The sequence below is a fragment of the Lolium rigidum genome, chromosome 3, assembly GCF_022539505.1.
Source record: "Lolium rigidum isolate FL_2022 chromosome 3, APGP_CSIRO_Lrig_0.1, whole genome shotgun sequence".
NCBI classification, from domain to species: Eukaryota; Viridiplantae; Streptophyta; class Magnoliopsida; order Poales; family Poaceae; genus Lolium; species Lolium rigidum.
In genome coordinates, this window is record NC_061510.1 from 208,156,164 (window position 1) to 208,228,252 (window position 72,089).

Below are 72,089 nucleotides of genomic sequence, written 5' to 3' on the forward strand. Positions count from 1 at the left end.
TACACTTTTTTTAACTTTTATGTTTTTGCATAAGCTTCAACACAAAATCATGGTTATTGTACTAAAAGAGGTAACATCCTAAAAGAAGCATAAAAGAATAATTACTAATTCCAAGAAAAATGTTTCTACTTATTGTGAGTATAAGACAGCGAAAAGTTCGGTTCAAGATTTTGAGCGCCTTAACCGATACCACAGGAAACAGGAACTGTTACAAATGTTTCCCGTGCGTAAATAATTTCCACCACTATTTTCAGCTAATACCGTTCATCCCATCCCGATTTGCGCTAACAGTCCAGTCTCTTCCTCTTGACCTATGTCCCTACCCCTCCTTGATGTGCTACACCTCCCTCCATGCCCTCCACCCCATCTAATCCTCCGCTACGCCATCCACACCATCAGCCACAGCTATCCGACCATCCGCTGCTCGCCACAAGATTTACCTAACACTTGATAAAGGACAAAACATATTAAATATTTCAGAATCCTAAGACAATATATTGTCATTTCAAAATCCTAACACAATACATTTAGAGAAATAGTAGGAGGTCTTAAAAAATGTATTTCAGAAATACCAATAATGCAATCTGCTAGAAAGCCATCAATACCAGTAGAAAACAAAATATAAACTTTGCCAATTAAGGTAAGGTAACTTTATGATGTTAACATCATAAAAATGCAATTTCACTTCTCGTGAACCTAAATTAAATGTCCATTTGAATATTACTACATCAGGTTTAACTTGCCACAAGTAAATAATTACAAAGATAATAAGAAAATAAAGGTATCACATATACGAAAGACCTCTAAACCAACTATGGAAATTCCTTGCATTTGTCTCCTTTTCTTTAGACATAAAACACGGTGCAGGTTGTTGTCGGCCAAGATACCAGTCATATGACTGCTAAAGTGCTAATGACAAAATAAATACCTGGTGGCATAACAACTTTATGTTTTTTATAGGGAGTATATGAGACTAATAAAATTTGCCAAATTTGTTCTTATAGAATAACAACCAAATGTGAATTGAAACCATGCGAGTGAAACTTACTGGAATCACCGAAACCTAGTGCAAAAATAAGAACTGAATAGTAGAACCCATAAGGAATCAAGTTTAGAGACATCTATCATTATATTCAAGACTAATTTCAGTCGAGGAGCACACGAGTTCCTTTAGCACTAATTGAAGCTTTGCATCCCATTTGAGGTAACTGATTCATTTAGGAAATTAACACTTCGAACATGAAAAGGGAAAAAAAGGAACGTATCGAATACACAATTCCTTAAACACCGACCGAAGCGCATCCAAATTTAGATAACCAGGTTATTTTCTTTATAGAGAACTATATTTGTCGGCAATTTAGATAGGAGGCACTAACGGTAATAGAATTGCCATACAAAAGAAAGGATACTAAGCTGAGACACAAGTCAGTCCGAAGCATGGTTGGAGGATGTACCTAGCACAATATTTAATCCATAGAACAGAGGTCGCTTGGATAATTTAACAAAGTCGAAGTACGAAACTGGCAACATACTCAAGTAACTCGCTAGGAAGAATTGAAGAAACTTCGGAAAATAAAGAGAACATTACAGGAAACAAATCTCTACCAATAACAGTGAAGACAAAAACAAAGTGTCTGAATGGAATTTGACCATAACGATGTTCTCAGAAAAGAACAGAGATTGCTCGTATTAGTCTTCTCAATTATCTCATTCGAATTTCAAACTTAAAGTATGTGTGTGCAATAAATATTGACTGAAATAATGCAACAATGCTACCAGCCATCCCCTTCTCTGGTCAAACACCAAAGTAAAATACCAACATATAACAAAACATATTCCTTCCTATGACTCAATAACGAAGTCATCAGCACAACCACTTATTCCCATGCGAGTTAATCCTAATCCTAGTAATATGAATTCTAAGCTTGACAACTCAAACCCAAACTGTGATTTTGGAAGAGTCAAAGAGTACATCTAGAAACCCAAACTGCGATTTAGAAATGACGATAACTGGCGCAACCACCTCCCACGCCCAAAGTCGTGAGTGTCGGACACCGCGCCCAGCACAGCGCCGCGGAATTCCAGCCCAGCGACGACAGCCCATCCGGCGTCCTCGGGGACCAAAAATCTTATGCCAAACTAACAGATAGAATCTTATGCCAATATATGCAATTTATCCTTTTGATGCTGGAACAATCTTATGCCAAACTAACAAATAGAATAGAGAGAAAATATGAGCCAAAGCCTTTTGTGTGAAGTCTGCAAGCGATCGAACACACAAAAACATAATAAGGTGTACACAAAAATACATCAACTAAATTATAGGGAAGGCTGCAAGGTGGACATACATGGAGGTTCGGTGGCTCCGAGTGACCGGTGTTTCCCCTCCTGCTTTTACAAGCATCTGCTGGGCACACCTACAACCTCAAATGGAAAACAAACTCAGAAACGATGTGCACTTCGCAACTAGCTTTACACAATATATTCTCCTCGTTTTAGGAGAGATTCTCCTGTTTTATATTAGAATCAGCTTAACTTTGTTACCTCCAAATATGAAATACTAAATATCAGCATATCACTGACTTGCCAAACACATCGTTGGGTGGAGTGAAAGCGGTGGTGAAAAAGTACTATGTATAGCCAATCAAATGACCAAAAAATATATCCCCCTGAGAAAACTCTGTGATGGTCTACTTTCCGAGATATATGTCTCAGACATTGGCTAAATCCATTTTCCCATTCTAGTTATTAAAATGGAGTTGGATCTAGTTGTGTATTACCACATTTTTAAAATAATACTTTTAGAACACGAGGAGAAGGGATCAAGCATGTATCAACTATCCTCTCATCTGTTACACCTGTGATTGCCTATTTTCTATGATATACCCCACTCTCGGGCATTGGCTAAATCCACCTTCATATAGAAAACCACGGATGCCCATGAATCCATGTGGAGTGCATTAGCAGCAAAAATATATATCGTAACAAAGAGAATCAGCAATATTCGGGAATATGAACAGATGCACTTGAGCATCCTGATAAACAAAGGAAACGGAACCAAGAAAGACATCATGACAACAGGAAAGAAAATAATGCAGGTGGAGCGAAACTATACCTGATGGACTCGAAGGCACACCTGAACAACAAAACAAAGGATCCTCAACTAACACAACCCTTCATCAGAAATCCTAGAAAACCATCCGAACCGGTAAGCAAATTAAGCAGGGACAGAACCAAGTGATAATCAACCTTGTACTATTTTTAATTTAACTTAAATTAGACAGGAAGTTTACCTCACTCAGGGATGAAACAGAATGCAAATGATTAATCCAAGGTCCAGATTTTGCATCTTTGTACATTTCCATAGATTATCCACATTTGCAAACTGGTTCCGACTAAGATCAACAATTTCAACCGCAGGTAACAGTTGCAACAACTCGTCCATGAGTACCAGACCATTAGAAGCACAGACATACGAAAGCCGAATCCATACAGGAAAGTCCTTGACATCCATCACTCTACTCACGAATACATGCTTAAGAGCATCCTGCAATAGTGCAAAAGTTAACTGTTATTAATCTCGTAACACTGTGAAACATAACAGTGCTTAATAAGGAGGCATAAATTACACTAATCAGTTGATAAAAGTAAAGATATATACAATGTCTCCGTCACTTTTTTATCTGATCTGGACAGTAAGACAAATCATTAAAAATTCCAATTGCATTGGTACATGTGCCCCAATCATCTATACCTAATACATAATCGACATCCAAAGATATAGCTGGAGATTCACATCCTTGAATGCGCAACAAATCTAGAAATTAAATAACATTGTGTAGTGAATTAGAAAATATATGTACGTCTAGAAGAGTAGTAGTCTTCTAATTATAACCATATAGTTGAGGTAAACATGACCAGATGCAAAAAATACAAAGCAAGTCACCACCCGTGTAGCTGTTTAACTATCCTATGTACACACATGACTAAGTTGTAGAGATGTGCCAAAAGGGTCAGTCCGTCCTAGCTGGTAGGCTATAAAATGAGCAGAGAGTGCCAAGCAGCTTTCGTTCACCTCGTAGCAGGCTAATAGGTTTATCTGAAATCAGGAAGACGCATAAACTGTCAATAAATAGCAATTACAGACAACCAGGGCATGCTTCTAACATGAAGCTAGTTATGCAAGGAAAGATGCAGGAAATGAATAATTAGATGCATGCTTCTAACAATTAGAAGCTAGTTACAGACAACCAGAATATACGGATGTGAAAAAGGGGAAAATGAATAAATTGCACAACGTTCATTTTAGAGCAATTTATATATTACATATATGCACTTATCACACATTGCAATTGCACAACGTTCATTTAAGAGCAATTAGAATGTTCTACGAATTTAAGAATTTTAGATACTACTAACCAACTGAGATATACATATGCCATTGCCAAAAGGCCCCTGGTTCTCACCTCCTTCATCCCATGGTGCACTCGTCTACAGAACTCGCCCCTTTCACCAACAACCTTCTTGATATATACCCTTGTTGGAGAGGACCGAGACAGGGGCCCTAGGAGAAGCAGCGACTGCTCGGTGGAGGTCGGCAACGGCTCAATGGAGGTTGACACCATTGCTAAAACCTGGCTTCAAGCAACGCAAAGCATGTAGCCAAAGAAACCAGTAGCAAAAAAGCAAGGCAACGCCTGTAAGAGTTCAAACTGAATAAATTAGTATTGGCAGTTTTATTGGTACTTCTCCTCATGAACAACGAGTTTATCAGTGTTTGGCTTCAAATAAGAACAATATTCTTTTGTGAAAAGTACTATTGCAGGGTTTAGGTGGAATGTACCTAGAGGAAAACCAGCTTCATCCTGATATCGGTCCATCGAGCCGGAGCTGAATCTCCAGCATTGCTTGGTTTTCTCTGTCAATCTACTGCTGCTATAGCAAATTTCAGCGTTAGTAAACATTCATGCATCATCACTTGGATCATGCAGGTCTCCACTTCTCGTTGACTTTCTCCCGGCGATGGTTGTGACCCCTGCATATACATTACTCAACTTGTCACAGATCTCTTCGTTACAAATTACAAAACCATGATTTTCGTTTATGCTAGATGATTCAGAGAGATAAAAAAATATTAAAAGACAACGAGAAGTGGAGACATGCATGATCCAAGTATTAGATCACCAGCGTACTGAATCGCCAAGATGACTGTCGCTGCTCAAATGCACCCCCTGGAATGCGCCAGCGTCCACGCCGACATTCAGTTGAGTAGCGCAGACAGCAGGGATGACAAGACGTCTGTACCAAGCCTGCAAGAGCAACAACACCTAGTATTAGACTCTCCAGCGGACTGAATCGGCAAGATCATCGTCACTGCTCAAATACACGCTTGAGAATGCACCTAACATAAATAATTGTACACCCATTATGTGCAAAAGTCAAATGAACATTCATCAATCATATTCAATTCAGATCTGACCTGACCTCACATAAAAGAATGCCCTCTTCATGAGATCATGCACCTTTGTTGCCTTCCGTGCTCAAATAATTGTGTCCTTCACAGCAAATCAAAATCTAATGCCCTATTTAAAACCATGTCACCTGGCACCCAAATAGTAGCCATATTCAGCCTAGGAACACTCTCAGCAGTCTCATGTTTGAGGCAACACAAATAAGCCTACAAAGTAAGAAACAAAATAATAAATATCGAGAATATAGGAATACCAGGAGCAGCGAGCGCCGTCAAGAGATCGAGAGCTTAAAGGAGAACACAACCTAGTTGATGTGGTAACCAACCCAAAACAGCAACAATCGACCCGGAAAAAAATTGTCCCTTCCTTCTTGCTCCCTTCCACATTGGAATCCGTCTGGTCTGCCGAGGCCGCGGCGCCTCCCACACCAGGGCACCCTCACATCCAAGTTCTGCGGTAGAAAACTTCGCCTCGGTACTAACATTGCTTAAAATTTGGAATCGAGTAAATGATACGGATCTTCAACAAACCATGCAAGCTAAAAGAAAATAATCTAGTACCTCGACCATTTCCTTCTAATAATTGTCACAAATACATGACTTGTGCTTATAATTCAGGTCTCAAATGACCTAATAACCCTCAGATTTTCCGAGAGGGGTGCCCCGTCTGCTATCAAAACATGCTTGATTGTGTCATCAAAGGAAAGAGTAAGCTACGGCAAGAACATAATGGTATGTACTGTTGTGATTTTCTTAGGATCATCATATCCTTTACACTATAGTAATTTCATGGAGAACATATAAGAGGTTTTACCTTGGCGAGTCCAACGAAGTTGATGGGTAGCAATTTGGATGAGGCCTCCCGGTGACAGGTCGAGCTCTTCAAGCGAGGTAGCAACTTTGCTCTTGCTCACCAGTCACCACTTGCAACTTCGGCAGAGCCGTGTCAAGCTTAACCTCGCATCCAGAAAAGGTCACAAATCAAATTCCACCTAGCTGTATAAAATGACCCTCATCATTTTAGCAACTAAAACCAGACAGTGCAAGCCCATGTCTAAGAAAAATCAAATGAGAAGATCAACCTGTAGAAGGGCATGCAAAGTTATAATCTTATATATCTCTGACGGTGGAACCGGACAGTAAAAAATCATTCAGGCGATATGACTACCCATTAGGAAATTATATATAGCAAAAATATGATATACATTCTAAAGTAAAAAAAGAATACGCTTAAGGAAAAGCCAACATCTCCTGAGGTAATCATAGCTATCAGTGAAACCAGGGATATTGTAAAAAAGGAATGTCCATTCCTGATTTTTTTGGTAATTTCAGTCGCATTTTTAAGCCTTGAGGTCATCATGTAACCACACATCCGCATCTCTGAGTCTCTCCATATATAATCTACGTAATAACACTACTGTGAATCCTCTGTTACATAAAATTATTATTAATCTACCAAGGGTGAAAAAGGCAGATATAATCCATCATATTCATAGTAATTTGTGATCTTTCTAGTCCTTTTTTTGTACACCGGACTCGTATACAAATTTGTCAACTATGTAATGATCGGCCTCATTTATTCTCTTATACCTAACGAAGCGAGCTTGAGGAGAAATCAAAACAGGCCACTGCCGAAATCCCCACAAACTAAAAACTGCAATAGGCTATCTGTACAAAATACGGTGTTCTGAGCGAGCAGGTTGTACATGGGAAGCTCCCCGTCCTGAGAGGAAGAGATGGCTATGATTTTCTATGTACCCATGAGTGGCTGAGCAGATTCACCATCATGGACATGCGAAAAAAGAATTAAAGTGGGAGGAAAACGAGAATAAAGAGCTCACATGGGGAAGTAATATTGACGAGAGACGAGATGCTGATGTGCTCCGGCGAGTGGCCGGCGCGCTCGTCGCTCCTCCTCCACCACCGTCCCAGCGTCGCCCCTCGCTGCTCCTCCACCTCCGGTTGGCCCGTCTCCGGCCGCGCCCATCGCCTCTGGTCGTCGCCGGAGCGGATCCGCCCCGTGCCGACCCGTCTTCGACCGCGCCCGGCACCTCCAGTCGCCACCGCCACGGATCCGCCCCGCGCGAGCCCGTCGCCTCCCGTCGTCGCCAGAGCGGATCCACCCCGCGCCGGCCCGTCTCCGGCCGCGCCCGGTGCCACCAGTCGCCACCGCCGTGGATCCGCCCCGCGCGATCCCGTCTCTGCCCGCTCCCGCCTCACCTCCACCCGCCGCCACCAACGCCACCACCCGAATCGGCCTCCCAAGCCGTGGTGACGCCCTGCGGGCACCTCCATCGCTCAGGCTGGCCGCTCCTTCTCAGGGTTCCTCCAGACGCGCCGCCGCGCGAGAAGGAGGAAGGCGGCGGATTGGATGAGAGGAGGCAGGAGGCAGCCAAGCGGGATTGGGGGAGGAGAGGAGAGGAGCAGGTGGGGATTGGAGGAGGAGCAGAGGCCTGCGATTGGGGAGTGGTGGCCGATCTAGGGTTTTCACCCTGTGACCTCACGCGCATACGAAGTGCACACGAACGAGAGCCCATGGCTGTCTCAAACTACCGGTCCCGCAAGTAGCTGGTCCCACGCGTCATGGACTGTCTAAGAAAACCAACATGTGAGGAAATTTTTGACTCATCCAACGGCTGTAATGAAAAGTGGGACTAAGATTTTACTGTGCAGGGTAGAACGGACGAACCAGATTCGTTTGCCCCTTTGAGATGGCCTGGTTGAGAGGGTAGTGTTTCAACATTTATAGGAGAAATAAGAAGCTGTCATGGCTTGTGTTCAAAGGAAAATCATGAGCATAGGGCTCTCCTTCTCGACGTTGGCATCAGTATCGACGACGGTACCTTTGGTGTCGCCATAGCTGCGGCAGATAGATAAAGTAACAGAATTTTAGGAACACTATTGTCGTTGATGAATGATTTTAAAAAGGTTAAAACCTCAACATCAAGTGCATCGAACCCACAAGTAGCATCAAACAGAGAATTCATTGAGGAAATATAAATGGCAGATCGGTTTTATTCAGGTGATTGATCTGAATGTTCTGCACATATGCAGACATCGTTGTCTCAATAAATTTGCTATTGAATTCTATTTTAACGTTTAACAAAAATGGAAGCTACAAATACATTATAGACTACCAAAATAAATAGGAAGTACTTAGGATCGGTCAATAAAAAGAACATGATCCTACACAAAAATAAACAGGAAATATTCTGTGCTCCAACACCTACCAAATATCAATCCTATGCACCAATATAAAAAAGAGATTACCAATTACTCTCCTCCCTGATCAACCTTCAACAACAGCGTCGGTACCACCAATCCGCATCGACAAGCATGGACGAGAGGTGCGCTGCCAAATCCCTCTATCATCAACGTCGCGCCCTCGAATTCGTCAGTCAGCGCCGCGCACCTAGGACTTCCTCTCGACCAAGGAACTCCGGCAGCGCGGGGGGGAAGCGAGCACGTCTGGCACCGCGCGACTAGATAGGCCAGGGTTCAGCGCGGGCTCCGGTATGCAGGCGCCACGCAGGCGAGGCGGAGGACGGCCGGAGGGGCTCCGGCTTGCAGGCGCCGCGCTCGCTTCGGCGTGCATGTGCAGGACAGACCCGTGGTCGAGGCGGACGATGGCTGCGCAGGCTCCGTTGTTCAGGGGCCACACAGGCGAGGCGAAAGATGGCCGTGCGGACCAGGTTGAGTAGCGACGACGCGACGCGGGCTCGAGGATTGGGTCGGCGGGGTTGAGGGAAAGGGAGGAAGAGGAGGACGGCCGTGCGGCCTCCGGCGTTATCGCGGAAGACGGTCGCACGGGCTCCGGAGTGCAGGCGAGGCGGAGGCTCACGGGGAGGGGCATCTAGGATGGACAGTGCTAGAAATCCTCCGGAGGCTCCAAACTTTCCAGCCTCCTGCTTACATGCGTGACACGTGTCCATTTTCACTTGAAATCTGGACTTTGCTTCGTCGCAGCAAAAAACCTCCCGCTTTTGCTTCATTGAAGCAAAAAACGGTTCAATTAAGATAGAAGGAGAGTTGCGACTCGTTCAGGCTTTGCTTCGTCGCAGCAAAAAATCTCCCGCTTTTGCTTCATTGAAGCAAAAACGGTTCGACTAAAATAGAAGGAGAGTTGCGACTCGTTGATACTTTGCTTCGTCGCAGCAAAAGAACTCCCGTGTTTGCTTCATTGAAGCAAAAAAAAGGTTCGGCTGAAAACAAAAAAAGACTTGCCTGAGACTTGTCGGAGCACCATACTTCACCGAAGACCTCGCCGGAGACTTTGTAGCAAAAACTTTGTGCTATTGATGCTAAACCGATCTCGCTGGAGACCTTGCCGGAGACATTGAAGCAAAAAAATTATACGAAAGTAGAAAAACAACACAACTTTAGTAGCAAAATAATTATACTATAGTAGTATCGTCCACTACTCGCTAGAGGCATTGCCGGAGACCTCGCCAGAGACATTGTAGCACAAAACTTACACTAAAGTAGCAAAACCATAGAACATGTGTAGCAAACGATTTATATAATTGTAGCATCGTCAACTACTCACTGGCGCAACGTCGGCGGCATCCCAGCTCGGGCTGGTAGCACCATCAGTTGCTTCATGCAGCATCACCCCTGACTTTTTGTAGCACCGTTGTTGATCGTTTGCAGCACCACCATTGACGGTTGGTAGAATTGTCACCTCCGCCCTAGCAGCACCTCGCCTCCATCCTAGCAGCAGCGCCGTCGTATCGTAGCAGCACCTCACCTCCACCCTTGCAATCGCCGTTGCCTGGCAACACCTCGCCTCCGCCTTAGCAGCAGCGTTGTTGTGTCGTGGCAGCACCTCGCCTCCGCCCTAAAGGCAGCGCCATCGTACCTGGCAGCACCTTGCCTCCGCCCTTTAGCACCGCCACTGCTGCCTGGCAGCAACACCATCGCCCCCGACCACGCCGGCCATGGACCTTGAGGTCGTCCCGGACAACGCCTCCAAGCAGCCGCAATGCTGGGTCGAGAGGACAGCTGGCGAAGGTGCTCCACCGGTCAACGTCTATAGACGATGGAGAGGCGCGGGCAACGGTGGAGATGTGGCTTCGATGAGCGGGCACTCATTAGACATTGGGGTGGCGGCAGCGGCTAGTTGGTTGACGGAGCCATGGGCGGGGCGTGGAGGATTGGGACCAATGGATCCCTCCGGCAGCGAGGTTGCATTATATCGGTGCTCTCGATAACGATGATGAAGCACGGCCTACCGTCGCCCGAAGCACGATTCGCCGCCGACGGAAGCACCAGTTGTAGCGACCGTGGGCAAGGACGGAGGAAGGTGTGGCAGCAGCGGCGCCCGACCGCGGATAAGGACTGCAAGCAACAGTACTAACAATAGCTTGAAGAGCAGCGCCCAGGGATGGAGGCGGGCGGCCGTCGTGGGGGCGGAGGCGGCGGTGCGCGGGATGGAGGCGGGCGGCCGTCGTGGGGGACGGAGGCGGCAGTGCGCGGGATGGAGGCGGCGGTGCGCGAGATGGAGGTGCGCGGCTGTCGCGGAGATGGAGGCGCGCGGCTGTCGCGGAGATGGAGGTGCCGGCGCGCTCCGTCGAGCCCGGCCGGCGAGGTCCCCTGGCTCTCCCATGGCGATTCGGTGTGAGGGGCTCGTCGATGGGCCGTCGGCGGCGGCGAGATAACCGTGAGTTTCTATTTGGGCGTCAAAGGTACAGAGGACGAAGATGGGTGAGACCAAAGATTCCAGGGAACGTGGGTGGGATCCCTCCATCGTTTTGTGACGTGGCGCATTACAGACCGCAGGATCAGAACAAAAGCAACAACGCTCGACCCGGAGGCCCGAAGCGGCGTAGCCTCCGCCTGATCCAAATCATTCTCCATCTAGGATTTGGGGACGACTAGGAGGAGAACTAGCGAGAAGACAAATGTCAGGATGGAATAGCAAAAATAAATGTTAGGATGGGAATAGGAGAGAGAGAGTGAGACGGTTTTAATTTTTTTACGAGATTGTCACATATTATTAGGTGTAGAATTTTCTTAAAATATATACTTGTCATTTATTTCAATTTTTATACTTTATTACATGTTTTTAGATCCCATAAACACATGAAGACAATAAGCCCAGAGAGGATGATGCTTGACGGGAACAAAAACTTACCGAGTTTTACACATCCAAAAGAGGTGGAATGAAAAAAAATTAAATGCATGTTTCATATTTTAATATGTAGAGTTTTTATTTGCTAATATGTTTCACCTTTTTAGATCATGAGTGCGGCCAAAACAGATATTGTCGATGCTCCAAAACATATTATTCAAAATAAAAAATGTCTAAAGGAGAAAAGGTTAGATTAAATATGTTCTAATTTGAAAAATATTCAAATTTAAAAATGTTCAATTCTAAAAATTAAAAGGTTCAAAATTTTAAAAAGTTCAAAACAAAAAAAAACCAGCAGAAAATCAAAGAAACTAGACAAAAAACTGAAGATAAACCAAACATTAAACAGCTAAAAAACGCCAGGAACCGAGACCCCCCCACTAATGGGCCTAGCCCAGAGCCTCGTCGCTTCAGGCGGCCCCGACGGTCAGGACCTCATTGAGCGGTGAATAGGTTTTGGCCATACGGGAGTACCCGCTTCCGTTTAATCTTAGATGTGACCTAGGCTGGCTGGACTTCATAGTTTTGCTCTAGGTAAAGTATCACTCATGCAGCAGCTCATTTTCTCTAGGTAGCCCGTGTGAATAAAAGACTATTGGCTTCTCCAGTTTACTCTATGTATCCTCATAGGAGTCTACTATCAAATTTTGAATTTTCACGTGTGAGTTCTGAATTATATATGTGCATTGAAAATAAATTGAGACCCGTAGCAACGCACGGGCATTTGTACTAGTAGCGTCCACAATGTTTAAAGGAGGCTGCCGCTATTTCATTTTGCATGCTATTTTAAACCTTGCTTTTTAGCCAGGATTCCTTTTATTTTTTCAATTCTCTTTATTCAATTTCCTTTTAACAATTTCCTTTCTTTCCGTAGGTTTGATGAGCTAATTACAAACAAAAACAGTTTCCTTTCTTTTTCTATTTTTTCTACTTTTGTATATAAATTCATGTTATTTGGACTAATTTTTGAAATTCTCTTTTTCGGGCTTCGCCACGGCCCTTTAACGTAGTGTCAAATGCATAAGCGTGTAAATAATGCAGGCAAATATTAAAGTATATAAAATAAATATATAATACATAAAATATTTAAAGATCCACTTCGCACAATTCATTTTGTAGAAGAGAAATGACTGAATACACTATTTATTAAAGCCATGGTCCGTTAACGCGTCTAAGGTATTCTCGCACAATCTCAGGAATGTTATCTTCAACTTCATTAGCCTGATACTTGAGTATGTACGTGTATCCGAAACTTTTTCCTTAATTCGTAACCATCCTGCACAATTAATCTATCATGTTAACATGAAGTTTTCTTCCCACCAAACTTAGATAGCGATGCATCACCGATCTCCACAAAGTTGGTATTTTTAGGTGCAGACATTATTGATTCAATGACGGTAAAATCTTCCGCGGTGCAAACATAGTCTGGCAAGATATATAAGTGTGCCACATTAATTACGTAAAAAGTAATATAGCAAAAAAGGAAAGGGCGGAACTAAGTACCTTTTGGGATAACGTTTGTGTTTTCTTTTTCTGGTTTATTATGGCGTGATTCCTTTGAATTTGTAAGAGTCGTGAGTCTAGGGTCCCTTCCATCAAGGTAGCCTCGAGGCCTTTGGTGATGGCTTCTTTTAAAACATCGACATCCATTTTTATATTGCCCATGACCTGCAAAAACGAAATTAATTATAAAGATCTTTTTATCCAAGAAATGGGTTCAGAAAAATATAATCAAAATCACCTTGGTTGATTCGGTAAAACTCGTCTCTTCCACCAACATTGTATCTGAACCTATGTCTTTCAAAGCATTTGTAGTATCTGTCTCAGTTCCGTCTCAGTTCCGTCCATGATCTACAATAGTTAATACATATTGTAAGAGATGAATATTTACGAACTCAGAAAAATCAAAATATAATTGATTTATGAGAATTTGTAGACAAGATCGCTTGTTAGAGGGGCGGAGACTGCATACTCCTCTCAGTCAACAGGGCAAACCGGCAAAGGAATTTATGCTAAGAAAAATTATGTCAAAAAAAAATTTATGCTAACAAAAAAGAAACAAGAGCCGGACAGGTCTGTCACTACTATATTCTTCCACACGCCTCACGACCCACCCTATCTCTTCCCCAATTACGTTTTGTACCAGCGCCGCCTCCTCACTCACGCCGCCATGGCCATGGCTCGCTGCCTCCTCTCCCAGACTCCCCACCTCACATCCTCGGCCCGCGCTCTCACAGCTGCCCACCCTCCGGCACCGAGCCAACCCGCCTCCCTCCAGCGCTATAACGGCCACCCGCCCACCGGCGCACGGTTCCGGCTGCCGGCCGCCCCGCCCGCCGGCACCGAGCCACCCCTCCATCAGCCAGATCTCATGGCCGCCCCTCCCTCCGGCGCTGAGCCAACCCACCATCGGGCGCAAGGTTCCGGCTGCAGGCCGCCCCGCCTCCGGCGCCGAGCCACATCGCCATTGGCCGCAGGCGGCCCCTACTCCGCCGTGTCCGCGGCAACTGCGTTCGGGCTCCCACCGCGCGCCTGGACCCACCCGCTTCCCTGGCTTTGCACCTCCTCACCTCCCGCTAGGCAATGGCGGGCGTCGGCGTTCCTCCAAAAGAGTTGCTCCCGCACGTCTTGCAGGAGGATGGGGACACGACACCATGTGTGTCCACCCCAACCTGGACCAGCTCACCGTGGTGCATCCCCGCGGCTCTCTCCGTCCTGCCGCGGCTGCCATGGATATCCTTTTGGTTATCGACGCTGGTGGAGAGGGGAAGAGGGAATACCTTGATGCCGGTGGGCGATTGCTAGCTGCTCGGAGGATTCGTCGCTTGGGAGAAAAGGTTCATACGGAAACAGAGCTATGTTTAGGCCTCAGGTTTAAACGGAACTTGAGGACTCTAGGTGGGACATGCCTGTTCAGCTACACCTTAAAATTTCTACTATGATCCACATGTAGTATTTCATTTATTAGAATACGTCCTATGTTACATTTTCTTGGTTGAAGTACTTTAGATTGCCAAGCTAGAGATTTAGGCCCTTTCTTGTTTTTATTGAACTTTGGAACCTATTGCATCCTTTCTTCTCCCTATTTAAGGGGGGAGCGGTTCCTTCCCCTCTTCTTCTCCGCACTTACCACTTCTCGCGCGCCCAGAGCTCTTGCCCGTTGTGCTCCTGCCGCCGTCGTTCGCCGCCAGAGCTCTGTCCTCCGGTGAACTTCTGCAGCGACTCCACTGAGTTCCGCCGCGCAGAGACTCTCCGCAGAGCCTTCGCTGTCGCTGCTCCGGGCGTCCCTCGGCAAGCTCCGTTCTTTCTCATCGCTGTTCATCTTCACTGCCTGTAACTTCGCCGCATCTCCGGCGACCGTCGTTCTCCACGTCTTCCGCCGCCCCAGGTTAGCCTCAGGGCCCCTTCGCTCTCTTCTCTTTTGCTTTCTAGTTCTTTGGCTGGTTGGGGATTTACCTTCCCTTTTTCTCTTGGTTTTTCTCTTACTCGTAGATCTTCGCGCGGGGCTAGATCTTGGAAAACCGGTTTTTAGGTAGATTCCGGTGTCTTCAGACTTGCATGTCTAGTGAAGACTATGTGTCTGAGTCAACCGCCAGCAGCCTTCAGATCGAGACCCCCTCCGTATCCTTCGAGGAACAAAACTCAGCCGACCAGAGCTCCGACGGACTCGAAGCCGAAATCGCCCGGATGGAAGCTTCCTCAAACGCTCGTGAAGCCGGTACCGGAAGGAGCAAGGAGACCAGCAGCTCCGGCCAAGGTTCCGGAGCGGATTTGAGTTCAATCACCCGCGGAGCCTGGAAGGGCTCAGATATAACTCAGCCGGAAATCGACTGGCTGTACCGCTCCCGGAGGATACCGGAGCAGGTGTCCTGCCGGATTCCACGCGATGAGGTGGAACCCGCTCCTGAACCCGGAGAATCCGTAGTTTTTCTTGCTCATTTCGAGCGTGGCTTCGGCCTTCCGGCCTCCGACTTCTTCCGCCAATTTCTTGATTTCTACCAACTTCAACCTCATCACCTTCCCGGCAATGCCATTTTTTACCTTTCTTGCTATGTGTCTTTTATGGAGGCCTACATAGGTCTCCTCCCTACTCGCGAAACTTTCGCTCGCTTCTTCTGCCTTCGGATCAACTCGGTCCAAGGCAAAAACATTCCTAAACCCAAGCCTCCCGTTCAATGCGGGTCTTGCATCATCGTCTCCCTCCAAGGGAGCCCTTTCTTTAAATTCTCCGGTCTCAAGTCATGCCGGGCAAGGCAAGAGACCTTCTTCTATGTGAGAAACAAGGGAGCCACAGATTTCATCAATCTGTCGGCTTACAATCCGGGGACGCCCACGAAGGCCAACTGGAGCTACAATCCGGGGAACAACCATATCGAAACCAACCGGATTGTTCGCTTCATGGAACAGCTTATGAAGGACACGGACATCTTCTCAGATGATATCATCCGCGCCTTCATCTCACGCCGGGTGCTTCCCCTCCAGCGTCGGGTTCACAAAATGAGCCAGATGTGTGGCCCCCGTGATCCCACCAAGATTACCAGCTGCGCACTAAGCAAAGAGGACGTGGTCCTCAAGGCTAGGCAAATCTGCCAAACGGACATGCCGTTGGACTGGGAGTGGGGCTTCCTTCCCCTCAGCTCCACCAATCATCCAACTCCTGAAGTAAGAGCTTAAGCAATCCGAATTGTTTTTCCGGTAGCTTCTTATATGTGGCTAACTATCTTTTTATTCTTTTCCAGGCTTGCAAACGCTTCCCTCGCATCGCTGCGGAGGCTCGACGCCCTTTCCGCAAGCGTGACTTGGACGAGGTGGACCCGGATCCCTACGTGCATTGGACACAGCTCAAGATGGGCGGGACCCATGCTTCACGCCTCGGTAACTTTTCATCCAACGAATCCGGTTCTGACGATGAGGTCACAGTTCTTGAGGTATTTTGTTCTTTCGCTTCCTCATACATTGCCTTTCTGTAGATGCTCCCTCAACCAGCGCCAACCCACAGGTTGTGGAGCCCGCTGTTCCTCTTCAAGCTGAGGTTGGCCAGGAGTTCCTGGAGAAATTCACCTCCCAGGGCAAGAAGAACAAGGCACCGGCGCCGGACGCCGGTTCGAGCCAAGTTCCTCCCGCCAAGCGCTCCCGGCAAGAAATTGGCGGGAAGCTGGTCATCGCCAAGCGTTACCGGAAACGAGAGATGTCGGTTGCTTCTGGGTAAGCTTCCGCTTCGTCTTTCCTTTTGTTATGTGAACTTTTCTTCGACTGCTTTTTCCAACTCTTTCTTTCTCTTTGTTCAGGGCTGCGCTCAAGCTCACCAAGAGCGCCACTGGCATGAGGCCGAAAAGCTCCAAGGAGGCCACCAGGGCCTCTCCTTCTCCTCAAGCAAGTCCGGTACCATCTGGTGCCGGCAAAACTCCTACCTCCCCTTTGGGAGGCACCACAAGTGCGGGGCGCGCGGCCCCTGAACCTTCAGATCACCGCGCGGAGGAGGAAAACTGAAGGAGATATGCCCTAGAGGCAATAATAAAGTGGTTATTATTTATATCTTTATGTTTATGATAAATGTTTATATATCATGCTATAATTGTATTAACCGAAACATTAGTACATGTGTGATATATAGACAACAAAGAAGTCCCTAGTATGCCTCTTAAACTAGCTTGTTGATTAATAGATGATTAGTTTCATAATCATGAACATTGGATGTTATTAATAACAAGGTTATATCATTAAATGAATGATGTAATGGACACACCCAATTAAGCGTAGCATAAGATCTCGTCATTAAGTTATTTGCTATAAGCTTTCGATACATAGTTACCTAGTCCTTATGACCATGAGATCATGTAAATCACTTATACCGGAAAGGTACTTTGATTACACCAAACGCCACTGCGTAAATGGGTGGTTATAAAGGTGGGATTAAGTATCCGGAAAGTATGAGTTGAGGCATATGGATCAACGAGTGGGATTTGTCCATCCCGATGACGGATAGATATACTCTGGGCCCTCTCGGTGGAATGTCGTCTAATGTCTTGCAAGCATATGAATAAGTTCATAAGAGACCACATACCACGGTACGAGTAAAGAGTACTTGTCGGGAGACGAGGTTGAACAAGGTATAGAGTGATACCGAAGATCAAACCTCGGACAAGTAAAATATCGCGAGACAAAGGGAATTGGTATTGTATGTGAATGGTTCATTCGATCACTAAAGTCATCGTTGAATATGTGGGAGCCATTATGGATCTCCGGATCCCGCTATTGGTTATTGGTCGGAGTGAGTACTCAACCATGTCCGCATAGTTCACGAACCGTAGGGTGACACACTTAAAGTTGGATGTTGAAATGGTAGTATTTGAATATGGAATGGAGTTCGAATATTTGTTCGGAGTCCCGGATGAGATCCCGGACATCACGAGGAGTTACGGAATGGTCCGGAGAATAAGATTCATATATAGGATGTCATTTTATGTGAATAAAATGTCGCGGAAGGTTCTATGGAAGGTTCTAGAAAAGTCCGGAAGAAACCACCAAGGAAGGTGGAGTCCACATGGGACTCCACCTCCATGGCCGGCCAACCCTAGTGGGGGAGGAGTCCCAAGTGGACTCCCCCTTAGGGGGCCGGCCACCCCCCATATGGGAGGTGGAACTCCCACCTTGGTGGGAGTCCTAGCTAGGCTAGGTTTCCCCCTCTCTATGGAAGGTTTTTGGTTCGGGTCTTATTCGAAGACTTGGAGACCAACTCTTGGGGATCCACCTATATAATGAGGGGCATAGGGGAGGGGGCAAGGCCACACCAAAGCCACAACCTGGCCGCCCCCCTTGAGTGGCCGGCCACCCCCCCCAAACCCTAGCCGCCCCTTCTCCTCCATAGCTCCCGCGTGCTTTAGCGAAGCTCCGCCGGAGTTTTCCACCGCCACCGACACCACGCCGTTGTGCTGTCGGATTCAAGAGGAGCTACTACTTCCGCTGCCCGCTGGAACGGGGAGGTGGACGTCGTCTTCATCAACAACCGAACGTGTGACCGAGTACGGAGGTGCTGCCCGTTCGTGGCGCCGGAACCGATCGTGATCAAGATCTTCTACGCGCTTTTGCAAGCGGCAAGTGAACGTCTACCGCAGCAACAAGAGCCTCATCTTGTAGGCTTTGGAATCTCTTCAAGGGTGAGACTCGATATCCCCTCGTTGCTACCGTCTTCTAGATTGCATCTTGGCTTGGATTGCGTGTTCGCGGTAGGAAATTTTTTGTTTTCTATGCAACATTATCCTACAGTGGTATCAGAGCCGTGTCTATGCATAGATGGTTGCACGAGTAGAACACAATGGTTTTGTGGGCGTTGATGCTCTTGTTATCTTTAGTTGAGTACTTTGCATCTTTATGGCATAGTGGGATGAAGCGGCTCGGACTAACTTTACATGACCGCGTTCATGAGACTTGTTCCTCGTTCGACATGCAACTTGTATTGCATAAGAGGCTTTGCGGGTGTCTCGTCTCTCCTACTATAGTAAAGATTCAATTTACTCTTCTATTGACAACATTAGTATCAACGTTGTGGTTCATGTTCGTAGGTAGATTAGATCTATATCGAAAACCCTAAACCACGTAAAATATGCAAACCAAATTAGAGAGCGTCTAACTTGTTTTTGCGGGGTTTGGTGATGTGATATGGCCATAATGTGATGATGAATATGTATGAGATGATCATTATTGTATTGTGGCAACCGGCGAGGAGCCTTATGGTTGTCTTTAAATTTCATGTTGAGAGGTATTTCAAAGTAGTTGTAATAGTTGCTACATGGAGGACAATCATGAAGACGGCGCCATGAACCTTGACGCTACGCCGACGATGATGGAGATCATGCCCGTTGATGATGGAGATCATGTCCGTGCTTTGGAGATGAAGATCGAAGGCGCAAAGACTAAAGGGCCATATCATATCACATATGAATTGCATGTGATGTTAATCCTTTATGCATCTTATTTTGCTTAGATCGCGACGGTAGCATTATAAGATGATCCCTCACATTAATATCAAGATAATAAAGTGTTCTCCCTCGTATGCACCGTTGTACGAGTTCGTCGTTTCGAAGCATCTCGTGATGATCGGATGTGGTAGATTCAACGTTCACATACAACGGGTGTAAGACATGTTGCACACGCGGAATACTTGGGTTTGCTTGACGAGCCTAGCATGTACGGACATGGCCTCGGGACAATGGAAACCGAAAGGTTGAACACGAGTCATATGGATGATATGATCAACATGTTGATGTTCACCATTGAAACTACATCATCTCACGTGATGATCGGTTTTGGTGTAGTGGATTTGGATCGTGTACCACTTTACAACTATGAGGGATGTTGTATTAAGTGGGAGTTCATTAGTAATTAGATTAAAGGGATTTCTATTTTCGTGCCCTCAGGTCCTTAGTTGTACTCAGTTTTCCCCAGCCCCTTAGTTTTTCCTCAGTTTTCCCCAAGCCCTTGTTTGAAACCCGCAGAAGCAGCTCGGACGGCAGGATTCCCGTTTAGTTGACCGTTCGTCACGTGTGGGGCCGCGTCTTGTGGGGCCGAGTCGTGTGGGCCCGCGTCGCGTGGGGCTGGTAGAAAGGGACCGCGTGGGACAGGACGAGAAGCGTTTGGTTGCACGTGAGCAGGAGCTGGGTTCTGTCTCTCTCGGCCCCAAATTGGCATCCCTATTAAGTGCACCTTTTTCCCCTCTTTCTCTCTCGTCCTTTTCACCAAATTAGTATAAAATCTAGAGAAGCTTGCATTTCTGACTTTCTTCAATTATTTGTGCCTTTTGGCCCTCGTTGTTTGCCCAATATGGCAGCAAATCTAGTACTCCCTCCGGTTCATATGTATGTAGTTAAATCTAGAAGCAAATCTCCAGGATAATGTACGATAAATTCACAGTCATAGTAAATCAAGAAAACTAAGTACGGCCAACAAAATATAGTAGACTAGGGATAGATAATCCCTAGATAATATGGATAGATAATAGGCTGCATACACAGCAGCCAACATAGTAACGAGGTTCTTCACAGCACCATCATACTAACATAACAACAAGGGATCCCTAGCTAACAACAAAGGGATCCCAACAACAAACTAGGAGGCAGCAGCAGCAACAGCACACGTCCAGGACTCCGCCTACCCCATCTGGCTCTCCCTCCACTTGTTGCTCTTGCTCCCCTTGGGAGCCTTGGGCTTGAGCGGAGGCATGCGCCCGGCGGAGATCTCCACCCGCTGCAAGCTGCGGAGGTGCATGCCGAGCGCCCTGTGCTTGGCGCGGAAGGAGTGGACGTTCACCGTCGTGCCGACCTTGGGGAATGTGTTGCTGATGTTCTCAGCATGCGTGACGAGGCAGTTGAAGTCCGTGGCGCCGAGTCTCCTGGTGCAGAAGGGGCACCTGTACACCTCCTTGGCGAAGTAGGAGATGTATCGGCCGACCTGCAGCCTCCGCAGCACACTGGCGAGTCTTGACGTCCTCCTGCTCTTCGTCGCTGCCGACGTCGCTGCCGTACATCTGATCCATATCAAACGAAAACTAGTGAATGAGTTGCAACGATGACTAACGTACATGATAACAAAGTTAAGAAAAACGAGTCAGCCTCGGTTAGAGTGGACATGATTATATATCTACGGGGAAGGTGTAAGCGAACTAAAGCTCATGCACAACAGATTTGTACACGACAATGGTTCGCTGAACCCTCCTAGTAAAAATTTGTGCCCAACCATTCATCATAGGCAAAGAAACAGATTCTAGATCTGAACTAGATCTGAACTTGAACACATTCGAGATTATTTGCAAAATTAAACGGTTGATATCTTTTGATTAGTGCATAAAATAACTGATTGAGATCCCATGATTACTTGCATAAATTAACTGATTGAGATCCAATATTACTTGCATAAATTAACCGAACAGCCGAACCCCAAATCAAGAAGTGATCAAAACAAAATGGAATAAAATCGGCGCAAATATTAGCCCAATACTCATCCATCTACAGATCCATCTACACCAGCAAAAATAGGGTTCAAAAAGGAATGGGGAACAAAAAAGGAAGCAAACCGTAGTTACCTCGTTCCATGGGTCCTCCAGGGAGGTGTCGTAGGGGTTCGGGGGCGGGACGTACGGCACGGGGTCGTAGGGGTCCCATCCCGCCGGGATCTGACTGCCACCGGCGGCAGCAGCCTCCGATGCACCGGCGGCGGCGTCGTCCGTCGAGGGGACGGGGCCGAAGATGGAGGCGTCGCGCTTCGAGCCAACCTCGACGATGGGATTGGCATTCTCCTTGTCCATCTCTCCGGCGGAGGAAGAGGAAGAGGAAGAGGGAGAGGGAGAGGGTTTTTGCTTTGGAGAAGATGATGGGACGTGGGAGAGAGTTGGCGATGCGTGAGCGAGTGAGAGTGACAGAGACGAGTGCGAGGAGGCGTCTATAAAGGCGAGGGGTGGTTAATGCGACCCGCGTCCTACGCGTGCACAGGTGCACGTCCGCACGTCTTGGACTTACGCAACGCGACACGCGTCCACGATTGCACGTCTCGACTTCTCCACCGCGACCCGCGTCTACGCATCAACAATTGCACGTGTCCTCGAGTCTAACCCCGGAAATTTAGATATACTCGGGTATACCCTCGAGTCTTATACTAGCATTTTTTGTGTGCTCAATTTTCCCCTCGAGTGCTAATACTGGCTAGTGCAATATACTCAGTTTTACCCTCAAGTGGCTGGTCAACGGAGAGTCAACAAATGGGATTAACTAGTTAAATGAGTCATTTAATGTGCAAAAAAATCCTAAAAAGAGTGGCACTTACTCATGGAGTCTTTACCACAAATTGACACTTCTCAAATCATAGATAAATCATAGATAAATCAAGTTTTACCACAAATTGCCACTTCTCAAATCACCTAGTAGCTATGAAGGTGCATGGTTTTCCACAATAAGCCCTTCCCAAAACAGCTTCCCCCAAATCATACTTTGTCTAAATGAGGCCACAATTCTCACACCGATGTATATTGGTATTGCAAATAGTTTGAGGTAGGCCAAGATGGGTTTCATTGTACAAAACACGCATTTTCCATTTTTTAAATCTCATATTTGAATCCCTTAGTCTATTTACTACTCGGGTGCCCTTGGTTTCTTGATAGTACTCGGTTTTGCCCTCTCTCTTCACAAATTCTCGCAGACGTGCATCATCGCTCGATTGGTCTAGCCCATGTCACGCGGATCGTGCCCACCGACCGTTGATCGTATGATATAGGGAACGGGCAGGATAACCCCTCTCTCTCTCGGTGGCGGTTAATTAGCTTCCACCCTCTAAGTATGCTTTGAAGGGCGGTTTTACGTATTATTTTTCACGCGCTAAAAATTATAAACTGTTTTAGGCGTTATTTTTCACGCAAAAAATGATAAACCATCACCGATTTGTTGTTACCATTACTTTTCATGCAAAAAAATGATAAACCATCACCGATTTGTTGTTGCCATTACTTTTCACGCAAAAAAATGATAAACCATCAACAATTTGTTGTAGCCATTACTTTTCACGCAAAAAAAATGATAAACCATCACCGATTTGTTGTTGCCATTACTTTTCACGCAAAAAATGATAAACCATCAACAATTTGTTGTAGCCATTACTTTTACGCAAAAAATGATAAACCATCAACAATTTGTTGTTGCCATTACTTTTCACGCAAAAAATATGATAAACCATCACCGATTTGTTGTTGCCATTACTTTTCACGCAAAAAATGATAAACCATCAACAATTTGTTGTAGCCATTACTTTTCACGCAAAAAATGATAAACCATCAACAATTTGTTGTAGCCATTACTTTTCACGCAAAAAAATGATAAACCATCAACAATTTGTTGTAGCCATTACTTTTCACGCAGAAAAAACCTAATTTGTTACAAAAGCTGGTTTCGGTGAGACCTAACCAAGTTTGGCATACATGATGGCATACCTATAACAACAAGGAATATCTAAAAGGGAAAGTTTCAGAAAATTTAGGGTGAAAATGATGCCATACATGATGCTGTTTTTCGAGGTTTTGACCCGAAAATCAATTGGGTATTGTAAAGGGAAATAAAAAGTTCGAAAAATGTAAAAACGAAACAATCTATCTATCTATGTATAGAAGATCAGCTGTATGAAATTTGAGGTTATTTAGAGAAGGTAGAAAAAATCACCTTGTTAGAAAAGCTGGTTTCAACGAGACGAAACGGCATGCGCTTAAGCAAAGTGATTTTTCGAACATCTCCAAATGACCCCAAATTTTCCATACATGATGCCATACGTGTAACAACAAGGAACCCTATCTAAAAAGTGTCAAAAAAGTTTGCCCAACCGTATAGCTCTATCAAAAAGAACCTCACCATGGCGCTAGTATAATTTTGGGATAGTTACAAACTTTCGTTACCTAACCTTCAACATGAAACTTGTTTCAAATTCATTTTGGCCTACAAGAAACAAATCCCAACTTGATTCGAGCACCACAGCCTCCAAACGATGCCGATGCCGATATCGGCATGGTCGAAGCGGCTATGCTCGCCGCCATCTGCTAGGTCAACGTCGGGATGCACCCTCAATCCCGTCCCCTCATTCGATCACCGACACACCAGAGATACCGCCGAGGCCAATGCCGAACGTACATGCCGATGCCAATGCCGATCATGCATGCACGCCGCCGTGGGCACGGCCACGCCGACCCGCTATGCTCGGACGCCACGGACCGCCGCGAGGTCTTTCCCTTCGCCACCACACTCTCCTAGCACCCACCTATACACGCCGGAAAGGAGAGACACTAGTTTTCTCTACATTGCTCGCATTCGTGTCCGACACGGTCGACCAAAGTTTTGAGGTGGTCGTCGATGTCGTCGACCATTTCTTCTCTTCTTTGCATGGTTAAACGCGTCTAGTTCATATCTATCTAATGCGTCCGGTCTCGCCTCATGCAGTTCTTTGTGGACGTCGATCTCATCTCGGCACCCCGCATGCCACCTCCTCCGTGCCATCGCCGTAGAGCTCCGTTTAAAAATCTAATCCTACCCGTGTATTGCCCCTTGTATCGGCGTCATGGCCGTACTTGTCATTTGATATACCGAAGCCCCACTCGTTCGCGTTTTGGTCGTGGATACAGCCGATGCTTACTGGTCAAACAAAGATGGATGGTCTGACGTGTCTTTGCAGGCTCTACGTGGCCCCACTAGTCAGAAGATAACGGTCAACTGTCGGGCAACCGGCCGTTACATCACGTGTGATGGTTTCAGACAAACGCTTGGGTAAAACTGAGGAAAAACTAAGGAGCTGGGGAAAACTGAGCACAACTAAGGACCCGAGGGCACGAAAATAGAAATCCCTAGATTAAAACATGAACTAATTATCATAAACATAGTCTGAGTAGTATTTTGAATTAATTTTGTAGTATTGGCATCCGTTTACTACTATGCGCTAGTCTTATAATTGAGATAGAAATACTGTTAAAATCTGACTAGAAACTTTACGGATTAGTACCATATTGTTAATGAATCAAGAAATGATTAAGTCCTATTGCAAACATTTAGTGAAACTCACTTTGTTGATTCGGAGAGCTATGGTTTCAATTAGTACCTAAAGTTATCTTGTCTCCGTGAAACTTGAAGTTCAAATCTGTTTGAAAAGTAAGGAGCTGAAAATTTAGTTTTCAGAAATAATCAAGGTACGAGATATATGTGATATCTAAGACCTTATTGCAAGATGATAGAATATAAATTTGGTGAGACTACATAAACTCATAAGTTTTATGGGAATGTACGAAGGTTGAAGACGCAAGGCGTCCCAATCCTCCAACTATTGGGGCACTAACAATATTCGCATATCCATGAAGTGATTGTCCTTAGTATGCACCGTTGCTAAGACTCGTCGTTTCGAAGCATCACGTGATGATCGGGTGTTATAGATTCTACGTGTGCTTCCAACGGGTGCAAGCCAGTTTTGCATATGCGAATACTAAGGTTTAAACTTTATGAGCCTAGCATGTACAGACATGGTCTCGTAAAGTTATCATGAATTGATGGATAAAATTATGAGTGAAATTGTTCATCATATTACAAATTTACTAATAGTGAAATCTGAAACACTTGTCATATGATGATCAACTTCAAAGTAAGAACCTCAAGGTTATTGGTATTTGATCAACAAACCTAGAAGTTATTGATGTTGAAATGTTTTTCCGAATAATGAGGAAAGCTAAAAGAGAAACTGCAAAAGATATTTTGGCAAAAGAAAAGAAAAGACTAGAAAGTCTAGCTCAGGTGTATATAAATGATATACATGTTATGGTTGTATTCCTAGTTAAGTCACACAATGAAATTCTTGGGTATTAATACCATATTGGTTGGTATGAAGTGTCATACAAAACAGCGCAATACAAGAATACAATGGCCTAAGTGATCGACAAGGAATATGATAGGAATGCACGTCCGGAACAAAATAAAGTGTTATTATGTTCGCCGTTGGCATTCTATCTAGCCCTTAGAATTTATAATAAAGAACTTAATAATTGTTATTTTGCTCTGGTCAAATGAAAACAATGAGTTGTTCAAATTATGACATTACTCCATGTATGATGGATAAGTTATTATAAATCTTAATGGTGAAACACACATACATAACACCGACGCTAAAAATGCCATAAGGCAAATGATTTGAATTCCACTTATTTGTGGAACCGCAATTTAGGTCATGTTAGAAAGGATCGCATGAAGGAACTCCATGCAAATGGATTTTTGGAGTCATTCGATTTGTTGAATCGTTTGGCACTTGCAAAATCTTTTCTAAAAGGTAATGACTGAAATACCGTTCATAGGCCGAAGAGTTGAACGGGCAACTAACTTAGTGAAAACATACATAATGATATATGTGGTTCACTGGGCATAGTTGTGTGCGGAAGATTCTTCTACTTCATGAAAACTTTCAAACAATGAATTGAGTATATATGTGGATATATTCAATAAGGAAAAGTTTGAAACATTTGAATAGGATTCAAATAAATTTCAGCATGAAGTGGAAATCATCGTAATAGAAATCAAATATCTATGATTGGATCATGGTGGAAATATTTGAATTACGAGTTTTAGCGAACATCTAAGAGAGTTATGAAATTGTTCTACAACTTACGTTTCTTGGAGTATCATAGTGATGATGAAGTATCCAAGAGATATATCCAAACTTTGTTGGATCAATGATGAGATAAAATATTGATGCCATTATATTTTTGTGGATTATGCTTTAGTGACTACCGCTTTTACACTGAATAGAGCATCATCATGATCCGTTGAAATGACACCATACAAGTTATGGCATGGGTATAAACCCTAATAGTCAACCAAAATCGGATGAATGTCTTTGATGAGATTTAATTGGGAATTCTTCCCACGAGACAAAGACAAAAGTGTTTGTCAATGTTTCTTATTTCCGAGAAATTGTTTCGAGTGAAGTATTTGAGTGGGAGGACAATATAATTTGATAAGGTTTATGAACTCCGAGCATAATGATCAGAGTAGCGCAGCATCGGAATTGGTTTCGGAAGCGGCCACGACGATCATGGCTCTCATGACTACAAAGTGTTTTAGCCATGGAGATCGAAGTACATATTGAACCTTGTAGGTATGGTTTACTTTGTGATCAAATAAATGATTTGTGGACAAAGGATTGATTTTGAACAATGATAAACCAACTACAAAACAAAGAAGTTATGATGGGCCCCGACTCCATTAAAATGGCCATGCGCCATGAAATCCAAGATAGATGAATACTTTATGAAAGTAAATGGATCTATGAAATTGATAGACTTGGATGAAATATCCTTGAAGAAAGCTTGACTTATCGAAAAATTGTTTACGACAAAGTTCAAAGAGTTGAATACGATAAGATTAGATCTTCCGTAGCAATGCTTATAGTCTATATGGATTATTCTAGTAATCACTACATATTTCTTTTATAAGATATGCTAGTAGGATGGCAAAATACACTACTTAACAGAAGTATGTATACAAGATACAACCAAGAGTTTTGCTGGTCCGTGGAATACTAGATAGGTATACAAGCTTCAATTGGATGAAGTAAGTATCACGGAGTTGGAATCTTCACCAGATGAAATAGTCAAAGAGTTTTTGATTTCATCAGAGATGATGAAGAAGCTTGCATTTGCAAGAAATTAAGTGGGAGCGCTAAGACACATTTATAATACTTTATGTAGGTGACATATAGTTGGTTATAAATGATGTAATTATATACTTGATTAAAAAGGTTTCATTGAGAATTAACTTCAATGAAAGGATATGGATCTGAAACAAATTTAGTGTCAAGATCTATGAAGATAGATTGAAACACATAAATAAGTTTAAGTCAAAGTACATATGATGGATATTGAAGTAGTTCAATATAGAAATATTAAGAAAATGTTCTTGTCATGTGAAGGTTTAACAAGATTTGAGTGTATCTGACACTCAATGAGTAAAAACACATGAGTGATTATAGATTACGAATAATATGTACACAATCAGATATCATGTGCTATAAAGTGTTATGAGCATATACCAGAATGATTCATATGATGATCATTGGACGACAGTAAGAATATCCTTGAGTAATTTAGAAGAACTAAGGATATATATATATATTTTTGTATGAAGAAATGACAAACAAATCACTCTAAGGTGTTACACCGATATTGGTTTTGTCACATATAAAATATAATTTCAATCTCAAATTAGACTAAGTGTTGTTTAAAAGGTAGCACAATGAGCTAGAAGTTGTCTATGCTAGATTTAGAAGAGTTCTAAATATTGTGACGGAATCTACAAAAGAAGGCAGAGTATGTAATTGTTTTGACAATGACAAAGGATGTTAAGTCAAGAGGTTCTTTGAGAACTTGGTGTATTTCCGACGAGTCGAACTTTGAAGCTATATTGTGTGTGACGATATTAGTGACATATTTCAGACCGCGGAATTAAGGTTCCACCAGAAGACCAAACATATTTAAGGCCGACTCATTTGGAAATGAGTGATGCGTTGAGACGCAAATGAATTACAAAATACATACGGTTCTGAGCATGTCAGATCCGTTGACTAAAACCTCTCTCGTGAGCGAAACATGATAAAGCACCAGAAGGCCAAGGTGTTATATCTTTACAAATGTAAACTAGATTATTGACTCTAGTGCAAGTGGGAGACTGAAGGAGATATGCCCTAGAGGCAATAATAAAGTGGTTATTATTTATATCTTTATGTTTATGATAAATGTTTATATATCATGCTATAATTGTATTAACCGAAACATTAGTACATGTGTGATATATAGACAACAAAGAAGTCCCTAGTATGCCTCTTAAACTAGCTTGTTGATTAATAGATGATTAGTTTCATAATCATGAACATTGGATGTTATTAATAACAAGGTTATATCATTAAATGAATGATGTAATGGACACACCCAATTAAGCGTAGCATAAGATCTCGTCATTAAGTTATTTGCTATAAGCTTTCGATACATAGTTACCTAGTCCTTATGACCATGAGATCATGTAAATCACTTATACCGGAAAGGTACTTTGATTACACCAAACGCCACTCGCGTAAATGGGTGGTTATAAAGGTGGGATTAAGTATCCGGAAAGTATGAGTTGAGGCATATGGATCAACGGTGGGATTTGTCCATCCCGATGACGGATAGATATACTCGGGCCCTCTCGGTGGAATGTCGTCTAATGTCTTGCAAGCATATGAATAAGTTCATAAGAGACCACATACCACGGTACGAGTAAAGAGTACTTGTCGGGAGACGAGGTTGAACAAGGTATAGAGTGATACCGAAGATCAAACCTCGGACAAGTAAAATATCGCGAGACAAAGGGAATTGGTATTGTATGTGAATGGTTCATTCGATCACTAAAGTCATCGTTGAATATGTGGGAGCCATTATGGATCTCCGAGATCCCGCTATTGGTTATTGGTCGGAGTGAGTACTCAACCATGTCCGCATAGTTCACGAACCGTAGGGTGACACACTTAAAGTTGGATGTTGAAATGGTAGTATTTGAATATGGAATGGAGTTCGAATATTTGTTCGGAGTCCCGGATGAGATCCCGGACATCACGAGGAGTTCCGGAATGGTCCGGAGAATAAGATTCATATATAGGATGTCATTTTATGTGAATAAAATGTCGCGGAAGGTTCTATGGAAGGTTCTAGAAAAGTCCGGAAGAAACCACCAAGGAAGGTGGAGTCCACATGGGACTCCACCTCCATGGCCGGCCAACCCTAGTGGGGGAGGAGTCCCAAGTGGACTCCCCTTAGGGGGCCGGCCACCCCCATATGGGAGGTGGAACTCCCACCTTGGTGGGAGTCCTAGCTAGGCTAGGTTTCCCCTCTCTATGGAAGGTTTTTGGTTCGGGTCTTATTCGAAGACTTGGAGACCAACTCTTGGGGATACACCTATATAATGAGGGGCATAGGGGAGGGGGCAAGGCCACACCAAAGCCACAACCTGGCCGCCCCCCTTGAGTGGCCGGCCACCCCCTCCCAAACCCTAGCCGCCCCCTTCTCCTCCATAGCTCCCGCGTGCTTTAGCGAAGCTCCGCCGGAGTTCTCCACCGCCACCGACACCACGCCGTTGTGCTGTCGGATTCAAGAGGAGCTACTACTTCCGCTGCCCGCTGGAACGGGAGGTGGACGTCGTCTTCATCAACAACCGAACGTGTGACCGAGTACGGAGGTGTTGCCCGTTCGTGGCGCCGGAACCGATCGTGATCAAGATCTTCTACGCGCTTTGCAAGCGGCAAGTGAACGTCTACCGCAGCAACAAGAGCCTCATCTTGTAGGCTTTGGAATCTCTTCAAGGGTGAGACTCGATATCCCCTCGTTGCTACCGTCTTCTAGATTGCATCTTGGCTTGGATTGCGTGTTCGCGGTAGGAAAATTTTTGTTTTCTATGCAACGTTATCCTACAAAAACATCTCCCCTCCAGAAGCCCAAGACATCGGCGCCAGCAACACCGGCACCGGCAACGAAGATTCCGGGACGGCGGAACCTCTGGTTCCCGCTGCTCCCAAGAAGAAGAAGAAGCAGACTCCTGCTTCCTCCCCCTCTAAGACCGTGCCGAATTCTTCCGCGCCGGCAAGCTCTGCTCCGGCAAAGGACGCACCTGAAGCTCCTACGCCACCCAAGACTACGCCAACGCCTCCTCCGGCAAGCTCAACCGGAGAGCCCGCCACCATCAAGCTAACTCCAACAGAAGGCACCAAGTTCACCGCCCGACAACTAGCTGCGGTGGTCACGGCGGCAAGCTCCCCTTCCTCCGGCTCTCAGTCACTCGTGCTGCACGCCGGCCGCGCCGCCATTGTGGCCGGTGAAACGGCCTCAGCTCAGCTGGGCCGGATCACCGAGCTCACCCGCAGAGGAGCCGACCTGGGCCATCTCCTTGATTATGCTGAAAAGTGGAATCAAGTGGATCTGTCCCCAATGACGCGCGGCCTGGGGAAGGACAAGCTGCCGACGATTGATCCCGCGGGCCCTCGGAGCATCGAGCAACATTTTAGCCGACTGTGGCGCGCGGTCAAGGAGTTTGACAACGCGTGGCATGACTTAACATCCTCAGTCATTGTCAAAACAATGACATACTCTGCCTTCGTTTGTAGAATCCGTCACAATATTTAGAACTCATCTAAATCTAGCATAGATTTCTTCTAGCTCATTGTGCTACCTCTTAATCAACACTTATCCTAATTGAGATTAAAATTTATTTTTATATGTGACCAAACTAATATCGGTGCAACACCTTACAACGATTTGTTTGTCATTACCCCATACAAAATTTTATATATATCCTTGGTTCTTCTAAAGTACCCAAGGATATTCTTACTGTCGTCCAATGATCATCACATGAATCATTCTGGTACATGCTCATAACACTTTAGAGCACAGGATATCTGATTGTGTACATATTAATCGTGATCTAAAATCACTCATGTGTTTTTACTCATTGACTGTCAGATACACTCAATTCTTGTTAAACCTTCACATGAAAAGAACACCTTCTTAATATTTCTAATTGAACTACTTCAATATCCATTCTATGTACTTTGACTTAAACTTATTATGTGTTTCAATCTATCTTCATAGATCTTGACACTAAATATGTTTCAGTCCATATCCTTCATTGAAGTTAATTCTCAATGAAACCTTTTATAATCAAGTATATAATTACATCATTTATAACCAACTATATGTCATCTACATAAAGTATTATAAATATATCTCAGCGCTCCCACTTAATATTGCAAATGCAAGCATCTTCATCGTTTCTGATGAAATCAAAAACTCTTTGACTATTTCATCCGGTGAAGATTCCAACTCCGCGATACTCACTTCATCCAATTGAAGTTTGTATACCTATCTAGTATTCCACGGACCAGCAAAACTCTTTGTTTGTATCTTGTATACACCTTTAATACACACTTCTGTTAAGTAATGTACTTTGCCATCCTACTAGCATATCTCATAAAAGAAATATGTAGCGATTACTAGAATAATCCACATAGACTATAAGCATCGCTACGGAAGATCTAATCTTATCGTAGTCAACTCTTTGAACTTTGTCGTAAACAATCTTTCGACAAGTCGAGCTTATTCAAGGATATTCCATCCAAGTCCATCAATTTTATAGATCCATTTACTTTCAAAAAGTATTCATCTATCTTGGATTTCATGGCGTATAGCCATTTTAACGGAGTCAGGGCCCATCATAACTTCTTTGTTTGTAGTTGGTTTATCATTGTTCAAAATCAATCATTTGTCCACAAATCATTTATCTGATCACAAAGTAAACCATACCTACAAGGTTCAATAGGTACTTCGATCTCCATGACTAAAACACTTTGTAGTCATGGGAGCCATGATCGTCGTGGCCGCTTCCGGAACCAATTCCGATGCTGCGCTACTCTGATCATTATGCTCAGGTTCATAAACCTTATCAAGTTCTATTGTCCTCCCACTCAAATACTTCGCTAGAAACAATTTCTTGGAAATAAGAAACATCGACAAACAATTTTGTCTTTGTCTCCATAGTGGAAAGAATTCCCAATCAATTCTCTGGGATAACCAACAAAGACATTCATCCGATTTTGGTTGTATACTTATTTACTTATGCTATGCATACCAAAAATTTAAGAAAGGACTATTAAGGTTTATACCCATGCCATAACTCGTATGGTGTCATTTCAACGGATCATGATGATGCTCTATTCAGTGTAAAAGCGGTAGTCTCTAAAGCATAATCCACAAAAATATAATGGCATCATTTTATCTCATCATTAACCCAAGAAGGTTTGGATACATCTCTCGGATACTCCATCATCACTATGATACTCCGAAAAACGTGAGATGTAAAACAATTTCATAACTCTCTTAGATGTTTGCTAAAACTCGTAATTCAAATATTTCCACCATGATCCAATCATAGATATTTGACTTTTCTATTACGATGATTTCCACTTCATGCTGAAATTTATTTGAATCCATTCAAATGTTTCAAACTTCTTCCTTGTCGAATATATCCACATATATATACTCAATTCATTGTTGGAAGTTTTCATGAAGTAGAAGAATCTCCCGCACACAACTATGCCCAGTGAACCACATACATCATCATGTATGTTTCCACTAAGTTAGTTGCCCGTTCAAATCTTGGCCTATGAACGGTATTTCAGTCATTCTCTTTAGAAGAGATTTGCAAGCGCCAAACGATTCAAAAATCAAATGACTCCAAAAATCCATTTGCATGGATTTTCTTCATGCGTTCCTTTCTAACATGACGTAAATGGCGGTTCCACAAATAAGTGGAATTCAAATCATTTGCCTTATGGCATTTTAGCGTCAGTGTTATGCATGTGTGTTTCACCATTAAGATTTATAATAACTTATCCATCGTACATGGAGTAAGGTCATAATTTGAACAACTCATTATTTTCATTTGACCGAAGCAAACTAACAATTATTAAGTTCTTTATTATAAATCCTAAGGGCTGGGTAAAATGCCAACGATAAACATAATAACACTTTATTATGTTCCATACGTGCATTATTACCATATTCCTTATCAGTCACTTAGGCCATTGTATTCTTGTATTGTGTTGTATTGTATGACATCTCATACCAACCAATCTGGTACAAATACCCAAGAATTTCATTATGTGACCAAACACGAAAATACATACATAACATGTATATCATCTATATACACCTGAGCTAGACTTTCTAGTCTTTTTCTTTCTTTCTGCCAAAATATCTTTTGTAGTTTCTCTTTTAGCTTTCCTCATTCTCAGAAAACACTTCACCTTCAATAACTTCTAGGTCCATTGTTCAAATACCAATAACCTTGAGGTTCTTACTTTGAAGTTGATCATCATATGACAAGTGTTCCAGCTTTCACTATTAGTAACTTTGTAATATGATGAACAATTTCACTCATAATTTTATCCATCATATCATGACGACTTTCCGAGACCATGTCTGTACATGCTAGGCTCGTAAAGTTTAACCTCAGTATTCGCATGTGCAAATCTGGCTTGCACCCGTTGTATGCACACGTAGAATCTATAACACCTGATCATCACATGATGCTTCGAAACGACGAGTCTTAGCAACGGTGCATACTAAGGACGATCACTTCATGGATATGCGAATATCGTTAGTGCCCAACTAGTTGGAGGATTGGGACGCCTGGCGTCTTCAACCTTCGTACATTCCCATAAAACTTATGAGTTTATGTAGTCTCACCAAATTATATCTATCACCTTGCAATAAGGTCTTAGATATCACATATATCTCATACCTTGCTTATTTTTGAAAACAAAATTTCCAGCTCCTTACTTTTCAAATGGATTTGAACTTCAAGTTTCACGGAGACAAGATGATTTTAGGTACTAATTGAAACCATTGCTCTTTGAATCAATAATGTGAGGTTTACCAAAAGTTTGCAATAGGACTTAATCATTTCTTGATTCTTCAACAATACGGTACCAGTCCGTAAAGTTTCTTGTCAGACTTAACAGTATTTCTATCTCAATTACAAGACTAGCGCATGGTAGAAAACGGATGCCAATTCTACAAATTTAATTCAAAATACTATTCAGACTATGTTCATGATAATTATTTCATGTTTTAATCTAATTACTAATGAACTCCCACTTAATACAACATCCCTCATAGTTGTTTAGTGGTACACGATCCATATCCACTACACCAAAACCGATCATCACGTGAGATGATGTAGCTTCAATGGTGAACATCAACATGTTGATCATATCATCCATATGACTCGTGTTCAACCTTTCGGTTTCCTGTGTTCCGAGGCCATGTCTGTACATGCTAGGCTCATCAAGCAAACCCAAGTATTTCCGCGTGTGCAACATGGCTTACACCCGTTGTATGTGAACGTAGAATCTATCACATCCGATCATCACGAGATGCTTCAAAATGACGAACTGTAGCAACGGTGCATACGAGGGGAGAACACTTTATTATCTTGATATTAATGTGAGGGATCATCTTATAATGCTACCGTCGCGATCTAAGCAAGATAAGATGCATAAAGGATTAACATCACATGCAATTCATATGTGATATGATATGGCCCTTTAGTCTTTGCGCCTTTGATCTTCATCTCCAAAGCACGGACATGATCTCCATCATCAACGGGCATGATCTCCATCATCGTCGGCGTAGCGTCAAGGTCCATGGCACCGTCTTCATGGTTGTTCACCACATGTAGCAACTATTACATCTACTTTGAAATAATACATCAACATGAAATTTAAAGACAGCCATAAGGCTCCTGCCGGTTGCCACAATACAATAATGATCATCTCATACATATTCATCATCACATCATGGCCATATCACATCACCAAACCCTGCAAAAACAAGTTAGACGCCTCTAATTTGGTTTGCATATTTAACGTGGTTTAGGGTTTTCGAGTAAGATCCAATCTACCTACGAACATGAACCACAACGGTGATACTAGTGTTGTCAATAGGAAGAGTAGATTGAATCTTCACTATGGTGAGAGAGACAGACACCCGCAAAGCCACTTATGCAATACAAGTTGCATGTCCAGCGTGGAGCAAGTCTCATGAATGCGGTCATGTAAAGTTAGCCCGGGCCGCTTCATCCCACCATCCCGCAAGATGCAAAGTACTCTAACTAAAAGCAACAAAAGCATCAACGCCCACAAAACCATTGTGTTCTACTCGTGCAACCAATCTATGCATAGACACGGCTCTGATACCACTGATGGGATTCGTAGCATAGAAAAAAAAAATTTCCTACCGCAAGAACGAATAACAAGCCAAGGTCCAATCTAGAAGATGGTAGCAACGAGAAGATCATGAGACTAACCCTCGAAGATTTCCAAAGCCTACGAGATTAGATCTCGTTGTTGCTGTAGTCGATCACTTGCCGCTTTTGAAAGAACGTAGAAGATCTTGACGGTGCCACAGTCGGGCAGCACCTCCGTACTAGGTCACACGTTCGGTGTTGATGACGGCGTCCTTTGATGTCTACGCCCCCCTCCTTTTCCTGTAGACAGTGTTGGGCCTCCAAGAGCAGAGGTTTGTAGAACAGCAGCAAGTTTTCCCTTAAGTGGATCACCCAAGGTTTATCGAACTCAGTGGAGGAAGAGGTCAAAGATATCCCTCTCATGCAACCCTGCAACCACAAAGCAAGAAGTCTCTTGTGTCCCCAACACACCTAATAGGTGCACTAGTTCGGTGAAGAGATAGTGAAATACAGGTGGTATGAATATATATGAGCAGTGGCAATGACACCAGAAAAGTGATTTGCCCAGGACAGTAAACAAGCAGTAGTAACGCAGCAGTAGTAACGCAGTAAAACAAGAAACAAGCAGCGATAGCAGTATTTAGGAACAAGGCCTAGGGATCAGACTTTCACTAGTGGACACTCTCAACATTGATCACATAACAGAATAGATAAATGCATACTCTACACTCTTGTTGGATGATGAACACATTGCGTAGGATTACACGAACCCTCAATGCCGGAGTTAACAAGCTCCACAATTCAATGTTCATATTTAAATAACCTTAGAGTGCATGAAAGATCAATTCGACTAAACCAAGTACTAACATAGTATGCACACTGTCACCTTCATGCTAAGAAAGGAGGAATAGATCATATCAATACTATCATAGCAATAGTTAACTTTGTAATCTACAGGAGATCACAATCATAGCATAAACCAAGTACTAACACGGATGCACACACTGTCACCATTACACCGTGCAGGAGGAATAAAACTACTTTAATAACATCACTAGAGTAGCACATAGATAAATTGTGATACAAAACACATTGCAATCATAAAGAGATATAAATAAGCACTTCACTATGCCGTTCATAACAGTGAATAAGTATTCTCGTGAAATATAGCCTAAGAGACCCACACGGTGCACACACTCGTCACCTTTACACACGTGGGACAAGGAGTATCCGGAGATCACATAAGTAAAATTCACTTGACTAGCATAACGACATCTAGATTACAAGCATCATCATATGAATCTCAATCATGTAAGGCAGCTCATGAGATTATTGTATTGAAGTACATAGGAGAGAGATGAACCACATAGCTACCGGTACAGCCCCGAGCCTCGATGGAGAACTACTCCCTCCTCATGGGAGACAGCAGCGTTGATGGAGATGGCGGTGGTGTCGATGGAGGAGCCTTCCGGGGCACTTCCCCGTCCCGGCGGCGTGCCGGAACGAGACTCCTGTCCCCGGATCTTGGCTTCGCGATGGCGGCGGCTCCGGAAGGTTTTCTCTGGTTTCGTCGAACGTATCGTGGTTTTCGCGACGGAGGCTTTAAATAGGCGGAAGGGCAAGGTCGGTGGACTTCGGGGGCCCACACTATAGGGGGCGCGGCCCCCTTGGCCGCGCCGGCCTAGGGTTTGGTGGCCCCGTGCCCCCTCTCCGGCGGTTCTCGTGTGTTCTGGATGCTTCCGGGCAAAATAGGAACCCGGGCGTTGATTTCGTCCGATTCCGAGAATATTTCTTTACTAGGATTTCTGAAACCAAAAACAGCAGTAAAACAACAACCGGCACTTCGGCATCTTGTTAATAGGTTAGTTCCGTAAAATGCACGAATATGACATAAAGTGTGCATAAAACATGTAGATATCATCAATAATGTGGCATGGAACATAAGAAATTATCGATACGTCGGAGACGTATCAGCATCCCCAAGCTTAGTTCTGCTCGTCCCGAGCGGTAAAACGATAACAAAGATAATTTCTGGAGTGACATGCCATCATAACCTTGATCATACTATTTGTAAACACATGTAATGAATGCAGCGATCAAAACAATGTATATGACATGAGTAAACAAGTGAATCATAAAGCAAAGACTTTTCATGAATAGCACTTCAAGACAAGCATCAATAAGTCTTGCATAAGAGTTAAATCATAAAGCAATAATTCATAGTAGAAGCATTGAAGCAACACAAAGGAAGATTAAGTTTCAGCGGTTGCTTTCAACTTAATTGTAAACATAGAGAAATATAATAAGTGCAATATGCAAGTATGTAAGAACCAATGCACAGTTAACACAAGTGTTTGCTTCTTGAGGTGGAGAGAAATAGGTGAACTGACTCAACAATAAAAGTAAAAGAAAGGTCCTTCAAAGAGGAAAGCATCGATTGCTATATTTGTGCTAGAGCTTTGATTTTCAAAACATGAAACAATTTTGTCAACGGTAGTAATAAAGCATATGTATCATGTAAATTATATCTTACAAGTTGCAAGCCTCATGCATAGTATACTAATAGTGCCCGCACCTTGTCCTAATTAGCTTGGACTACCGGATCATCGCAATACACATGTTTTAACCAAGTGTCACAATGGGGTACCTCCATGCCGCTCGTACAAAGGTCTAAGGAGAAAGCTCGCATTGGATTTCTCGCTATTGATTATTCTCAACTTAGACATCCATACCGGGACAACATAGACAACAGATAATGGACTCCTCTTTTATGCATAAGCATGTAGGAACAATTAATTTTCTCATTTGAGATTGAGGATATTGTCCAAAACTCGAAACTTCCACCATGGATCATGGCTTTAGTTAGCGGCCCAATGTTCTTCTCTAACAATATGCATGCTTAACCATAAGGTGGTAGATCTCCCTTACTTCAGACAAGACGAACATGCATAGCAACTCACATGATATTCAACAAAGAATAGTTGATGGCGTCCCCAGGAACATGGTTATCGCACAACAAGCAACTTAATAAGAGATAAAGTGCATAAGTACATATTCAATACCACAATAGTTTTTAAGCTATTTGTCCCATGAGCTATATATTGTAAAGGTGAATGATGGAATTTAAAGGTAGCACTCAAGCAATATACTTTGGAATGGCGGAGAAATACCATGTAGTAGGTAGGTATGGTGGACACAAATGGCATAGTAGTTGGCTCAAGTATTTTGGATGCATGAGAAGTATTCCCTCTCGATACAAGGTTTAGGCTAGCAAGGCTTATTTGAAACAAACACAAGGATGAACCGGTGCAGAAAGACTCACATAAAAGACACATTGTAAACATTATAAGATTCTACACCGTCTTCCTTGTTGTTCAAACTCAATACTAGAAATTATCTAGACCTTAGAGAGACCAAATATGCAAACCAAATTTTAGCATGCTCTATGTATTTCTTCATTAATGGGTGCAAAGCATATGATGCAAGAGCTTAAACATGAGCACAACAATTGCCAAGTATCACATTATCCAAGACATTATAGCAATTTACTACATGTATCATTTTCCAATTCCAACCATATAACAATTTAACGAAGAAGAAACTTCGCCGTGAATATTATGAGTAGAGCCTAAGGACATACTTGTCCATATGCTACAGCGGAGCGTGTCTCTCTCCCACACAATGAATGCTAGGATCCATTTTATTCAAACAAAAACAAAAACAAAAACAAACCGACGCTCCAAGCAAAGCACATAAGATGTGACGGAATAAAAATATAGTTTCGAGGGAGGAACCCGATAATGTTGTCGATGAAGAAGGGGATGCCTTGGGCATCCCCAAGCTTAGACGCTTGAGTCTTCTTGAAATATGCAGGGGTGAACCACCGGGGCATCCCCAAGCTTAGAGCTTTCACTCTCCTTGATCATATTGCATCATACTCCTCTCTTGATCCTTGAAAACTTCCTCCACACCAAACTCGAAACAACTCATAAGAGGGTTAGTGCATAATCAAAAATTCACATGTTCAGAGGTGACACAATCATTCTTAACACTTCTGGACGTTGCCCAAAGCTACTGGAAGTTAATGGAACAAAGAAATCCATCCCACATAGCAAAAGAGGCAATGCGAAATAAAAGGCAGAATCTGTCAAAACAGAACAGTCCGTAAAGACAAATTTTAAAATGGCACCAGACTTGCTCAGATGAAAATGCCAAAATTGAATGAAAGTTGCGTACATATCTGAGGATCACTCACGTAAATTGGCATAATTTTCTGAGTTACCTACAGAGAATTAGGCCCAGATTCGTGACAAGAAAGAAATCTGTTTCTGCGCAGTAATCCAAATCTAGTATGAACCTTACTATCAACGACTTTACTTGGCACAACAAAACACTAAACTAAGATAAGGAGAGGTTGCTACAGTAGTAAACAACTTTCAAGACACAAATATAAAACAAAGTACTTTAGCAAAATAACACATGGGTTATCTCCCAAGAAGTTCTTTCTTTATAGCCATTAAGATGGGCTCAGCAGTTTTAATGATGCACTCGCAAGAAATAGTATTCGAAGCAAAAAGAGAGCATCAAGAGGCAAATTCAAAACACATTTAAGTCTAACATGCTTCCTATGCATAGTAATCTTGTAAATAAACAAGTTCATGAAGAGCAAAGTAACAAGCATAGGAAGATAAAACAAGTGTAGCTTCAAAAATTTCAGCACATAGAGAGGTGTTTTAGTAACATGAAAATTTCTACAACCATATTTTCCTCTCTCATAATAACTTTCAGTAGCAACATGAGCAAACTCAACAATATAACTATCACATAAAGCATTCTTATCATGAGTCTCATGCATAAAATTATTACTACCCACATAAGCATAATCAATTTTATTAGTAATAGCGGGAGCAAATTCAACAAAGTAGCTATCATTATTATTCTCATCATCAAATATAGGAGGCATATTGTAATCATAATCAAATTCATCCTCCATAACAGGTGGTAACAAAAGACTACTATCATTATAATCATCATAAATAGGAGGCAAAGTATCATCAAAGTAAATTTTCTCCTCAATTCTTGGGGGACTAAAAAGATCAAGCTCATCAAAACCAGCTTCCCCAAGCTTAGAATTTTCCATAGCATTAGCAACAATAGTGTTCAAAGCATTCATATTAATAACATTCCCAATAGTATGCATATAAAGTTCCATGGGTTTTTTAATTCTCTCTTCAAACACATCATGTCCTAATTCAAGATAAAGTTCATAAAGATCTCTCATATTTTTGTTGTTTTCCATTATGCCTAACTAGTGTAAACAAGAAACAAAAAGTTGCAATTGCAGGATCTAAAGGAAATAGCTTCGAGCACAAACACAATGGCGCCGTAAAAGTACTACCCGGAACCGAAGTATGAGTGCCTTTTACCTTTCCTCCCGGCAACGGCGCCGTAAAATAGCTTGATGTCCACAACCGGCGCGTAGTTGACGTGGGAGGTTTAATGGCGGTTGACGGGCTTGGTGGAGTGTCTTGATTCGTCCCGGCAACGGCGCCGTAAAATAGCTTGATGTCTACGCCCCTCCTTTTCCTCGTAGACGGTGTTGGGCCTCCAAGAGCAGAGGTTTGTAGAACAGCAGCAAGTTTTCCCTTAAGTGGATCACCCAAGGTTATCGAACTCAGTGGAGGAAGAGGTCAAAGATATCCCTCTCATGCAACCCCGCAACCACAAAGCAAGAAGTCTCTTGTGTCCCCAACACACCTAATAGGTGCACTAGTTCGGCGAAGAGATAGTGAAATACAGGTGGTATGAATATATATGAGCAAGTGGCAACGGCACCGTAAAAGTGCTTTGCCCAGGACAAGAAACAAGCGAGAGTAACGCAGCAAGTAGTAACGCAAGAAAAACAAGAAACAAGCAGCGATAGCAGTATTTAGGAACAAGGCCTAGGGATCGACTTTCACTAGTGGACACTCTCAACATTGATCACATAACGGAATAGATAAATGCATACTCTACACTCTTGTTGGATGATGAACACATTGCGTAGGATTACACGAACCCTCAATGCCGGAGTTAACAAGCTCCACAATTCAATGTTCATATTTAAATAACCTTAGAGTGCATGAAAGATCAATTCGACTAAACCAAGTACTAACATAGTATGCACACTGTCACCTTCATGCTAAGAAAGGAGGAATAGATCATATTAATACTATAATAGCAATAGTTAACTTTGTAATCTACAGGAGATCACAATCATAGCATAAACCAAGTACTAACACGGATGCACACACTGTCACCATTACACCGTGCAGGAGGAATAAAACTACTTTAATAACATCACTAGAGTAGCACATAGATAAATTGTGATACAAAACACATTGCAATCATAAAGAGATATAAATAAGCACTTCACTATGCCGTTCATAACAGTGAATAAGTATTCTGTGAAATATAGCCTAAGAGACCCACACGGTGCACACACTGTCGCCTTTACACACGTGGGACAAGGAGTCTCCGGAGATCACATAAGTAAAATTCACTTGACTAGCATAACGACATCTAGATTACAAGCATCATCATATGAATCTCAATCATGTAAGGCAGCTCATGAGATTATTGTATTGAAGTACATAGGAGAGAGATGAACCACATAGCTACCGGTACATGCCCCGAGCCTCGATGGAGAACTACTCCCTCCTCATGGGAGACAAGCAGCGTTGATGGAGATGGCGGTGGTGTCGATGGAGGAGCCTTCCGGGCACTTCCCCGTCCCGGCGGCGTGCCGGAACAGAGACTCCTGTCCCCCAGATCTTGGCTTCGCGATGGCGGCGGCTCTGGAAGGTTTTCTCTGGTTTCGTCGAACGTATCAGGGTTTTCGCGACGGAGGCTTTAAATAGGCGGAAGGGCAAGGTCGGTGGACTTCTGGGGGGCCCACACTATAGGGGGGCGCGGGCCCCCCCTTGGCCGCGCCGGCCTAGGGTTTGGTGGCCCTGTGCCCCCTCTCTGGCGGTTCTCGTGTGTTCTGGATGCTTCCGGGCAAAATAGGAACCTGGGCGTTGATTTCGTCCGATTTCGAGAATATTTATTTACTAGGATTTCTGAAACCAAAAACAGCAGAAAACAGCAACTGGCACTTCGGCATCTTGTTAATAGGTTAGTTCCAGAAAATGCATGAATATGACATAAAGTGTGCATAAAACATGTAGATATCATCAATAATGTGGCATGAAACATAAGAAATTATCGATACGTCGGAGACGTATCATCCTTCTCCCCGTTCCAGCAGGCAGCGGAAGTAGTATATCCTCCTCGGAATCCCGCCAGCATGACGGCGGGGTGGCGGTGGTGGTGGAAAAATCCTGCAGGGCTTCGCCGTAGCCGTGCAAGAGGGAGGAGGAGGAAGGGGCGGCTAGGGTTTGGGGAGAGGGAGTTAGGGCTGCGACTTGTGCACCTCTTGGGGCTCCCCTTCCCCTCCTTTTATAGGTGGAAAAGGTCCTTGGGTCATCCAAGACCTGCCCCCAAAGTTTGGGAGAGTTCCGGTAGGTTTATGTCAGCCGAAATCTACTAGAACTAGGATTCTTTTGCCAAATCCGAATCTGCTTCAGGGGAGACTTCTTAACCCTTAAGGAAAACATGGATACACCTATTATGGAACCCTCCGGACTTCCTTAGACAGCCCGGGTCGTCCCGGACACTTCCGGAACCTTTCTCAATATTCTGGACTATTCCGGTCCTTCCAAAATCTTCTAGAAGCTCCGGTCAAAACACCGGACTTTTTCCGAACCCCGGAAAATGACTTCCCGTATATGAATATTATTCTCCGGACCATTCCGAACCTCCTCGTGATGTCCTGGATCCCATCCGAGACTCCGAACAAAATTCGAACTCCATTCCATATTCCATATATACTTAAATTGACATCAAACCTTAAGTGTGTCACCCTACGGTTTGTGAACTATGCAGACATGGTTGAGACTTCTCTCTGACCAATAACCAATAGCGGGATCTGGAGATCCATAATGGCTCCCACATATTCAACGATAACTTAGTGATCGATTGAACTATTTACATACGATACTGATTCCCTTTGTCACACGATATTTTACTTGTCCGAGGTTTGATCATCGGTATCTCCATACCTTGTTCAACCTCGTCTCCGACAAGTACTCTTTACTCGTACCGTGGCATATCATATCTTGTGAACCATTCACATGCTTGCAAGCTAATCAGATGACGTTCCACCGAGAGGGCCCAGAGTATATCTATCCATCATCGGGATGGACAAATCCCACTCTTGATCCATATCTCAACTCATACTTTCCGAATACTTAATCCCACCTTTATAACCACCCATTTACGCAGTGGCATTTGATGTAATCAAAGTACCCTTCCGGTATAAGTGATTTACATGATCTCATGGTCGAAGGACTAGGTAACTATGTATCGAAAGCGAATAGCAAACTGAACTTAATGACGTGATCTTATGCTACGCTTATTTGGGTGTGTGTCCATTATATCATTCACCTAATGACATGACCTTGTTATTAATAACATCCAATGTTCATGACCACGAAACCATGATCATCTATTAATCAACAAGCTAGTTATACAAGAGGCTTACTAGAGACTCCTTATTGTTTACATAACACACATGTATCAATGTTTCGGTTAATACAATTATAGCATGATATGCAAACATTTATCATAAACACAAATATATATTATAATAACCATTTTATTATTGCCTCTTGGGCATATCTCCAACAACAACATCACAATCAACAAAATCAGAATATGTACCAATAGTAAAATGCACACGTGTAGTTCTTGTTACCTTGAGCTTCCGAGAGCTCTCAAACCATTGAATGTAATTTGGATGTGTGCGCTGTCTCATAGGGAGTGAAAGCTTCTCCACCATGTCAACGCTAGCCAGATTATTGCAGCTCCCTCCATCAATGATGATCCGTATATCTCGCTCTTTTACAACGCATCGTGTTTGAAACAGATTGTGGCGTTGATCATGCTCAACTTTGCTCAGTTGCACGCTCAACACACGATGTGCAACTAAGCTCGTGTACTGATCAGCAGTGTCAGCTTCCATTACCTCCATCTCTCTCTCAGAATCCGAATTGGCGCCATCACGTGCAGTAATAAGGGCCAATGTATCTTCATCAAAGTCACTTGCAGAATCATATTCTCCGTCTTCACGCACCAACATCACACGCTTGGTTCTGCATTCTCTCTCTATGTGACCAAATCTCAAGCATTTGCGATATTGAATGTCGTGCGTCTTCCCCGTGGAGGCCATCGAAGATGAACTCCGAGGAGGACCAGCAGATGGTGGTGGAGTAGCAGCAGGTGGTGCTCGTGATGCAGGCGCGCTGTACTTGGAGGTACTAGGTGCTGGTGCAGTCCCACGGGATGGTGGCGCTGATTGTCGCGGAGACCACGACGATGTACGACCTGCAGAAAGATTAGCTCTTCTCCAAGGTGGTTGACGATCCTGCACTTCACGTTCAACTTTGCAAGCAAGATGAAACAAGCGAGTAATAGTGTTGTACTCCTTATAATCTAAAATATGTTGAATCTCTTTATTGAAACCACCAAAGAAACGTGCAAGCATAGCCTCATTATCCTCTACAATACCACAGCGAATCATGCCAGTTTGCAATTCTTGATAATAGTCTTCTACAGAATTTTTTCCTTGTTCTAAGCGAGACAATTTCTTAAGCAAATCACGCTGATAATGTGGAGGAACAAAACGAGTACGCATAGCAAGTTTTAAACCAACCCAAGTAGTAGGAATATTAGCATGATGTGCTGTACAATGTTCAGACCACCAAATAGAAGCAAAATCTTTGAACTCACAAGTAGCAGCACTAACACGCAAGTGATCAGGGTATTTTAAACATGCAAAGCGTTGTTCTACTTCCAATTCCCATGTAAGATATGCATCAGGATTATATCTACCCTCAAATGGCGGAATATTCAGTTTCAGTTTAGCAACATGATCATCATCACGTACCGGGCGAGGAGGTGGACGAGCGTTGCAGTTCAGTTGTCATGGACGACCCGGTGCAGGTTGTTCGACTTCCTCGTCGTCCAGTATGTTCTCATCTACCCACTCGTCCGCGTCCCCTTCATAGTCTTCGTATCCTTCATCAGAAGGCGCGTCATGTGTGGCTGCTGCTGCAGGAGCGGTACCCGTAGGCACATCCACACGAGGAACGCGGCGCACGCGTCGTCGCATGTTGTCGCGAGATGGCGGCAACCGAGTCAAGAGCTCCTGGAACTTGGCGTCGAGCTTGGAGTTGAAAGCTGTCTCGATGCCATCCAGCTTGTCCAGCGCGTCGGTGAGTTTGGCGTCCATGTCACCAATGTGCGCATCGATGTCGCGTGCATGCCCGCTCAAAAGGTGGGTGAAGTGAGCATGAAACTCCTCAGTCATCATCTTTGTCGGATCAACTCCCGGTGTAGGTCCTGTCATGATTAGTACACAAAAAGCACAAATGTATATGCCTACAAACTACGGAATATGGTGGTTCACGCGCAATTCCTCAAGCAAAATACAAAGCTCTTACAAGTTCTTACCAAACAGGAGGAAGGCGATGTAATAACCAGCAAGAATCAGCGTCTCCAAAGATTGCCAAAGCGATTACCAGGTGTCGATACAAAGCACGTGGAGACAATACGTGGAGCTGTAGGATGGCTTATATATGGTAGCAAAAACAGCAATTGTCAGAACAGCGATGCAGTATTGAAAGTATGCTCAACAACGGTGTTGTGCTGGTCCTAGGCTAGACCGTACTAGAGACGCGAGCCTAGAACACTAACGAGGTCACGGCGCGGCACACAAGCAACTAGCAGCGATGAGGTGGCGATGATATGGCGAACCGAGATGCAAAAAATCACTATGATGGCAAGTGTCTCAAACTGATCCCCAAGGTCTAAAAACAATATAGCTTCCGAATTTTTTTTGTCGGAATTTCTGGAAAGTGCTCCGGAAAGCGCGCAGGCGCCAAAAAAATATCGCTATAACGGCCAGTGGCGAAAAGTGATCTCCACGGTCGAAAACTAGTGTAGCCAGAAAAAATTTCGGAGGCGGTTCCAGACTTTTTTTTGCTCTCCTTCCAATTGTTTACTGGCGGCCAAAATTGATCTCACGGAAATTTTTCTACAGCACAGGATGAAATTAGAAGGCAACAGCTATTAAGGAAAACAGGAAAACATTAGTCTACACGGACTCTGTCGCGGCAGAGAAACATCACAAATCCGTGTCGTGGTAGGAAACAGGGTATATGGCAAATGTATATGACGGTGGCGGAAACAATCTGGTAGGCGTATATGGCAGTGGCGGAAGTGTATATGGCAGTGTCAGAAGTATATGGTGGGTGTATATGGTAGTGGTGGTGGTGATCTGCGTATGGTGCGAGCGGCGGCGGCGTGAATAATGTGACCAGAACTCGAAACTCTAAAGGAACTAGACGCTAAGACCAGCAACTCGACACGAAGATGCTGACACAAATTCAGCTATACCAAACTGAAAAGACAATGCAAGGCGTGGCAGGGGGTTTATGGGACGATATGATCTAAACCCTAACTTTTTTTTTGGCTTTTTCGTGGTTTATGGGTATGATGGCAGATGCGATCTACACTACGAAAACAGTAAAATCTTACCGAGCAACCTGAAATCTGATACCACTTGATAGGGCAAAGGTGTCCGATCTTTCGATGAGAGTATGATAGCGTCGATTTGTTGGTGGAGTTCGTGCTTGACGATCCGACTACACGTGCAAAGCTCGTGCGCCAATGCAATCGCTAGGACAATCTCCGGGAGTTACTGATCTTGCGGATGCACGATCAGCCTGACCAGCGAGGGTCTTAATTCCTACCTGAAATCGAGAACAAGTAAGAACTAATATTGCAATCAGAATATTGCGGATATAGATGAAAGTTTTATTGAAAAAAGGTGGGATTCCGAATATTCAGTTTTGTTCTGGGCATTGGCCTCAAAAGAAGTACACAAGAGTTGCAGCAATGACTAACTTTTAGTCTAATCAAAATCCGAGTCTAAACGTGACGGCTATGGGGGTATTTAAAAGAGGAAAAGGTGGGGTTTCGGCCAGCCATACATATGGTGGCCGAACCAAACCCTAGAAGGCCTTTTCCCCTTGAATACGGACTCTAAAAAAGTGGCTGACTTAATTTCTGCGAAAATGACATGGGCCTGGCCCAAAACTAAAGGTGACGCAACACCATATTATGCTATGGACGAAATTATGAAGTGGAGAACTCTATATTTCGTCAATGTTTTCATCTCTTCTTATGGTGGCTTCATAGTTCTGAAATCTTCACTTGTGGCGTCCTCTTCAATCCTCAAATGCTTGTTGCCATCTCCTCCATGTGTGATCATGCTCCAATGCTTGTCCTCCTCATCCATGATAGGTCCATCATTCCTAAGAGTAACAAACATATCTGATTTAGGCAGCATCATATTCTCATGTATATGAGGAATAGTTCCAAGAAACGAAAGTACCTGATAGTTAAGTTGTTTGGCACGAGCTTGAGTGATTGGTCCTTCTATTTGTGTGGCTTGTAGGTACATCGGTTGTATCAATAGATGGGATGTCCTCATCACTCAATTCGGAGCTACCAATCTTAAGATATTGATTTTACAAGATTGACAGGCCGGATAATCTGGGGCTAAGGACTAAGCGGCAGAGTCCCCTGTATCCCCCCCGGATAAATATTTTGCTTGGCACCGGATAGTCCGAGGGCGGAATATCCGGCCCTTACTTAGACCGGATTATCTAGCCCTGGTATTCCCCAATGTCTCAATTGTTTTTTTTTTGGGGGGAGGGTATAAATACCCCCTTCTTCCTCCTTGGGCTTTTACTTCTCTCACTCTCTCTCTCCTCCATTGTTGACCTTGAGAAGTTTCCTCTATCTCTCAATCCCTTCATGATTCTTACCCCTATTTGAGGGAAAAGAGGGAGGAGATCTTGATCTACATTTCTACCAATCAAATCCATCTCTTTGTGAGTGGAATCCTATAGATCTTGATCTTGGAGTTCTTTGTGAATTTTCATTGTTCTTCCTCTCTTCTTCCCTCACAAGGTTTTGTAGCTTTGGTGGAATTTGAGAGTGAAGAATTTGCCATTGCATTTGGTGCATCGGTTTGAGCTATCCACGGTGATTCATGAAAGTGAAAGCAAGAAAGTTGTTACTCTTGGGTTCTTGGAACCCTAGACGAATTTGAGGTCTTTGTGGCAAGTTCTTGGGAGCCTCCAATTAAGTTCTGGATGTGTGCCCCAAGCTTTGTGTAAGGCCCGGTTTCCTCCTCGAAGGAAATCCCTTGGTGGAACCGTGACCTAGACCTTTGTGGCGACGGTCACCGGAGAATAAGGTGAGGCGCCTTCATGGCGCTCTGCGTGTGGTGTGACTACCGCATCTTGGGGTGAGGCCTTTGTGGTGTTGGTGTGCATCGAGCAACCACACCTCAATGTGAGGCTTCTTCCGGCGTTCGGGAGCACTAAGCCACCGTACCTCTCCAATGGATATTAGCACTCGCAAGAGTGTGAACTTCGGGATAAATCATCGTCTCCCGCGTGCCTCGATTATCTCTATACCCGAGCTCTTTATTTATGCAATTTACTTTGTAATAGCTATCGTGCTTGAAGTTATATATCTTGCTATCACATAGTTGCTTATATTGCTTAGCATAAGTTGTGGGTACACATTGGTGAACCATACTATATAGGATTTGGGCTTGACAAAGTAAACACTAGTTTTATTCCGTATTTATTAAGCTAATCTCGTAAAAGTTTTAAACCGCCTATTCACTCCTTATCTAGGGGACATCTGTGTCCTTTCACTTGGCGTAGCGCCTTGTGACCAGAAGATCACATGTTAGAGTTGTGAATATAGCCTCTTGCAAATTGCAAGGAAAGACAACGTACAAAGATCCTAAGGTGAATCTGATCCTTCTCCGGATCTCGCACCCAAAGCGAGAGCTTCATGCACTAAGCTGCCCGCTAGCTTAGGCTAAAATTGCATGGTTAAACAGTCATGGTGGTATGGAATTCAGAGATTTAAAATTATTTAATCTGTCCTTGCTAGCTAGAAAGCAGGGATGGAGGCTCCTAGCACAACCACGGTCTCATTTGAGCTCAAGCTCTAGAGACCGTTTTAGTTAAGCGCATTAGTAATGGAACACTCGGTGCTGCTAAGATAGGTGGATACCTTGTTTGTGTGCTATTCGTCGTAGGACGTAGATTAGTTCATACGGACATGACATCAATGGACTACAAAGTTGGTACGAGTACTACAAATTCCTCTCAAAAGAAGGGTCGAAGTGTGAAATCGCATGTTCTAGTCAGTTCAATAAAAAGACCCATCTCATGGAGGAGGACTAGGCAATACATCTCCCCTCACATCTAGGTCGGTGGATCTTTTTTCCTTAGATCTCACATGGACCTTAGACGTGTATCCTTGGATTTTTTAGGAGACCAAATATTTATTTTAAATTCTGCGTTGGCTAGAATTTGAACCCATAATCTTGTATGTTCGGTACCATGTGGAATTGCAAGATCTAACCAGTTCAACCAAAAGACCGATCTGATAGAGAAAGACTAGGCAATTATATTTAACACAGAGAAGATTGGTTAGCACCGCATCATGTAATTGGCCCATATTCTAGCCTGACCCACAATCATGTTTTCTTGCCCCAACTCATTTGCTCCTCCAAGGTTTTGGCACAAGTTCTCCCCGCTCCACATCAACATATAAGTGAAATGGAAATGTTCACACCTAAAAATGTTATGTAAAAAATGGGCATGTGACAAAGGGTTAACCTTGTCAATGTCTATAATGATGAATTTGGGTTTTTAGGAAGGAGAACACTGGCGAATCAACAAACCGGTCAGCTAAACTAGGCAGCCGACGAAAAATATGATCAAGGGCTAAATTGCCGAGATTGTATTACTCAAGATCTAGGGTTACAGGGTGTATCGTGTGGTTGAATCTGTCCCCCTCGGTGGCTCCTCCTAGCCCTTATATAGTGGGCTAGGTCTTAGAGTTCACCTCAAGGTCATTTACTTGATGTATGTTGGTTTACCCGATCTGGACCTAACTTTCCTATTTTACATAGTATCTGGGCTTCAGCTTCATGTAGATTACTTCGTGGGCCTTCGCCTACTCCTTTCCGAACTTTGCATCAGGGATGTTAATACTGAGTATCCGATATGGTATACCCATGTCAGCAAGCATGGCAACCCTGATTTGGTGGATATGTGTGTAGGTGTACCTATTTGTCAAAAAATCAAAAAAGTGTAATTTCAAAGTTTCTGAAAATTTCAAATAATGCAGGGATGTATATATTACGTTGATACTTGTATGTGTAAATTTTCAAGGAAAAATACGGCCATATGTGGCCTACACAAAAAAGACAAAATGAAAATCTGTATTTCTTTGAATATCACAAATCTAATCATTATAGTATCATTTGGAATTTTTGTCATTTTTGTGTAGGCCACATACAATCGTTTTTTTCCATGAAAACGTACAAGAGTAATTATCAAGATAATACATATATGCAAAACAAATTCAAATTTTTCCAAATCTTTTACATAGCATTTTCCCAAATTTTAAATAAGCGGATGCGCCTACATCCATGTTCCATTAGGTATTTCCGCTGGTGTCGGCGCATCAGAACACGCGGGTTCCTATATACGATCATTTTGTACCGGCATGCTAATGCATGGCAGTTTTGAGGGAACACCACATTTTGTTTATGTCATATGTTACAACTTCAAAGGAAATATCAGGTACTGAAGATTATTTTACTTACAATGTTTTTGGAAATATAATCTATTTTTTAACTGGTGTTTCATTCAAACAATAATATCTTCCTAGAGGCGGTTGTCTGCTTACTAGGGTTGAGGAGCTGATTAGTCCGATCACCGGTGGGTGGGATGAAGAGTTAATCATAGAGAATTTTTGGGCAGTGGATGTGCAGCGTATCTTACGAATTCCGCTGCCAAATTTTGGACAGTCTGACTTCATTGCATGGCATATTAGTAAGACTGGTTCTTTTACAGTGAAATCAGCTTATCATATGGAGTGGAGGGTTCAGTATCGGAGAAGAGCTCAGCGAACTGATTTGGCTGACCGATCTAAACCTCATGAAGTATGGAAGAAAATATGGAAAGCTAAGGTGGCAAGGAAAATTCAGATATTCTGTTGGAGAGCTCTCCAGGGTATAGTACCATGTCTCTGCGGTTTAGCGAACAAACATATTAGTTTTGAAGTAAATTGTCCTGTTTGCATGCGGGATGCGGAGGATCTGCGACATATGTTATTTACATGCCCAAGGGCTTTGGAGATTTGGGAGGGTCTAAATGTTGCGGAGGCTATCATAGGTGCCTCACGAGTGGATCGCTCAGGCTCTTTGGTTTTGGAAGAGCTCCTATGTTCTCCTACCCCAGGAGGAGTCACATGCAATACCCAACATTTTATGGAGTTGGTCATGACCACATGTTGGTACTTATGGTGGTCTAGAAGGCAAGTAAAGAATAAAGAGCCGGTACCAACGCCGGAGAGGACTATTATTAATATCCAGGGTATTGTGGCTAATGGTGTCAAGCTGAAGGGCACGGGTAATGTGATCAGACGAGTGGGTTGGCAGAGACCGGCGTCTGGTGTGTATAAACTGAACGTGGATGCTGCGTTTGATAGCGATACTGGGCATGGAGCTACATGAGCTATTATCAGGGACTCTGGAGGTAATTTCATGGCTGCCTGTTGTGACTTCACTGACAGTGCCATAGATGCTGCAGTGATGGAGGCTTCGGCTTTGTTAGCGGGTCTCCAGTTAGCTGAATAATTTGGACCAAGCCTCTTGATGGTTGAATCTGATTCGATGGAGGTGGTTCAAGCTGTCCTGGATCCTTCGGAGTTCAGAGGTACTAGTGCGGTGGTCATTGATGATTGTAGGCACCTGTTGACGGTGCTTGGCAAGGCAACGATACGGCATTGTCCGCGAGAAGCAAATGAGGCCGCACATGAGTTTGCTCGCCATGGTTCTTTGGAGAGGGTTAAATTGTTCTGGTTTTCGGACCCTCCTTCTTTTATTATTCCTGTTATTGTAAAGGACCGTGTGTTGATTGAGTAATAAAGTTGCCGAAAGTTCAAAAAAAACAATAATATCTTCCTCCTATTGGCCTCGCATGGCTACAAATTCCTTTTCTCATATGAACGGTGATTTGTTTAGTTTTCTTTCTAGGCATGGAGTAGAACCACGCCTTCCCTTTTCATTAAAGAGTTTAGTAATTAGTATTAAGCTTATTACATCTTGGGAAACATATAGTGTTGAGACATGTATCAACCATCCACAAAAAATATATCTAACTTGTTTAATATGTCTTACAACATCATGTATTCAATCATTTTAAATCAATGCTAATAGTCATCCAGTGTGCTTTGGATTCATGTAAGATGTAACTACAAGGAGACGAGAGGGGCTTGAATGGCGATATGAGAAATAACTATTTTAAATCAATGAAAAGGATAACCAGAAAGCTAAAGATAGCGATTAAGAAGACTATTTCTAAATCGAGGAAAAAATAACCAGTCTTTTTATTGTTCAAGAGTTTGGATGAGTTTAGTTGGTGTCTCAACAATCAAACTGCTTACAACATTGTCTATGGTTTTAAATTTGCGTTAACTTAAATTTGATTATATCTAGACACTATGTAGTAGATGGAGGAGCAATTTTTTTTTTTTTTTTTGCGAAGGATTTCAGAAATCACTTTGTGTCATAAGAAATAAGTTTTGGCGATTGTGTATCTATTTCCGCTTTATACTATACCTAATACTCCGTACCTGACGTGCATTATGTCAAACACATGATATGCGACAGAACTCATAAATTGAGTTATTTAAGATCAGTTATTGCAAAGCTTCCAAGCAGGCATGTTTGGTCATTTATTTAGATAAACATAACAGATGTCACCTCATTTTCTTTTCTGCGCAAGATTTTGGTTTATGTCACATGATACTTTCTCCATAGTTGGTGCACCGAGCGCCCTAGCACTGTGGCAGTACGTACAGTTGTGGGGCAGGCTCCGGGACACCTAGCTATCGGCGGGCCCGGATAGGCTGATTTGGCGTTGGACGATGGATGACCAGTACTCGGCCAGCTCCTGCTATGACACCCTCTTCCAGGGGCAGTCATCTCAGGCTCCTGGAAGCTTAACTGGAAATCCTGGGCGCCGCCTAGGGTGAAATTCTTTACATGGCTGGCCTGCCTCGACAGATGCTGGACGGGGGAAAGACTGGCACGATGCGGACTCCCGCACGCGCCTACATGCCCGTTATGTGACCAATCTGTCGAGACAATGAGCCATCTGCTCACAGGATGCTCCTTCTCCAGGACGGTTTGGTTTGATGTTCTGTCGTGGATACGATCCACCTCAGGCCCTTCCACGGTTGAGGGTGACTTCGCGGAGTGGTGGTCGCAGGCGGTGCGGACCGCCCCTCGCCAGCTGCGCAAGGGCACTTCGTCGGTTATCATGCTTACGGCATGGTGGATCTGGAAGCATAGGAACGCGGTGGTCTTTGACAACGTGCGACCTTTGGTGACATCCTTGTTTAACGACTTAGTGGCCGAGGCGTGGCATTGGGCGGACGCGGGAGCCCGGGGTGTGCGCCTGCTACTCCCCTAGATTAGTTTTCCTTTTTCTTGGATCGAGTTGTACGGCGTGTTGCGTCCGTGCTCGGACTTGTACATAAACTCTTCTTTATCTATCAATGCATCGAAACGCAAGGCTTTTTGCGTTTTGGCGAAAAAGATACTTTCTCTATAACATAGGGATGTGGCTGCGCATCACACCTAGCTGACATCCTGTCCCTTGCTTACCCATCCCGTGGCTGTAACACGTTGGGTGCAGCAAGGACTACTCAACGAGACGGAGCAGGCGACACGTTATCTTCTCGGCTGCGCGGCTCGCCTCTCTCATCACGGACCCAAAACCAGTACACTGTCACTCCTCACGCCCGATCGAGAAACACCAAAGCCCTAGCTAGCTCGCCAACCAACTCCGGCAGCCGCCAATTCCCCGCCGCCCCCTCTCGCACGAGCGCCGCGGCCTACATCCTCCCGCACGAGCGAGCTTCGGCAATGCCCCGGCGGCAGAAGACTGGCGACCGGCGGATCGACGCCGCGATCGACCACTTCGTCCCGATGGGCTTCAAGAAGGTCGACATCCGCAACATCGTCAATAGCCTCCTCAAGGTTCACCTCCTCTCTTCCTCCCTTTCATTTCTTGCTTCTCCGCCGAGACGCATATGAAGGACGGAATTAAGGCGAGGGTTTTCTTTTGGGCCCAAGAACCCGGCGCGCGGAATTTTATTAGTAAAAAAGATGACTTTTTGCTGGGATATTTGTTTGCAGCTTGCAATTTGCAAGAGCCTTTTTTTTGCCGCGGTTTCACCGACCGATTTAGAAGTTTGTGCTAATTCGCTAGGAGTTGCTTGCATAGGTGCATTCTAGAGAACGTGAAAAACAGTGTCTTCAGTAGCCCCACACTCTACACAATTGCTTTGCAGTTCAGTATGTCTTTTTTTTGGGTAAAATTGCTCGAGCTGGAACAAAGCCTTTAATTACGCGCCACCAGAAATTACGTACCTTTGGAGGGGCCGGAAGATTCCAGAGTCTTCTTAAAATTTTGTTGTCTTCAGCATTGAGCAAACCGCTGCATTTCTTCGTTGGTGTGCATCAGATTGCACATGATTTGCAAGGAGCATGTATGCTGATTTGACCATATATAGTTTCTGCATCCCATGCCCACGGGCCATGATCAATTTTCCCTAAGGGAATTTTGAGTGCTGCCTCATTTGCGTCTATAGGCAGCAGATTGCTATTTACTTTGCCGATATCCTAACCATTCATTTCTGTATTCACAAGTTCAGCAACCCACGTAATATTTGTGCCTTCTCTTCTACAAGTGGGTTTTCTTCCTGGAATGGTTGGTATCCATCTATCTTCCCGGGTTTTCGTTGAACTCCCATCACATATTCTTTTTTTATCAGGCCTAGTTGTAGTGCAGTTCTTCCTTTCGAAATAGCCTGCCATACATGATAACTATTTCTCTTCATCTTTGCATTCTGACAGTCAGTATTGTGGAAATATTTACCAACCAGCACCGTAGCCTGCCATACATGATCTCTTCATGTTTGCATTCAGACATTCAGTTCTGTAGGTAGCCCTGGGTATTTTTCCTCAAGAGCCTCCTTAGCAATTTCTAAGATTTGCTTCATCTCCATTTTCACCTCCTCGCTGCTGTTTGGGCTGAAAAAATCCCTGGTTTTTCCTTGTTAACCATTTGCCACGTTCCCTGATTGTAAACTTCAAGGATTTCTTGAAATCTTTCTGCTCCTTTCGTTGAAATCTGAGTAAAAACAATACAATCACCAGTGCTAATTCTTGTAATTATTTATTGTGGTGTCACTCTCATAATTTGGCCTTGTCTGTGTAGAATGTGTATGGGAACGATGGGTGGCCGTTCCTGGAGGAAAACTGTTACCACGTAGTGCAGGAAGCCCTCTTGGAGAAGCAGGAGGAGGAAGAGAAGCTGCAGCTGCAGGTACTTCAGAAGAAGCAGGAGCAGCAGCAGGAGGAGGAGGAGGAGCAGCAACAGCAGGATGATGATGATGAGGAAGCTCAGGTGAGCTCCCTATACTTGTACTTTCCTGTGCTTATCTTTGTAGATGTAATTGTTCAGTGTGTGACATTGACTATATACGCAAGGTTGTGTTGCTTTAGTTGGCAATGAGGCAACAATCCTACTGCCATCCCAAGCCAAAAAAAGTAATTCATGCTCAATATTACTTGCTAGATATAGGAGGAGCAAAACCTCAAGGCAATTAGTTTGAGGAACAGGTTGGTCCTAGGACATCAATCATAATCTTGTTTGGTGCTGAATATAGCAAACTTCTCCATCGTTGTACGGTTTCACATGACTAAATAATCAATAGAAAATGAGGAGTAAGTTGATGCTACTAATTATTTTGATGACATCATGATGGACAAGGCATCCTAGGATTGAGGCTCTCGCTTAGATCAAGCATGCCAATATTATATTATTTTTAACATGCTCTGTTTTGCGTTTCAGAGGTTGATGTGGATATAAACTAACTTGTTTTCTTCTTGTTATTTATGAAGCATGTGCAGGAGCAGCAGCAGGAGGAGTGGGAGGACGAAGATGAGGATCAGGTAAGCTCCCTATCCATTTACTTTCTTTTATCAATATTCCTGGGCCACTGATTGCTATTTGGGAAGCATGTGCAGGAGCAACATGTTTCTCAAACAAAGTACCTTCAAATTATGCCTCCCTACACCTATCATGTGATTGCATATTTGCACAGTTAGTGGGTATGATTTAACAAAGCTTTTGTTCCTGGCCGTTGATCGCTATTTTAGTGCCCTTGTATTGTTTTATGTGATATATGAAGTACCTTTTGTGATACTAGAATAACATGATAATATGGCATATGGAAAGCTTAAGTGGCTATTTGAATTATAGAATGGTTACTTGATCTTATATTTATGTTCACTGTTTCATTCTTTTTTTTTCAACTAGGTTTGTGCAGCCATTATCTCTTAATTTTCTTGATCTTGTGGAGATCACTTGATACTACTTATCTGCTCTGTTGGTCTTGTGTAAAAAAAGTGCTTTACATGTAAAAGCATGTTTAATCATAAAAACAAGAATGACGCCAGCAGAAATAAGTGTATTGGTTGATGTCTTCTCTATTTTCTTTAAGGTGATATAATTGACTGATGAATTAGCATTTTGCCTTTTAGCATTGCACTATATAGTATTTTCTCACTTAGTCTTGTAAAGTTGTAATACAACTGCAACATTGTATCCACCAGTACTCTGTAAAACAATTTAGCTTGCACAAATTGCTGTTACTTGTGACAGTTTTGATTTTCCTCTAAACCAAGACCTTGGGATATTAATGTTTAGTTTATGTTTCTTATTCCCTCCAGCTACAAAGCTCATGCATATTGTCCAATTCTTATATGGGCTTGGTTTGTGATGCAGCAACAAGATGCAGCAATGGTGCCAGTTGTGCAGGTTCATAATGAGGAGCCATCTAACACTGTGTTAGCTGTTGAGCAAACAGAGGAAGTGATCATTGACCCACCTGCTCCTAAAGCATTGCCACATCTGGCAGCTGCAAGAAGTGGTCGCGCAAGGCGTCCCTGCTTTGGATGGATCAGTGAGTCTGACAGTGACTCGGACTATGAAGAATTTCTCGCAAGTCGACAACAGGTGGTGCATGTCCCAGCTGCAGGAGGAGACCTTGGTAAAAGGAAGCGGCTGACTAGATGGGATGTGAAGAAGGAAGCCACCTAACAGGTGATGCTTTTGATATTTGATCTTCCTTTGCTATGTTTAATTTGTATTAGTAGCAAAATTGCTAGAGTAGCCAGTAATTCATACTATACTTATTATTATGCTTTTTACCCAATGAAGATGCATGCTCTAGGGTTTATGTTTCATTGGTTAAGACATAAGAACACTAAAATATCATACGGATTGAACAGTGAAAGGAAAACTTGTATGGTATTAACAGGATGGTCAAATTAGAGATAGTTCAAGTTGTATTTTGGAAAACGTTTATGATGAAGTTGGGCAGGTATGCTTGGGAGTTGAGGGAGATAATTCAATGTACAAGCTCCATTTGTCTGTTGCATATGTTTGGACAATGAATGTGGTGCAGAGTGGAAGAGGGTGTGTAAAACTTGGCAACATAGGAGTATTCTTTTGTAGCTAAAAGGAGCGAGGCATATTATCCCAAATGTGCTGGTATGCATGATGACATTGGCTGAGGACGCAATCCACCCTGTTTTGATCCATTCAATATATTTCGTTCTATAGAAATAGAAGCTTAAGCGTCGCAGATATCCCTGCTTTACTAGTTTTACTTATTGCAACGATGCCACTAGCTTTGTTAATCTGCATGCTACCACTTTTGAAAAAAGTTGTCTCCATGATCGAAATGCTAACCATCATTCTCTTGTTGTGTCCGACAGGAGTCTGATAGAAGGCCACAGCAGGATGCGTGGACAAGTGACGTAATTCTCAGTAGCAGTATGATGCTAGTATTAGTATTATATTTGGAGAACTGAATTTGCAATGGTAGTGTTGCACTAGTAGTATATAAGTATGGAGTAGTGGCACTAGCTGGGTGTTGACCGTGGCGTGGACTTAATTTTCAGTATTAGTATAACACTAATATTATATATGTAATACTATGGAGACCTGAGCTCGCAATGGTAGTGCGAGACTAGTATATAAGTAAAACAAGCTTGGAGCAGACACTTGAACAAGTGCTGCTTCCATGAAGGATGTAAGAACAGCATGGGTACTGCTAATTATAATTAGTAGGTAATTGGACAGTGGTATCGTCATTGATGTTTGTGTAATCATGATCTGCTTGGCTTGTTTGAATATGTTAGTATAAACCGTTGTTTAGGTCTTATATGTTGCTTGGCAGAGCTATTATCCTTTTGCAGGAGATGATGTGGCTTTTTTTTCTAGGAACGGGCAGTTGAACTGCAATCCGATTAGATAGAAGAAGAGTTTTAATTACAGAAGACCTGCAACGACAAAAAGGCAAAAAGCCGCTAAGCTACATTCCCATCTCCGGGATCCTGGATGGCGATCATGTAACTTGGCTGCTGGTCTTCCCAGGAGCATATATGTTGCTGTTTTTGGGTGTTTTTCTTACAAGGAACAAACTAGCCAACCGATTAAATTTCGCTCAAGAAGATGCAGCAAGCCAGCAAGTACTGATCGAGCTTACTGAGTACTGCTACAGACGTTGCTAGTGTCGTAGTCTCCGAACCGGCACGTGAATAAAGAGATCAGCTAGTGGGATTCAGATTTTTGCAAGATGACAGACGTCGGTAGAGGGCAACTTTGGCTGACGGCTAACTTTACCACAATCAAGAGAGAGTAGTACAATTTAACGAAACGACTAAGACCATGCCACTTAGGAGTGTGGCAAGAGAGTTAATAGAAACAGCGTTTGAGCGTTGGCCTCCCACATGAATCATGTAGCACATGAGCCGACTTGTCGTGTTATGCTTACTTCAGCGTCTGCGTGGCTGGATGGCCCACCCCAATTTCATCCTACTGCTCATGAAGGATGGAATTGCTCTCCCCGATATCATTTTGATGTGAAAAGAAAGAGCGTGGCAAGCCATAAGAGCATCTCCACTCGTCTCCCCGACAAGGCCCCCGAGCGACGTTTTTTCCATCCGGACGGTGAAATTCGGTCCAGTCGCGCCCTGGTTCCTCGTTTTCGTCCGGATTTGGCCCTTCATCCATCCGGTGAGCCCACGCCATCCCCGGTCCCCCGGGAATCTATCGGGGACTCCGGACGAGTGAAAAGCGGGGAAGGACCCGATCTGTCGGCGACTCGACACACGAACCCCACCGCCACCTCGCTCAAAATCTTCCCCACCCCTCGTATCTCTCTCGCCGCCGGCACCACCCCGCCGGCTTGTTGCCCAGATTCCGCCGTCCCTCCTTCTCCACCTGCCTATATTCCGCCGTCTTTCGACGAAGGCCTATCTGGCTGCTCCTCCGCCGGCCTGTTTTGCGACTTTGGCCTACTCCTCGTCGCTCGTGGCTCGGGTTGCCTCGACCACGCCCGTCAGGTGTTCGTCCATTTGCCTCGCCGGCCATGGACTCAGACGAAGAGGAGGAGCAGATGTTCGTCGAGCTTATGCGAGAAGAGATGGCAGCCGCCGCCCAACACCAGGAGCACATGATGATCCTCGGTTGCTTGTCAAGCATGTACGCCGGACCGGCAACCGGTCGACGTGGTGGGTCGGCACCGGGTCGCCGGAAGTGCAAGCCGAGACAACGAATGGAGGGCTACCGCATGTTGTACGCCGACTACTTCGCCGACAATCCATTGCACGGTGAGAGTGTTTTCCGGCGTCGTTTCGGGATGAGCGAAAGCTATTTACGCAAATTGTGTATGCCATCCGAGACTTTGACCCCTACTTCAGATGCAAGGCGAATTGCACTCGTTTGGTTGGATTTTCGTCACTGCAGAAGTGCACAGTGGCTATGAGGATGCTGGCGTATGGAGCTCCCGGTGATGGTGCAGATGACTATCTTCGGATGGCGGAGTCCACCGCCCTTGATTGTTTCTACCGGTTCTGCAGGGCCTTCATAGCAGTGTTCAGGGACTTTTACTTGAGATCACCCACTTTCGAAGACACTCAGAGGATCCTTGCAACAAATGAAGCTAGGGGTTTTCCAAGGATGCTTGGAAGCATTGACTGCATGCATTGGAAATGGAAGAACTATCCGTTTGCGTGGCAGGGAATGTACAAGGGTCACAAAAACGGCTGCACTTGTGATACTTGAAGCGGTGGCTACCCATGATCTCTCGGATTTGGCACTCTTTCTTTGGTATGCCTGGATCCAACAATGACATCAACGTCCTAAACTGCTCCCCGATCTTTTCCAAGCTTGTTGAGGGTCATGCTCCCCCGGTGAACTATGCAATGGTCGGCACTACAACAAAGGATACTACCTTGCAGACGGTATCAATCCAAAGTGGGCAACATTTGTGAAGACTATCTCGAAACCTAGCACCCCCAAACTTTGCGAGTTTGTGAAGAAACAAGAAGCTTGCTGAAAAGACGTCGAGCGTGCATTTGGTGTCCTCCAACAGAGATTTGCTGTCGTCCGGTTCCCCGCTATGACTTGGTCCAAAGATCAGATGTGGGAGATGATGAACTGCTGTGTGTGCCTACACAATATGATTATTGAAAATGAGCGAAAACATCTGGTTCCACTGGCTGAGCAACAAGCACCATATGAGAGAGAGGGACCTCTTGCACAGCCTAACCACCAGGTGCCTCCATCATGGGCCGCCTTCATTGCTATGCGCCAGGAGATCCGAAACTCTACAATGCATCAACAGCTGCAAGATGATCTGGTGGAGCACATATGGACGCTCCGAGGCAACGCCAACGCCGACGCCAACTAGTGTGTCTTTATTTATTTGTTTCAAAACTTGTGAAATTGTGTGCTTCATTTGTTTTAGCACTTGTTAAACATTGTACTGATTTTCGTCCAATTTGTTTCAGCAATTTTCTGAATCTTGTTCGCCGAACTTGTTAAATTTTATGTCGAATTTGATTGAAATATGTCAAATGCCCCAAGTTGGGGGTGTCCTGCCGGGGGGACGGCTGGAACTTCGGCGCTCCCCAGGCCTAATTTTCCTCCAATCCGAACGAAACTTTCGCCAAATTTGGGCGTGGGGAGCGCCAACGAGTGGAGATGCTCTAAGTTGGGGTACGTTCCATCACTTGCCTAAGGTAATATGCTGGCCGGACCAAGGCTAGCCGTGATGTAACCTCAGGCTGCATTGGATAGTAGCCTAGGATGATGCCATAAAACGCGATATATTCGGTAAGCCAATGCGTATAAACAAGAGGCATGTGAAGAGAGCAATGACCATAGAGCATCATCGCCCAACGAGTTGAAGATCTTGCCCAACGATTGATCTGCAAACAAGGCCAAAAGGGAATGGCCGAATGGGTGAAAACTCACGGTCTTCTGCAGCCATTGGACATCTCACTTTATCCACGGGGATTTCATATGTGGGTTACCGTGCCCGTCATCTACGGTAAAATTTATTCAATCTTTCTAAGCCGGAGTTGCGGATGAGTTTAGCATACCATCTACAAAACAACGGCCAAACCAACCACGTAAACCAGTTTGTGTGGAGACATATCACATGTGTTCCGTCCACACCTGCGCTTTCAAATGCTTCAAGTGGCTTGCTCTTGCAGAATTCTGGTACAACTCATCGTATCACTTTTGCAATCGGCACCTCTCCATTTGAAGCACTCTGCGACCATGGTTTGAATTGTACTAGGCTACAAGAACGCACCATCATGACTGAGGTCCCCCAACAACATCTTCATGGTGAGCGGTAGAGCATGAAAGACCAGTATGGCCGGTCACAAGCGCTCCAGCCATCAATCTGAACTAGGTGATTGGTTTTCTTCAAATTGTAACTTCATACACAGACGTCGGTGGCTTCTCGTGCCAATCATGATTTCTCTCTCTCTTTTGCTTCTATGACCCCTACCAAGTTGAAAAGTGAGTCATTGAAGTGACTTACAAGCTCAAGTTACGCGAGAAGTGCAGGATCCACCCAGTGATCCATGTTGCTCTCCTACATGCTAGCCTACCACGGTGCCAAACTGAAAGGATCGGGGGCGTGACTAGAGGGGGGTGAATGGTCGCTACTCAATTTTTATGTCTTTTTCCCGCGGTTCCTCCCACAAGAGGGAGTACGTCTGCGTTGAGGAGGTGTGGACCACAAGTGCAAGTGCTAACCCTCACCTTCTTCCTCGAGAAAACCCCACGAAGAAGCTTTCCCTTCTCCACTAACGAAGCCGATCGAGGCGGTGATTCCTTCACAAGGTTGGGGCGAGCTCCACAACACTAGAGGCTCCCAACACCCTATGGGGCTAGCACAACTCCAAGCTAGCCTCCATAGGAGCTCATCTCCAACAGATCCCACAATAGGAACCCTAACAACAAGATCCACAAAGGACTAGGTGGGATTGGTGAAATCTTTCTCGGTGGAACTATAGATCGGGGTCTCCTCCACCACTCCTCAAAGTTTGGGCATGATTGGTTGGATGGGGAGGGAGATCCTCAAGGTTTTGAGCTCAGCAACAATGGAGGAGAGAAGACTTGGGCCGAGCTGGGGAAGAAGACCCCTTTTATAGGGCCCTGATGCGTGCAGTTAACACACGTCCGTTGGGAACCCCAAGAGGAAGGTGTGATGCGTACAGTAGCAAGTTTTCCCTCAGTAAGAAACCAAGGTTTATCGAACCAGTAGGAGCCAAGAAGCACGTTGAAGGTTGATGGCGGCGAAATGTAGTGCGGCGCAACACCAGGGATTCTAGCGCCAACGTGGAACCTGCACAACACAATCAAAGTACTTTGCCCCAACGTAACAGTGAGGTTGTCAATCTCACCGGCTTGCTGAAAACAAAGGATTAGCCGTATGGTGTGGAAGATGATGTTTGTTTGCGAAGAACAGTAAAGAACAAGTATTGCAGTAGATTGTATTTCGGATGTAAAGAATGGACCGGGGTCCACAGTTCACTAGTGGTGTCTCTCCCATAAGATAAATAGCATGTTGGGTGAACGAATTTCAGTTGGGAAATTGACAAATAAAGAAGGCATAACAATGCACATACATATATCATGATGAGTACTATGAGATTTAATCAGGGCATTACGACAAAGTACATAGACCGCTATCCAGCATGCATCTATGCCTAAATAGTCCACTTTCAGGTTATCATCCGAACCCCTTCCTGTATTAAGTTGCAAGCAACAGACAATTGCATTAAGTATGGTGTGTAATGTAATCAACACAAATATCCTTAGACAAAGCATCGATGTTTTATCCCTAGTAGCAACAGCACATCCACAATCTTAGAACTTTCTGTCATTGTCCCAGATTTAATGGAGGCATGAACCCACTATCGAGCATAAATACTCCCTCTTGGAGTTACAAGTATCAACTTGGCCAGAGCCTCTACTAGCAACGGAGAGCATGCAAGAACATAAACAACATATATGATAGATTGATAATCAACTTGACATAGTATTCAATATTCATTGGATCCCAACAAACACAACATGTAGCATTACAAATAGATGATCTTGATCATGATAGGCAGCTCACAAGATCTAATATGATAGCACAATGAGGAGAAGACAACCATCTAGCTACTCGCTATGGACCCATAGTCCAGGGGTGAACTACTCACACATCGATCCGGAGGCGATCATGGCGATGAAGAGACCTCCGGGAGATGATTCCCCTCTCCGGCAGGGTGCCGGAGGTGATCTCCTGAATCCCCCGAGATGGGATTGGCGGCGGCGGCGTCTCTGGAAGGTTTTCCGTATCGTGGCTCTCGGTACAGAGGGTTACGCGACGAAGGCTTTAAGTAGGCGGAAGGGCGGAGTCGGAGGAGTCACGGGGGCCCCACACGCTAGGGCCGCGCGGGCCCCCTCTAGGCCGCGCCGCCCTAGTGTGGCGGCGCCCGTGGCCCCACTTCGTTTCTCCCTCGGTCTTTTGGAAGCTTCGTGGAAAAATAAGCCCTCGGGTGTTGATTTCGTCCAATTCCGAGAATATTTCCTTTGTAGGATTTCGAAACCAAAAACAGCAGAAAACAAGCAATCGGCTCTTCGGCATCTCGTCAATAGGTTAGTGCCGGAAAATGCATAATAATGACATATAATGTGTATAAAACATGTGAGTATCATCATAAAAGTAGCATGGAACATAAGAAATTATAGATACGTTTGAGACGTATCAAGCATCCCCAAGCTTAGTTCCTACTCGCCCTCGAGTAGGTAAACGATAACAAAGATAATTTCTGAAGTGACATGCTATCATAATCTTGATCAATACTATTGTAAAGCATATGAGATGAATGCAGCGATTCGAAGCAATGATGAAGACAATGAGTAAACAACTGAATCATATAGCAAAGACTTTTCATGAATAATACTTTCAAGACAAGCATCAATAAGACTTGCATAACAGTTAACTCATAAGTAATAAGTTCTTAGTAGAAAGTTTTGAAACAACACAAAGGAAGATATAAGTTTCAGTGGTTGCTTTCAACTTCAACATGTATATCTCATGGATAATTGTCAACACAAAGTAATATAATAAGTGCAATAGGTAAACATGTAGGAATCAATGCACACAGTTTACACAAGTGTTTGCTTCTAAGATAGAAAGAAGTAGGTAAACTGACTCAACAATAAAGTAAAAGAATGGCCCTTCACAGAGGGAAGCATGGATTACTATTTTTGTGCTATAGCTTTTCATTTTGAAAACATAGAACAAATTTTGTCAACGGTAGTAATAAATCATATGTGTTATGTATAAGATATCCTATAAGTTGCAAGCCTCATGCATAGTATACCAATAGTGCTCGCACCTTGTCCTAATTAGCTTGGATTAACACGGATTATCATTGCATAACATATGTTTCAACCAAGTGTCACAAAGGGGTACCTCTATGCCGCCTGTACAGAGGTCTAAGGAGAAAGTTCGCATTGGATTTCTCGCTTTTGATTATTCTCAACTTAGACATCCATACCGGGACAACATAGACAACAGGTAATGGACTCCTCTTTAATGCATAAGCATTCAACAACAGATAATATTCTCATAAGAGATTGAGGTTTTGTGTCCAAACTAAAACTTCCACCATGATTCATGGCTTTAGTTAGCGGCCCAATGTTCTTCTCTAACAATATGCATACTCAAACCATTTGATCATGAAAATCGCCCTTACTTCGAGACAAGACGAACATGCATAGCAACTCACATGATATTCAACAAAGGTAAAAGTTGATGGCGTCCCCGAAACATGGTTACCGCTCAACAAGCAACTTATTAAGAAATAAGACACATAAGTACATATTCTTCACCACAATAGTTTTTAAGGCTATTTTCCCATGAGCTATATATTGTAAAGGCAAAGAATAGAAGTTTAAAGGTAGCACTCAAGTAATGTACTTTGGAATGGTAGAGAAATACCATGTGGTAGGTAGGTATGGTGGACACAAATGGCATAGTTTTTGGTTCAAGGATTTGGATGCACGAGAAGAATCCCTCTCAATACAAGGCTAGGCTAGCAAGGTTGTTTGAAGCAAACTCAAGTATAAAATGGTGCAGCAAGACTCACATATGAACATATTGTAAGAATTATAAGACTTTACATCGTCTCCTTGTTGTTCAAACACCTCAACCAGAAAATATCTAGACTTAGAGAGACCAATCATGCAAACCAAATTTTAACAAGCTCTATGTAGTTCTTCATTAATAGGTGCAAAGTACATGATGCAAGAGCTTAAACATGATCTATATGAGCACAACAATTGCCAAGTATCGAATTATTCAAGACATTATACCAATTACCACATGCGGCATTTTTCGTTTCCAACCATATATCAATGAACGGGGTAGTTCAATCTTCGCAATGAACATTAAGAATAAAGCTAAGAACACATGTGTTCATATGCAACAGCGGAGCGTGTCTCTCTCCCACACAAAGAATGCTAGGATCCGATTTTATTCAAACAAAAACAAAAAAAAAGCAAACAGACGCTCCAAGGAAAGCACATAAGATGTGACTGAATAAAAATATAGTTTCACTAGAGGTGACCTGATAAGTTGTCGATGAAGAAGGGGATGCCTGATGACGCGTAAAGCACACGCTCGTTGGGAACCCCAAGTGGAAGGTGTGATGCGTACAGAAGCAAGTTTCCCTCAGTAAGAAACCAAGGTTTATCGAACCAGTAGGAGTCAAGAAGCACGCCGAAGGTTGATGGCGGCGGGATGTAGTGCGGCGCAACACCAGGGATTCGGCGCCAACGTGGAACCTACACAACACAACCAAAGTACTTTGCCCCAACGAAACGAGTGAGGTTGTCAATCTCACCGGCTTGCTTGTAACAAAGGATTAACCGTATTGTGTGGAAGATGATTGTTTGCAGTAAAACAAGTAGAACAAGTATTACAAGTATATTGTATTTCAGTAAAGAGAATTGGACCGGGGTCCACAGTTCACTAGAGGTGTCTCTCCCATAAGACAAACAGCATGTTGGGTGAACAAATTACGGTTGGGCAATTGACAAATAAAGAGAGCATGACCATGCACATACATATCATGATGAGTATAGTGAGATTTAATTGGGCATTACGACAAAGTACATAGACCGCCATCCAAGCTGCATCTATGCCTAAAAAGTCCACCTTCAGGTTATCATCCGAACCCCTTCCAGTATTAAGTTGCAAAGCAACAGACAATTGCATTAAGTATGGTGCGTAATGTGATCAACAACTACATCCTTAGACATAGCATCAATGTTTTATCCCTAGTGGCAACAGCACAACACAACCTTAGAACTTTCTGTCACTGTCCCGGTGTCAATGCGAGCATGAACCCACTATCGAGCATAAATACTCCCTCTTGGAGTTACAAGCATCTACTTGGCCGAGCATCTACTAGTAACGGAGAGCATGCAAGATCATAAACAACACATAGATATAACTTTGATAATCAACATAACAAGTATTCTCTATTCATCGGATCCCAACAAACGCAACATATAGAGTTACAGATAGATGATCTTGATCATGTTAGGCAGCTCACAAGATCCGACAATGATAGCACAATGGGGAGAAGACAACCATCTAGCTACTGCTATGGACCCATAGTCCAGGGGTAGACTACTCACACATCACACCGGAGGCGACCATGGCGGCGTAGAGTCCTCCGGGAGATGATTCCCCTCTCCGGAAGGGTGCCGGGAGGCGATCTCCCGGATCCCCCGAGATGGGATCGGCGTTGGCGGCGTCTCCGGAAGGTTTTCCGTATCGTGGCTCTCGGTATCAGGGGTTTCCACGGAGGCTTTAAGTAGGCGGAAGGGTAGGTCAAGAGGCGGTGCGAGGGGCCCGGACCATAGGGCCGCGCGGCCGGGCGAGGGCCGCGCCGCCCTATGCTCTGGCTGCCTCGTGGCCCCTCTTCGTTTCGTCTTCGGACTTCTGGAAGCTTCATGGAAAAATAGGCCCCTGGGCGTTGATTTCGTCCAATTCCGAGAATATTTCCTTACTAGGATTTCTGGAAACAAAAACAGCAGAAAACAGCAACTGGCACTTCGGCATCGTGTTAATAGGTTAGTTCCAGAAAATGTACGAATATGACATAAAGTGTGCATAAAACATGTAGATAACATCAATAATGTGGCATGGAACATAAGAAATTATCGATACGTCGGAGACGTATCAGCATCCCTAAGCTTAGTTCGCTCGTCCCGAGCAGGTAAAACGATAACACGGATAATTTCCGGAGTGACATGCCATCATAACCTTGATCATACTATTTGTAAAGCATATGTAGTGAATGCAGCGATCAAAACAATGTATATGACATGAGTAAACAAGTGAATCATAAAGCAAAGACTTTTCATGAATAGCACTTCAAGACAAGCATCAATTAAGTCTTGCATAAGAGTTAACTCATAAAGCAATAATACAAAGTAAAGGCATTGAAGCAACACAAAAGAAGATTAAGTTTCAGCGGTTGCTTTCAACTTGTAACATGTATATCTCATGGATATTGTCAACATAGAGTAATATAATAAGTGCAATAAGCAAGTATGTAGGAATCAATGCACAGTTCACACAAGTGTTTGCTTCTTGAGGTGGAGAGAAATAGGTGAACTGACTCAACATTGAAAGTAAAAGAATGGTCCTCCATAGAGGAAAAGCATCGATTGCTATATTTGTGCTAGAGCTTTGATTTTGAAAACATGAAACAATTTTGTCAACGGTAGTAATAAAGCATATGTATCATGTAAATTATATCTTATAAGTTGCAAGCCTCATGCATAGTGTACTAATAGTGCCCGCACCTTGTCCTAATTAGCTTGGACTACCGGATCATCACAATGCACATATTTTGACCAAGTGTCACAAAGGGGTACCTCTATGCCGCTTGTACAAAGGTCTAAGGAGAAAGCTCGCATTGGATTTCTCGCTATTGATTATTCTTCAACTTAGACATCCATACCGGGACAACATAGACAACAGATAATGGACTCCTCTTTTATGCATAAGCATGTAACAACAATTAATAATTTTCTCATTTGAGATTGAGGATATATGTCCAAAACTGAAACTTCCACCATGGATCATGGCTTTAGTTAGCGGCCCAATGTTCTTCTCTAACAATATGCATGCTTAACCATAAGGTGGTAGATCGCTCTTACTTCAAACAAGACGGACATGCATAGCAACTCACATGAAATTCAACAATGAATAGTTGATGGCGTCCCCAGTGAACATGGTTATCGCACAACAAGCAACTTAATAAGAGATAAAGTGCATAATTACATATTCAATACCACAATAGTTTTTAAGCTATTTGTCCCATGAGCTATATATTGCAAAGGTGAATGATGGAATTTTAAAGGTAGCACTCAAGCAATATACTTTGGAATGGCGGAAAATACCATGTAGTAGGTAGGTATGGTGGACACAAATGGCATAGTGGTTGGCTCAAGTATTTTGGATGCATGAGAAGTATTCCTCTCGATACAAGGTTTAGGCTAGCAAGGCTTATTTGAAACAAACACAAGGATGAACCGGTGCAGCAAAACTCACATAAAAGACATATTGAAAACATTATAAGACTCTACACCGTCTTCCTTGTTGTTCAAACTCAATACTAGAAATTATCTAGACCTTAGAGAAACCAAATATGCAAACCAAATTTTAGCATGCTCTATGTATTTCTTCATTAATGGGTGCAAAGCATATGATGCAAGAGCTTAAACATGAGCACAACAATTGCCAAGTATCACATTACCCAAGACATTTATAGCAATTACTACATGTATCATTTTCCAATTCCAACCATATAACAATTTAACGAAGGAGAAACTTCGCCATGAATACTATGAGTAGAAACCAAGGACATACTTGTCCATATGCTACAGCGGAGCGTGTCTCTCTCCCATAAAGTGAATGCTAGGATCCATTTTATTCAAACAAAACAAAAAACAAAAACAAACCGACGCTCCAAGCAAAGCACATAAGATGTGATGGAATAAAAATATAGTTTCAGGGGAGGAACCTGATAATGTTGTCGATGAAGAAGGGGATGCCTTGGGCATCCCCAAGCTTAGACGCTTGAGTCTTCTTAGATTATGCAGGGGTGAACCACCGGGGCATCCCCAAGCTTAGAGCTTTCACTCTCCTTGATCATGTTGCATCATACTCCTCTCTTGATCCTTGAAAACTTCCTCCACACCAAACTCGAAACAACTCATTAGAGGGTTAGTGCACAATAAAAATTAACATATTCAGAGGTGACACAATCATTCTTAACACTTCTGGACATTGCATAAAGCTACTGGACATTAATGGATCAAAGAAATTCATCCAACATAGCAAAAGAGGCAATGCGAAATAAAAGGCAGAATCTGTCAAAACAGAACAGTTCGTATTGACGAATTTTAAAATGGCACCAGACTTGCTCAAATGAAAATGCTCAAATTGAATGAAAGTTGCGTACATATCTGAGGATCACTGCACGTAAATTGGCATAATTTTCTGAGTTACCTACAGGGAGATTTTGCCCAGATTCGTGACAGCAAAGAAATCTGTTTCTGCGCAGTAATCCAAATCTAGTATGAACTTTTCTATCAACGGCTTTACTTGGCACAACAAAACACTAAACTAAGATAAGGAGAGGTTGCTACAGTAGTAAACAACTTCCAAGACACAAAATAAAAACAAAGTACTGTAGGTAAAAACATGGGTTGTCTCCCATAAGCGCTTTTTTAACGCCTTCGCCTAGGCGCGAAAGTGTGTATCAAGTATTATCGAAGGGTGGTGCATTCTCAGCGGGGTGCGGAGTTTTCTCAACCAGGCATAGTATATTAGATACATAAGTTTTAGCATCTCCCTTTTCATTAGTCTTAGGCGTGCTACTCTCATCAAACAAATTTTCAGTGAACAAGCCAAGCATAGTTATTTTCTAGTGCATCATTCATAGCTAGGAGTTTACATGGTATTGGTGCTTTGATCTCCCCACCATCATCAATATTATTAGTGTATCTTATTCTATCCATGTCCATCTTTTCAAGGAGACTAACAAAATTAGTATGAGAACCAAGCATATTAAATTTAGCAAAGACCTTTCTAGCTTCTCTTGCTAGACCACCAAATTCTCTAAGAAGGGTTTCTAAAACAAAATCTTTCTTTTCCCCTTCTTCCATATCACCAAGTGTGAGAAACATGTGTTGGATTATAGGATTAAGATTAACAAATTTAGTTTCCAACAAGCGAACTAAATGCGCAAGCAGCAATTTCATAAGTAGGCGCAAGGTCTACCAAGTGTCTATCTTCAAAATTTTCAATGGTACTAACATGATTGAAGAATTCTTCTATATTATTTCTCCCAACTATAGACCCACGTCCTACCGGTATGTCTTTTGTGGTA

General features: G+C 43.5%; 1 protein-coding gene across 1 annotated transcript; it reads left to right on the plus strand.

Moving 5' to 3' along the window:
* The first annotated feature begins 55,092 nt into the window (after positions 1-55,092).
* Positions 55,093-59,402, plus strand: LOC124698885 (transcription factor TBF1-like). Its single transcript, XM_047231281.1, has 5 exons — positions 55,093-55,220; positions 56,464-56,652; positions 57,150-57,200; positions 58,036-58,353; positions 59,031-59,402. The coding sequence occupies exons 1-4, from the start codon at positions 55,107-55,109 to the stop codon at positions 58,348-58,350; spliced, it is 669 nt and encodes a 222-aa protein (XP_047087237.1). The 5' UTR covers positions 55,093-55,106; the 3' UTR covers positions 58,351-58,353; positions 59,031-59,402.
* The last annotated feature ends 12,687 nt before the right edge of the window (positions 59,403-72,089 follow it).

Bases quoted from the DNA above. Each gene is read 5' to 3' on its own strand.
- LOC124698885 (XM_047231281.1), top strand. From the start codon at position 55,107: ATGCCCCGGCGGCAGAAGACTGGCGACCGGCGGATCGACGCCGCGATC. The intron at 56,653-57,149 runs GTGAGCTCCCTA...TTATTTATGAAG, and splicing joins ATGATGATGAGGAAGCTCAG to CATGTGCAGGAGCAGCAGCA. The intron at 57,201-58,035 runs GTAAGCTCCCTA...TTTGTGATGCAG, and splicing joins AGGACGAAGATGAGGATCAG to CAACAAGATGCAGCAATGGT.